The 72,089-nt window shown below is 39.7% G+C and overlaps 1 long non-coding RNA gene across 1 annotated transcript; it reads left to right on the forward strand.

Moving 5' to 3' along the window:
* The first annotated feature begins 12,843 nt into the window (after positions 1 to 12,843).
* On the forward strand, positions 12,844 to 21,116 carry LOC128106751 (uncharacterized). Its single transcript, XR_008216815.1, has 4 exons — positions 12,844 to 13,391; positions 16,386 to 16,448; positions 18,634 to 18,726; positions 20,964 to 21,116. It is a non-coding gene; the product is annotated as an uncharacterized LOC128106751 (long non-coding RNA).
* Positions 21,117 to 72,089: the final 50,973 nt, after the last annotated feature.

Raw genomic sequence — 72,089 nt, forward strand, 5'->3', positions numbered from 1 at the left:
CACAGGTAAGACAAGAACTTTGATGGCTAGGGAGATGTTCAGTTGATTACATGCTTGCAATGTGAGTGTAAGGATATTGCTTATCTCTGTAGCACGCACATAAAAACCTGGGCATGGAGGGACATGCTGTAACCCTAATAATGCAAGGTGGAGACAAGAGGATTCTCAGACTTCCTGACAAGTGCAGAACTCCAAGTTCAGTGAGTGACCATGCCCTAAAAAAAATAAGGTGGAGAACAATTGAGGAAGACAGCTGAGATTGACCTATGGCCTCTACAAATGCTCATTGGGCACTCATACCTGCACATGCTCACGCTCACACAGCACACATTCCTGCATACACACAGTTTAGAGCTGTTAAATCATTCAGTGCATACAGAATGGAGGAAGAAATAGAAGATGATAGAGATAATGATCTTACATTGTTAACTATGGTTGAATCATGGAAGCATTTTATAAATCTAACTCATGATTTTCCCAAATGAAAGGAATGTTGGACAATTTTTTTGACTAATAATCAACGGCAAAATGGGTATGAACTTAATTGATTAATTTTATCATAATACACTCATACATATGAACTGTTGAAACTCCAAAGGAATAAAAACCATTGTTTTGTAAGTTTGTTTGGCATGTATGGAATTCCAATTAAAATAGAAACTTTCTGCAGCATACATGCTATATATATTCTAAGCATGACCCAACATGCTGAGTAGCTTCATTGGGAGAAATAGTGCTAGGGAAATTTACAAGCATACAAGAAACCTTTGAAGAAAAGTTTTCTTATTAGTACTTTAGGAATTGCTTTTCAGTTCATGCAATTCCCCTTTGAATTCTATGTTAATAACACTGAGTTGACACTGATTGTTTAATTCACTTGGAAAGACTTTTTTGTGTTGTTCTTTTTTGATTTTTTGAAGGTTATGTGTTTTCACTTTAGTTAAACAAATTCTTCTAAAAGAGATGACCCAATTTTGTTGATTCAGCAGCTAATACTAAGGAGAAATTACTTCTTTGTACTTGATTTAGCTATTTGTAGAAGTAAAAATCTATTAGAGCAATCAGAAGTATAGGAAAAGCATTAAAACAATTTATTACCTTTATATACATTTGGAATGTACTGGCAATAAGAACCAAGATTTTAACTATGACACTTAAGAAGTTTAAAAACTGGTGTTCTATTTAGGAAGTAGTCTCCTATGCCAATGCGTTCAAGACTACTTCCTACTTTCTCTTCTAGCAGGTTCAGAGTAGCTGGATTTATGTTGAGGTCCTTGATCCACTTGGACTTAAGTTTTGTGCACGGTGATAGATATGGATCTATTTGCAGCCTTCTACATGTTGATATCCAGTTTTGCCAGCACCATTTGTTGAAGATGCTTTCTTTTTTCCATTGTGCGCTTTTGGCTTCTTTGTCAAAAATTATATGTTCATAGGTGTGCGGATTAATGTCAGGGTCTTCAATTCGATTCCATTGGTCCACATGTCGGTTTTTATGCCAGTACCAAGCTGTTTTTATTACTGTAGCTCTATAGTAGAGCTTGAAGTCAGGGATCGTGATGCCAATGGAAACACATGAACTATGAACCAATGGCTGAGGGGTCCCCACTGGATCAGGCCCTCTGAATGGATGAGACAGTTGATTGGCTTGATCTGTTTGGGAGGCATCCAGGCAGTGGGACCAGATCTTGTGCTCATTGCATGAGTTGGCTGTTTGAAACCTGGGGCCTATGCAGGATTGTTTGGCTCGGCCTGGGAGGAGGGGACTAGACCTACCTGGACTGAGTCTACCAGGTTGACCTCAGTCTGTGGGGAAGGCTTTGCCCTGGAGGAGATGGGAATGGGGGGGGGGGGGTTGGGGGGAAGGTGAGGGGGACGGGAGGGGGGAGAACAAGGGAATCCGTGGCTGATATGTAGAACTGAATTGTATTGCAAAATAAATTAATAAAAAAAAAATAAAAAAAAAAAGAAGTTTAAAAACAGAGAATGAGGTTCTGATTAAAATATGTCACCAAAACTAAGAGGTGGTGTAATTGTAAAATGAATATCACACTTTTAGAATATTTTGATGAGTAATAGGATGCAAAATGTCTCACTAATAATTTTTTATTGAAGCAATAACAAGTTATCTAGAAGTATTATATTAAATAAAATGTTGTTAAAATTAACCTCTCCCATTTTCTCCTTATATAATATGGCTTCTTGAAGGTATAACATTACAGAAGTAGTTTGTATAGATTTCTATAGAGCAGAACTGTTTTAGAGCTAGCCATCACGCACAAAATGTATTATGGGAAAAAAAATCTAGGATTCCTGGGCCCTAGGAGCTGAATCCTGTTGGGTTTTTGTTTGGGAAAGATTGAAAACACCTCAAGGGCAGAATTGTGTTTCCATTTCCATATTTTCAGTTTCTAGCAAGTATTTTTAGGGAATTGATAAATTTTCAGTGAACAGGGTATATATATACACACATATATATATATGTATATATACATATATATATATATATATTTACGTATGAACAGTCAGAGATTTGAGAAGTATATATAAATAAGGCTATATATCTTCAGTTCTTTTCCTTTTATTGATGTAAATATCTAGGCGAAATATTCTGGCTGTGTTTTCTGTATGCCCCAGTTTGTTCAAGCCCTAATTGCTCACCCCACTGTTGAGAGAAGGAGCCACATCCTTTGCCTTTATAGGTTTAGGGTCTATGTGCTGAATATGTGACAAACAGCTCTGTACTGATGACCCTGATGGGTGACTGCTGGCCACATGCACTGACTGCACATGGCACAGGGCAGCATGGTGCTGCATGTAGGAACAACGCAAAGAACCATGGGCTATGGGAGAAAGTTGTTGCTACCTCATGCTCCTGGTGAAGGATGTGACTGGATCATCTGAATAATCCATAAGATTTCCAGGGAAACCCAGTGCTCAGTCATGAGCAGAAGTGAGCCTGGTCTCATAAGAAGGGCACAAAGAGGTGACCAGAGGACAAAAGGAGTTTCCAGTTAGGTCACTGTTTTTTGGTGACACCATGCATCCCAGTAGCACATAATATTAAGTTTTAATTTAAGGTGGGTACAACAAGCCAGGCAGTATTGGCTCATTTCTTTAATCCCAGCACTCAGGAAGCAGAGGCAGGTGGATCTCTAAATTCAAGGCCAGCCTGGTCTACAGAGTGAGTTGCAGAATAGGCATAGCTACACAGGGAAACCCTGTCTCTAAAAACAAAACAAAAACAAAACAAAACAAAAAGGATGATGTACAACAATCTCTTCCCATAAAAAAAAATGTCCAGTTGTGGACTTATTTTCCCTTGGTTATGACTAGGATTCGCAAACTTCAGTGATTTCCTCTTGCTCAAGGGATACACTGGAGTCTTACCTGTCCACACTTCTTTAATCTTGGAGGCAAGCACACAGGCATATACAGGTTTTGCAACATCAGTGTCCTCATAATTAATAGGCCAGAAATACGGCAGATTGTACATTCCCTTTGACACCATTGACTTCTTATGTTCATCCTTTCCCTTCCTAACTCAACCTTTTTTCTTTTCTGTTAGACACTGAGTAAAAAGGCAAAGACACACTAAATGGGTAATAATACTCTTTGGGGATGTTAATACTGCTAGTAAGACTCACTTGTACTTCATAGCACATTGTGATTTACAAGATCAGCTGGACGCTCAGTGTTCAGACTTTGAAACGGAGCTGTTGATATGTCCCTGAAGGAGATGAGAGACAGGTGCAAGGGATACATTTCTGAGGGGAGATGTGTGTGAGGAGACAAGACACCTTTCAGCAGAGTGGATCACACTCCAAACCGCCAATTAGGGAATCATGACAGGTTTAAGCCATGAGGAAGTAAATACGATATGAACTGCAGGCAATGTGTAAACAGATTCTTTTAGAAAGGTCTGCAGTGGTAGCTGTCAAGCAGTGAAAATTCTAAGCTACACTTTCAGACAGGAATATAAGTTCCAGAATGAGGAAATAGCTCCGTGGTGGTAGAGTGCACACTTGGTACACTTAGGCCCTGGCCTTATCACCAGTGTGTATATGAAGGAAGGAAAGGTGGGAGGAGGACAGGTCGGGAGGGTGGGGAGGGAGGCAGGGAGGGAGGATGGGAGGGAGGGTGGAATATAAGTTTCTCTGTAGGGGGTCATTAAAACAGAGAGTATTTTAATTTCATTGTGCATTAACTGTCAACTTTGAAAGGTGAGTTTAATGGTTACCATAATTATAAGGATTCTTCATTAAGAAATATAATTGCTTCCATATTCGGATAAAAGTAACAGAATAGGAATTCTTAGAATATTTTGCTACAAGGTTAATCTGTAGGATGGGATGTTACATCTTTTAAAGTGGCATTTTTGTAGTATTTGTATTTTTACATGTTGCTAAACACCCAGAAATAGAAGAGTAATTAAATTTTTTTGTTAGCAAATTTAGCCACAGAAAGCAACTAAGACTTGGTAATCTAGAAGACACTTTGCTGACTAATACTCACCTTCAGGCATGTGCAGTTCTCCAAGGAGCCACGGCTGCTTGCCTGAGCAGCTGACTTAGACACCCAGGATTCCACAGGGTAACTGTGATGTAGTCGCTTGTCACATTTATAAGAAAGTATGTGGAAGGGGCTAGGAGGCCTTTTCAATTTAAGAATAGCTTACTTGTCTTAAGGATATGTGGTTTGGGAAGAAGAGGTCTGTTTTAGAAAAGAAAAGGAAAGGAAAGGCATATTGGAACAAGTTTGGGGAGCAAACCAAGATTTCTTTTGAGCCATTTAGTTAATTCAATTAAATATGGGATTACCAATATGGATACTGTATTTATTCACCCATTTTGTCCTATGGTACAAGTACCATTATTTCCCATTTTTTTTTATAGATGAAGAACCGCAGATAAGATGAAGCTGAGAAGCCACATCCGTTTGGGAGTTTGTGTGATTACAGGGTGGGAGCAAGTTTTCTACAAAAGTCAGAGAAGATTAATGTTGTTATTTTTTTACTCTTTTTTGGGGACTGGGGGCTGCCACCTAGCTCCCAAATAAATCACACACGGAGGCTTATTCTTAATTATGAATGCCCGGCCTTAGCTTGGCTTAGCGTCTAGCCAACTTTCCTTAACTTAAAATTAATCCCATCTGTCTTTTGTCTCTTTGCTTTTCCTGTTCTCTTACTTCTATAAATCTCTCTTTTCCTCCATTGCTGGTTGTGTAGTTGGGTGGCAGGCCCCTGATATCCTTTTTTTCAATTCTCTCTTCCCAGATTTCTCCTTCTATATATTCTCTCTGCCTGCCAGCCCCACTTACCCTTTTTCCTGCCTCACTATTGGCTGTTCAGCTTTTTATTAGACCATCAGGTGTTTTAGACAGGCACAGTAACATAGCTTCACAGAGTTAAACAAATGCAACACAAACAAAAGTAGCACACCTTAAAATAATATTCTATTACAGATTAATTTTGTGATTGAAGGACATCTAAAAGTAATTTTTACTTCAGATAATATGCTGGATTCTATTGTTAGGGGTTCTTTTGAAATAGATGTGTCAACTGTTATTATTAACAAATATGTAGACAACTTATTTTATTTATCTTTTTTTATTAATTCTTCTAGAATTTCATATAGAACATTTTTTTCCAACCCCCAAAATTTTCCCAGATCCTTGTCACCTCCCTACTTATCCAACCTCATGTTCTTTCTCTCTCTTAAACAAATAAACCAACAAAAAAAAAAAAAAAAAAAAAAAAAAGGAAAAAAGTCACTGAAAGCATGGAGTCTAATTTGTATTGGACAACTACTCCTGAGCATGTGGCCTACTATGGAGTGTGGTTGGTATACTCAGTGACACTCAGAAATTAAGATACTCACACTATTATGTTTTATTAATTGAAGTCTCTTCACTCAAATCATTAATCTTAAAGTTCAGGAACTTCAAAATCATGTGACTTCAGTACAGCAAGCCTCTGCTTATTAGCAATTTAACTTATAAATATGTGGTGGAGAATACTTCAATTGCTAGGCTTAAGTGAATAACCACAGATTAGTTTGATTTTGAAAAATTTTATACAGCTATTTACTTACTTTGATATCAGTTTTCCTTACTTTGAGATTATAATACGTTGAATTTTTTTAAATTTTCTTATGTTTTGAACTAAACTCACAACTTGCTTTTCTCAAGAATAGACTTAGATTGTTTGCTTGATGTTGGTGCCAAAATGAGAGCGATTGGTTCAAAACTTTCAATGGTAACCATGACCAGTTGCCCTCCACATCATTGTATTTAATAGAAATTAGTTGTTCAGCAATTTAAAAGACCATTACTAGACTTTTGCTCCAAATAAGTGACAAAATTAGAAGGAATGGTAGAGAAAGGCCCTGTTTTAAAAAATGAGAGGAGATGAGTGGGCAGCTATGCAGAGGGGAAGGCCTCAGATTATTGTCTTCCTGCTATTCAAATGGAGACCACTTTTCCATGAAACTGTCCTGGGAGACATTTCCTGTAATTCAGTCTCACCTCTACAGTCCATCTTCAAGACTAGCACAGAGACACTGAGAGCGACATGAGAAAAGTTGAGTCAGTATTTCTTTTTTCCAACATATTTAAAATCTCTGGAAATTCTTTCTAAATCCCACTGTGTCATCAAAGCAGGAATTAAGGGAAGTTTGATTTATCATCAAGTTTCTGAATTCTCATAACCTGCAGACGAAGAGTGAACTATTGGTCAGGTTGAGAAGGTGGTGATGACCTCCAGGACAGCAGAACTTAGCACATGCTTTTCTGTGCATTACTCCATCTGTCCACTTCCACAAAGAGCTTTGAAATGCTGCACAAAATAATATTATTTTATGACCTGTCAAATGGGAACTCATTGAAAAGCTCATGAGATGATTTTCAAAACACTTTGCACTCTACACGTGAGAGTCAGTTGGTGTTTCTGAGGATAGGACAGTAAATCAACCTGATGCAGGAAATGTGGATGGAATTAAGATCACTTAGAATTCTTTGATTTTCTCAGAATGATTTATCATTGCTTCGTGTCCTGATGTAGGGATATAGACAGAACACGGAATGTGGATGAGATATTAAAAATCTCATTCAGGACCAATATATCTGAATCAATCATATGTGATATAATACAACTTTATATAGAAGTGATTTCTTCTTACTGATTGACTGCAACAGTGTCCTCACGCATTTTCCCAACAAACTCCCCAGTAAGGAGGAGACATTTTTAGTCACCTCTCTAGCCAACTTATTTGTATTTATCAGTAAGGGAAAAGAAAAATCTAAGCCTTTTAAATTCCTTAATTTCAGGATCAGATTGCATGATCTTTCCTTAATAAATATTTTTTCATATTTCCTTTTATTATTTTCTTTTCAGGCATTTTAAATAGAAATTTTAAGCTGACAATCTAAAAATTTAGACGAAGACAATGTATTGGCAAGATTATACTGTTTGGATTTTTCACACAAGTTGAATAAATTAATTGACTTCAAAATTATAATATAAAGAGAAAACACTATGCTCAATAACATACTCCCCTTGATACATCAAATGAAGGAAATGTATGTCAAGAGACCAGGAAACATCAGCGTTTTCCTCCCTCCCAAAGGCCTCTTTAGACAGATATTCCTGTTTCTGTTTTCCTGACTTGCTAGACTTGCTTTCCGGAATCCACTCTCTTCACATGTTTTCCTTCATCTAATCAGCCACGCTGAGCTCTGTCTCTTCTTTCTATTGTTTCCCTTGTTCATTTCCTCTGACGGAGACATCTATCCTAACCCTAGCCGTGTGTGGCATAGCACGAATCTTAATTAGTCTTAATAATAAAAACCTGGAGCCAGATATGGGGTAAATTCTGAAAGATCAGTAAAGGAGCCAGCCACTAGAGAGACTTCTTCCTTCTGCTAAAAGGGCCGAGAGCTCCTGTCTCCACCCCACCTTATCACTTCCTCTCTCCACCCAGCCATATCACTTCTTGTTTCCTCCTCCTAAGTGCCGGGATTAAAGGTATGTGCCACCACTGCTGGGCCTCTAGTGGCTTAGCTCCACACACTGATCTTCAGGCAAGCTTTATTTGTTAGAGCACAAACAAAAAAATCACCACAGTGTGGTGTCTGAATTCTTATTCGTTTCCTTCGCTGGGGGCGTCTGTCCTGACCCCAAAAGTGTGTGGTGTCTGTGTTCTGTTTACACAGTCACTGGCTCTCCTCAGTTCAGATCCACAGGTAAGTGCATTTCCTTAAATCGTGGAAAATCGAGTTGTCTTGCTCTCTTCCTGTAGCCGAGGCCTCTGAATATCAAACCCCGACGCTTCCTCCCCGGTGTGAACCTGAGCTGCGCAGGTGTTTATTGAACTGTCACTTCACACTAAATCCCCTGGTTTCATTAAGTGAAGCAACACCTCCAAGTTGTAAATCTAAAGCTAGCTCTCAGCAGAAGAAAGGATAAAAATCTCAGTCCTTAGAAACAGAGAGAACTAAATACAGCAGCCAAGTTTGAACCTAAAACCCAACCAAAATTAAAAACTGCTGGCAGGATACACTGGAAAGGATGAACTCTGACTCTCTCCTGGAGGGTGGGCATGGGGGCAAAAGGCAGAGGAGGAGAAAGAATGGTAAGGAAGATCTTTTTTTTTTTATAAACCTTGAGCTTGGTTGTGTTTTCTGTATACGCAATCATGAAAAAATATTGGATATCCAAAAATGAAGACTAATGACACAAAGCGTGGGTGGGTTGCCTGACGAGGAATGACCTTGGCTTTCGTTACATCGCTGCTTATAACCAGTGTTGTGCACTGTTCTGCCCAATGACACCAGTGGGGATGCTATGAGATGTATTGATGGCCCTATAAGATATTTGCAGCTGTTGTCCCATGTGAAACAGCTCCAGGTGACAGTGGGAGGTGAAGAGAATGAGGACACAGTGTACATGTAGGACTGTGACTGCTGGAGCGAGAGGAATGAACCAAGAAACCTTTGGCCCCTCCAATAGACAGACAACTCTAGACTAAAGTTCTAGACAGTTCAAGATTAAAATTCTTCATCCACTCACTAAGCCAGCCAGTCTAACATTTGTTTCTCTAAGGCAAAACTCTGTCAAAGCACCCAAGGAGGCCTGCTAGTTAGTTTTTGAAAGCACATTATTTGCTGTAACACGACCCACTCATTTGTTCATATTTTATCTATTCCTTCTTTTTAAATGGCAGAATCAAGTAGTTGCAGCTGAGCCTGTGTAGCCCACAAAGAAAAGCATTCACTCACCTTTGTCTTGAGTTTATCTCCATAGTGTGTCATCACTGGATATACGGACCTCCCACTAGTCACAATTTGCACATGTCCTACATACAGGAAAAAGAAAATAATACAATAAAGAAGATAGGGAGGCGGGGAGGACAGGAGGGCACTCTCAACAAAATCATACGCTGTTGGTGAGGATTATCCAAGAAAGGGATCTGAGTGGGTTTCCAAGGAGGGGTTTATTGAAGGAGGTTCTTGGCAATTCTAGGGAGCAGTGAGAAGTGGGGGGAGGCCTAACCGAACTGCAGTGTAGGGTCTCAGGTCTCACCACTATGGCTACTGCACAATGGGACAATTCTAAAATGGCAGTGTTGGAGTTGCTGTGACAGGCAGGACTCTGTCCCTGGGCTCAATCTTGCAAATTTTTTCTGTTGTTGGCTGTGTTCCTGGTGGTTATATGTGATCTTCATACTTCACATCCACTTGGTGAAGGCCACCCTCTTGCGTTATTTGTATTTCCTTGTTTTTGTATTCAAGTGTTTCTCCTATCAAGAGCCTGTCTAACTAGCCAAGTGTTCTTGAGGCAACATTTTCCTTCATCCTACAAATTTGGTTCTGGGTTGTGATGGTTAACCTTTATGGTTGACGTGATTAGATTTAATTTCATCATGGGAACATATCTATAGGTGTGTCCGTGTCAGTGTTTTCAGAAAGGCCTGACTGAAGATGGAAGACCACCCTGAATGTGGGTAGCACACTGGTGGGTTGGGACTTTTAACTAAAGAAAAAGGAGGAATTGAACCGAAAACCAGGATTTCTCTCTCTGGTTCTTGTCTGCAGATAAAGGTGACTGTGTCCCTCACAACACTGTCACCATACCTCTCTCCATTGGTGGGCTGGAACCTAACACTGTGAGCCAAAAAGTCCCATCTATCTTAAGTGACTGTCTTAGTTAGGATTTTATTGCTCGGAAGGGACACCATGGCCATGACAACTCTTATTAAGGAGAACTTTCAATTGGGGCTGGCTTACCCTACAGAGGTTTAGTCCATTATTGACATGGCATGGAGGATGGTGGCATGCAGGCAGACATGGTGCTGGAGAGGTAGCTAAGAGTTCTACATCTGGATGTGTAGTGGGTAGCCATCCCAACTTTGATCTGGAAGTTCCAACCCCCATTGAGGCTTTGGTAACTGTCATGCCTACAAGGCGGGGCCAAGAGAGGACCCTGAAGACCTGAGATCCGATGCACCATCTCTCTTAGTTCCTGGACCTCTGGTGGAGGTAGACGGAGCAGAGTTCTCCAGAGAACACCGCCGGACTACGCTGCTTCTTTCCCAGACCCTGCAACCTACCTATCCTTTCACTTGTAAGTTACGCTACTAAATAAACCTCCCTTTTAACTACGTGGAGTGGCCTTAGTAATGTCACCAATATGGATGGGCAGGCAGCAGAGAGACTGACACAGGGCCTGACTTGGGCTTCTGAATCCCCCAAACGCAACCCCAGCGACACTCTTCCTCCAACAAGGCCATGCCTCTTAGTCGTGACACTCCTGATGAACTCACGGGGGCCATTGTCATGCAAGCCACCACATGCACTTTTGTTTGGTATTTTCTCATAGAAACAAGAAAAGTAACTAGCTCATGGGTGAAATGACCGAAGTTCTTCCTTTTGAGAGAAATTCTCTTTACTGTTTCTCTTCAGGGTCACTGGATAGGCAGGAGGCCATGGAATACTTATTCATAGTCTAGTTTTGATTTGTCTTCACATACCAAGGCAACCTGCTGTGGGATGGTCTGTATGTCAAATCTGTTGCTCTGATTGGTCAATAAATAAAACACTGATTGGCCAGTGGTCAGGCAGGAAGTATAGGCAGGACTAACAGAGAGGAGAAAAGAAAGAACAGGAAGGTGGAAGGAGTCACTGCCAGCCGCCACCATGACAAACAGCATGTGAAGATGCCGGTAAGCCACGAGCCACATGGCAAGGTATAGATTTATGGAATGGATTAATTTAAGCTATAAGAACAGTTAGCAAGAAGCCTGCCATGGCCATACAGTTTGTAACCAATGTAAGTCTCTGTGTTTACTTGGTTGGGTCTGAGAGGTTGTGGGACTGGCGGGTGACAGAGATTTGTCCTGACTGTGCGCCAGACAGGAAAACTCTAGCTATAGCAACCAGCCTTGAATCAAGCTCATGCTTTTAGATCCATCACTGTTTCATCGTAGGTTGCTCTGTGTAACCACTACACTGGGAGCTGAAGGAGAGGTGTGAGTGCAGTGCATGGGTGGTTGATGGCAGCATTAATTAGTACTAACTGATCATGCTTTCTTGGGCCTTAGGTCTTGTATCCGGGCCCAGATTTAAAACTCCTATTTGATAAATTGTGTGTGATCTTCTGATTTTGTAGGTTTGGCAAAACTAAGCTCTTAGGAAACAGTTCTGCAGCTCATTCTTTTGACATATCCAGGTCACGCTTTTCATTTTTACCAAGATCTAGAGGTTGGCCAAGAGTTATCCTTTCAAAATGATGGAGATTTCTCTGCTGTAGATGGCCTCCTCTTGCTAGAGAACCCAGGATGTCTACATAATGATCATGCCATCAGTAATTTCCTGTAATCTCACTGGGTTTCTTCCCACTGTAGATAGCATAATCTCATTTTCTGTCAGGTGCTCTGGCTAAGTAACAATGCAGATGGCAGTATGTATACTCTAGTGGGGCTACAGATCTATGTTCTCCTCTGAGAGCATGAGAAAGCAGTAGATTTCCTTATAATTAATACATACCATCAGGCTGTTTTGTCATAACATTTTTATTTTTATTTTGTGGTTGAGTATAACAGTCTGGGTTGTCAGCGGTGATTTCTCAGTGTAGGCTTTTGAGCTTTAAAGGTTTCTACATTGTAATTAGCTGTGACTCAGTTCAGCCTGCCTCTACAGATGACTTATGTGATTCACATCAGCCTGACTCTACATATGACCTGTGGGACTCAGATCAACCTGCCTCTACATATGACTTGTGTGACTCAGATCGGCCTGTCTGTACATATGACTTGTGTGATTCAGATCAGCCTGTCTCTGCAGATGACATGTGTGATTCACACCAGCCTGCCTCTACATATGACCTGTGGGACTCAGATCAGCCTGCCTCTACATATGACATGAGGGACTCAGACTGGTTCTATATATCACTTGTGTGATTCGGATTGGACTGCCTCTACATATGACTTGTGTGATTCAGATCAGCCTGCCTCTACTTATGAATTGCTCTTTCTGTCTTGCATGTTCAATACTCTTCTTTTGTCTATGATTTTAGTGTTTTAACTATAATGCGTCATGTAGGTTTTTTTTTCTGGTCCTGCCTGTTTGGAGTTTTTTGAGTCTCTTGCATTTGGATGGGTATTCCTTTCTGTAGATTTGGGGAATTGTATAATAGGAATATTGGGATGTATTTGAAAATGATGGAGCTTTTCTCTGTGCCTGGTGAGCTTGGCTTGGAAAGTAGGAGCCTAGGAACTCAGCAGCCACCAAAAGCCATCTGAACTTAGTGGTTTTCTGATTCTTGTCTTGTGAATTTGAAGAGTAAGTTTCATGGACCACAGAATGTTAATTTTAGATGGAATTTTATTATAGATTCATAGAAGTTTCTGTTTATTTTGTTTTTGTGTGTTTTCAATTTATCATTATGAATCTATTATAGATTCATAGAACTTCAAAGAAGGAGGGATTGAGGGAGAAAGGTATTGATGGAGGACAGAGGAAGAAAAGAGAAAGAGAAAGAGAGAGACAGACAGAGAGACAGAGAAACAAAGACAAGAGAATGACAAATGGAGAGATCTGTATAGCAGGAGGGGCATCCAGAAAATAGGGTCCTATCATGTTCCAAGTCTCAGGGCTTTGTTAAAACATTGATGACAGACACTAGGATGTGCTATGGGAGGAGATAAGCTGGACAGGCAAGCTGGTGTTCACAAGAGCTTCTTCTCAGTTTTATCCACACATCTCACACAGGTTTTTGGCACAAGTGCTCATTCAGGAGATAACAGAGAACCAGGAACCACGGCTTTCTTCTGGCATTCCTGGTCCCCAGAAAGGACATCCTCAGAACAGTAGCTTTGGGGTTCCTGCCATACCAGGTGAGTTTCTATCTCTCGTCCTCATTATTTTTTATTGAAAATATTATCTATGTTTTTGGCCTGGAGTTCTCTTTCTATGTCCATGATTTGTGGGTTTGTTCTTTTCATGGTGTCCTGAAGTTGCTGTTTATTTTGTTTTCGTGTGTTTTAAAATTTATCATTTTCTTTAATTGAGTGATTCAGCCCTTCTGCCATGGCTTCAGTCTCTGATATACTGTCTTCATGTCCCATTTTGCTGGTGAGGCTTTAACTGAAAAATTTTTATCAGGCTTATTGAGTTTTTCATTTTTTGCTTCATTTCACTCTGAATTTTCCTTAGCATTTCCTTCTCTCTGTTGGATTCAATTTTCACATTTTTCACTGTCCTCAATATTTCATTCAGCCACTTGCTATTGTTTTTGTGGACTTCAATTACTTTGTTCTTGTCCTTTTAAAGCTCATGCAAGTGTTCGTTTCATCATTATAGTCTTTGAACTCATTAAACATGTTTACTATTGTCCTTTTGGATTCTGTACCTTTTACTTCATATATATTGCTCTCTTTATCGGACAATGCTATGAATTGGTAATTTAGGAAGGGGTAATATTGTTTTGGTCTAACTTCTTGTTTGTTTTTGTGGTGGGACACAGGCAACCGGCTTTAGGCCGTTTTTTTAATTTAATTTTATTTTTTATTGTTGTCCTACTTTGTCTCTGTGTTTCTATGATAAAAACACTGACCAAAAGTAACTTGTGCGAGAAGAAGGTTTATTTCAGCTTACATGTGATAGTTCATGGCAGAGGGAAGCCAAGGAAGCAACTGCATGTAGAAACTTCAGTCAGAGATTACAGAGGAATGCTGCTGACTGGCTAGATCCTCCTGGATTGTTCAGCTACTTTTGTTATACAGCAATAGGCCTATCTGTCCAGGGATGACTTCATATCCAGTGAGCTGGACCTGCCTGAATCCATCAGCAATCAAGAAAATCCCCCCTTAGACGTGGCCAGTCTGATGGGGACAGTTCCTTACTTGATGTTCTTGCAATGTTTTAAGTTGACAACAAAGATTAGTCATCACAGGGTTTTTTTGGTATGAGGTTTTCCATGCTTATTTTCTAAGGGAAAGGTTGGGTGTGTAGTGATTTATCCTTCGTTTGTGGCAGTTGTCTGGGTTCTAGGTCTCAGAAGGTGAGTCGTTCTGAGGTAGGCTAGAAATGCGGAGACATGAGAAGGGAAAGGAGTCCCTCACCCAAGGATCCAGTGGAAAGTTCTTGCCAACAGAAAACCACGAGTTCCAGCCCAAGCTACAAATACTGAAGACCTTCCTCCCTTCCCAGCTGGAAACTTGTGTACTATAGATTGGCTAAGAATCTCACACTTGAAGAAGCACCCATTGACTCAGAAAATGCATGGACTAAACCCCTGTATGAACCCTAATGGCTGCTGGGTTTATCTTCATGTTGGAAACTAAAAAGAAAGAAGGATCTAGGGCCAGATCTATTTTAACTCTTCTTTGAAGATGCTCTTTCCTTTGTATCTAAAGTTTAAGGACAGATTTGATTACACAGAGCACAAACAGGCCTTGGTTGTTACAATCTATAAAGCTGAGGAAGAGCCCTGCGGGAAAGGGCTTAGTCTTCCAGAGCCCATTTATTACCTTTTCCAGCATTCTGGTTACTGCTAGCTTGCTCTCCCCCAACCCCTGGCCCCCATCATGTGGATGTCAGAGGCTGATGATGTCATCTAGAAGTGAGCAGCAATTTCCTATTTTGTTGAGTTTCTGCAACATGGACTGAGTGTGTCCAAGGAATTGACCCCCTGTATTCCTTTATAATGTCATCCCAATGCATGGGGGTGCTACATTCTGCCTTGTTTTCTTCTTGAACTATGACCCTAACTGAGCATGCTCAGAGGTATGTCTATTAAATTCATTGTGCACAGGAATATTTCCCACATGGACATATTGGTAGGCTTCCCTAATAATTTCCTTACCCTTTATTTGAGGAAAATATGGCTTTGGAAAATATGGCTTTGGAAACTATATGCTTATTCTCTTTGCCTGTTGAAGGTAATAAATAATTCTCTATTATTTTATGTCTTGGCTGTGTTGGTTTTGACTTTGTACTCATCAGGATATGAGACCATTGTGTAGCCTCGTTGGTTATACTATCAAATCATAATTCCATCCAAGACATCTCTTGGACCACTGTATAATGTCATTTATTCAAAGAGGGGGAGAAAAAGGAAACTAAACGTTTCTTAGCAATATTTTGAGTGAGTCATAACTTGAGAGTCATTGAAATGACATATATGGATAATGATGAGACAATTAATTGCAACTATTCCTTTAGGAGCTCATACGTATGTCTCGATTGCCCCTACTCTGCCTTGAGAAGCACAAGCCCACATTTGGGTTTGTCTTTTCTTTGCTTTCCATTGAGAAATACATGCCTACACTATTAAAACATCTTTAATAGAACTCAAACTCAGTTCCAAACTGGTTGTGCCTGGAATTCTTTTCTGCACTGAAAACACAAATATAGGTTTGGAATGAGTTGGGCTTCCTAAAAGATTAAGGGAACTCCTTTGTCTACTGAGGATGGCAGTGTGGGACTCTGTCTCGAGCCCTTTGTGGCAGATATTTCCACCATTGTGTGTGTTTTACTTTCTAGTTGCCAGAGTATGTGTCTTACTATGACTTTCATTTTTAGTTGCTTCTCTCATCTCATCTGATTGACATGTTACTGATATAATGGACCAAGGTAACCATGCTGGATAGTTTTATGTCAACTTGACACAAGCTACAGTTATCTGAAAGGAGGAAACCTTAGTTGAGAAAATGTCTCCATAAGATATGGTTGTAAGGTATTTCTTAATTAGTGGTTGATGGGAGAGGGTGGTGTCATCTCTGGGCTGGTGGTCCTGGGTTCTAGAAGAAAGCAGTCTGAGGAAGCAATGAGAAGCAAGTTAGTAAGCAGTATTCCTCCATGACCTTTGCATCACCTTCTGCCTTCAGGTTTCTGCCCTGTTTGAGTTCCTGTCCTGAATTCCTTCAGTGATGGACTGTGGATATGGAAGGGTAAGCCAAATAAACCCTTTCCTCCTCAGCTTGCTTTGTTTCATCATAGCAATATTAACGCAAACTAAGACAGTAACATTCTAAAGAATGTAGAAATACATTGCAGAATTTTTCCATGTATATATTTTCATTGATGCTTTAGGAAATAAATGTGACACATGTAAGACATTATAAAATGGTATTTGTTTCTGTACTTAGAATTATTTTTAAAGTTTAGTGGAATTGCATTAAAATTAGAAGTATTTTTGACTGAAGTCTATTGAATTCAATCAGAAGTGGAATTAGCCATAGCATCTTTGAACCCTGCAGAAGTGAGCCTTTTTATAGGCTCCACATTTTAGAGGCCAGTGGTCTCCTACTCCACAAGATGAAGAGTCTCTGTGGCTTAAGGGGTTGTAGTTGCCTGGATCTCATCATCTTCCATCCCCTCAGACCATGCTCTAGGCTTGGAGTTTGGGAGACTGCCTCTTCAAAGACCCCAGTATATACTTCCTAACTCTTTATTGACTCTTACTCCTCCAAGTTTGTGTTATGTTTGCCTTTGAGAAGATTAGATGTTTCATTTAATATAGAGCTATTCTAGTTAAGAGAATACTTAATTAAGTATTAGTATGATACAACTTCTTACTTAGAGCATAACATGATCATTACATTGCCTTCTTGGAGTGGTAACTGCCTTTGCCAGGTACCCACGGCAACTAATTGGGCAAAACCAATGTAGAGATAGCATGTAATGTCTATGATGATGTTAGGGCTTTCAAGGAGAATGATAGAGGGAGCATCACAGTGGCATTACCAGGGATTCCAGCCATTACCCACTTCCTAAATGCAAGCGATCTTAGCAGATATACATAGGATTAACTGAAAATTGGGCTCCATGATATAGCTTCCATGAGGCTGTTATTCACAGCAGGACAAGACTTTGAGGTGATGTAGTTATTTTGTAATTGCCCATACTTCTGTATGTAACCCATCACTCATGCTCTGTAAGTAAGTCCAATGAACTCATTGGTCCATCAAATTAGACTTGGGTTACATCATTACTTAGATAAGTTGTCAGTGTCTTATCTTGGGTAAACAGATGTTTTGCTCATGACCCTCCAGGAAAAGTTAATGCAGCAAGGTGTTTTATGTGCAATTAGGAGATAAAATCCATCTGTAAACTCATTACATCATTTGGGTCTCAGAAGTTTCTCTTCTTTCCACTTAGGGGCAGAGTAGCATTCCAGACTTCTGCATATTGCTGAGTTCATGGGTCTGAACACTCTTCTCTGTTTTCCCAGAGAAAATAAATTCCTATTCTGACCCTATCTCCATAATATAGTAATAGATAATATTAAAGCCAACGTATGTAGATTGAGACAGCTAATCTGCATGTAAATTATATATAACTCATGTGATATTACTTCATTCCAATTGTTTAGAGATTTAAATATCAAGTTTCATAATTATATGAATTATATGGGAATTTTTAAACATGGAAGACTCCTATTTGTGTTGCTTTGAATAGTTCCCTTGCAGAAGCATGCACAAGAACATTAATAAATATACTTAAATGTTTATGATGATAATGCTGATTGAGGAAGATGTGCTTCAGTACTCTTTGCAACGTTTTCCAAAAGGTGTAATTATAGCAGACAAAAAAGCTCTATTTGAAAGACTCTGATGTATTCGTTGTAACTTGCAACAAAACTATGTAATTATTCTCACAGCTCTTTAAATATAAGGATTTGTTCCCTTGAAGCCTGAAAGCCCATCTGTGCTCAAGTCTTATTTCCCTGATGTTAAATGCCATAGCACTTGGTATTGCATCTTTTAAGCTGCAGAAGCTATATTGAAATCATTCCCGTTTCCATTAGCTATAAACTTAATACCACAGTTTATATTCCTGGAGTCTACCAGGGTGATTTCCTCTCAGATCTCACAGGTACATACCACAAGCTCACCTTGTATGTTTTCTGGGACTTGTCTCCAATTAGTCTCATTTCCTAAAATGTCTCTTTTGAAAACACCTGGAGACCAATGGGTGAGACCTGTAATCATAAGACAAACAACATCTAAATGTGATGTGACAACCATAGTTTATTCAGTTTCTTCATGTCAGAACATTTTTACTTTCAGGCAAAAAACCCAAACTAAGTAAAACCAAACAACTCACAAAACCTTCTTTTATCACTGTCCACAGCCACAGAGTCAGGTTGTCCTGAATGACATGTTCTACTGGAGAAGACACAAGGCGGAAGAATGTCACAAACCAGTATGTTTATCAAATACACAGGTGAGGACACCAGGTAGGCAGATTATAACAGGGTGGAGAAAACTCTTCCATAAGTTTTAGATCTTAATAACACGCTTACCTTTAGGGTTTGTGGAAGACTGTGTTCTTCTAAGTTTAAGAAAGCATTCCAAAAGTTTTACCCAATCATCTCAACTATGTTAGGTTGTTTGGAGAGATGTAGTACATATCTATCAAGGATGTTAAAAATAGCCTGAGAATTCTGTCTCTTAATCTGCAGCATTCCTTCTTTCCACAATGCTGGGGTTCTAACCAGCCATTCCGCAGAATCTTCACCACAGTTGTGGCCTCTTCAGATAACCTCAGTTCACACCCAACTATAAAGTATTTCAGTACAGAACTATTCACAGAAGAAACCGATCTCTGAATCTTCAGTCTGTTGTCTGGGGATGATTTATCAGCCAGTTAGAATGGAGGCTATTGGTAACGATTTGCCTATAAGGTGGTTCAGATGTGTGGCTTAATTACTTTCCTACTGCTAGGATAAAACACCATGACCAAGACAACTTATAAAAGAAAGTATTTATTTTGGGGTTTAGGGTTTAAAGGTTAGCATCCACAATGGAGGTACAGTCATGGCAGCAGGAAATGTTTCCATCTTGATCTGCAAGTTTGGAGGCATAAAGAAAGAGGTACTGGGAACAAGAGGAGTCTTTTGAAGCTTCAAAGCTCTCCCCGAGTAATATACTTCCTTCAAAACTGTACCTCCTGATTTTTATCAAACAGTTCCACCGTCTGGGACCAACTATTCAAACCTATCAGCCCATGGGGGACATTCTCATCCAAACCACTATAATGTGTTATTGAGGAAATGTGAGTTCGAATGACCACAAATCTCTGCTTTTAGTTTTCTTTACTCTCTATTCTTGCTATTTACCTATCTATTTTTATCTGTCTATCTATCTATCTATCTATCTATCTATCTATCTATCTATCTATCTATCTATCATCTGTCTTTCTGCCTACCTATCTTCTTCACCATCATCATTTGTTATAACAAAAAAGATACAGATTCACTGAGAAGAAAGCTGAGACCATTTACTCTTCAAAATGAGCTTTATTAGGAGAAAGAACTTCTTGATCATGGTGTGTTGGGGGGCAGTGAGGGTGACTGGGCCATGAGGTGGGAGAGCATTAAGAAGGATAGTGTATTATTGTACTTGTGGCATCATGATGCATGAGTACTTAAAGGGAGGGAGGAAGGAAGAAGAGAGAGAGAGAGAGAGAGAGAGAGAGAGAGAGAGAGAGAGAGAGAGAGAGAGAGACAAAGACACAGAGACAAAGACACAGAGAGAGACAGAGACACAGAGATACAGAGAGAAACACAGAGAGAGAAACACACACAGAGGCAGAGAGACAGAGAGAGACACACACACAGAGAAAGAGAGAAGAGAGAAGAGAGAAGAGAGAGAGAGAGAGAGAGAGAGAGAGAGAGAGAGAGAGAGAGAGAGAGAGAGATCCTTTAACAGTCCTGAAGAGGAGCTTCATTAGTAGAGATAGCTTAAAGCGGGAGAGAGTGGAAAAGTAGCATCATCTATAGCATTATGCAAGGGTGAAGAGGTATCATAGGTGCTTCAGAGAAATCTTCCTTGTACAAAGGGAATTTCTGACTTTTAAGAAAGATTTTCACTGGATAGCATGAGGTTTTATATCAAGTGATTTAGAACGGCTTAGCCTAAGTGACTAGGAAGCATGTTCTGGGTAGAATCATAAATTATTTTGAACTTGCAGCAGGGGAAGAGCTGGGTATACTTTTTTCAGGCATGAATGATCTGAATTTCAGAGCAGCAGAGCAGAGGCTAATCAGCTGCCAGGGGGTGTGGCCTGGTTTCTGGAGGAGAGAAAGGCAGCAGGAAGGTCTATGATCTAACAGTAGTTATACTGATATTTGGAAATAAGGCAGTAGTCACCACCACCCCCATACACCCCCCCCCCATACACATATACACACATAATACAAACTCAATGCTCTATTTTCTTAAATAGTTCCTTAGTAGTCTAGGCTATTATTGGAACTTTCATTATACTACTTTTTGTTTGTTCTAAAGATTTTACTCAAATTTTTATTGTGTATTCTCAGAAGATCCATCTGTGTCCCTTTAAAAGTTACTTATTTTTATTTACATATTGTGAAGGAAGGTTGTAGAAGGATTTGAGATGTACTGAGTGGCCTGCCCAACTTTTCCATTTGAATTATATCTGCCCCTTTCTTTAATTAGGCTGCTGGTAACTGCGTAAGGATTGATGTGAGTTCCCAGGAAGATGAGAGCAATGCAAATGATTTCTGTCCATAGAGATGCAAATTGAAGCTGACAAAATGCACCTAAGAATATTGTCTGACTCTTTCCATTGTGCATTCTTTTGTAAATACATTTCCGAATTTCTTCTCTCATTATAAATGTGTGTGACTTAAATTCTCTTTGAAAGCATTGCACTTTTTTGTCCTCTTAAGTAATAAGATAATAGAAGTTATTTTTAAAAGGCATTTGGCGTGCTTTTCTTTTATTTGTAGAAGGGTTATGGTTTTGTTGTTTTTGGAAAATATTTTTTCAGGGTTTCTTTGGTGCTTGTCCTGGATCTCCCTCTGTAGACCAGGCTGGCCTCAAACTCACAGAGATCCACCTGGCTCTGCCTCCCAAGTGCTGGGATTAAAGGCATGTGCTACCACGGGCCAGCCTTTTCATGTTCTTTTATTTAAGACTTCAGCCTGGTTCTCCCAAACTCATTGCCTCAAAACATCATTGCCCGAAACTCCATCTCATCAGAGCTACATATTTCTCTTGGTCTCAGCTACTTCTCTTCTGTGGTCTCATAGCAGTTTTGATCAAGAGCGTCAGCTGAGCAAGAGCTGGAGTCAGGAGAGGGCAATTATTTCAAGGTCATCTCTCAGAACTCTTTCTATTTTTCTTTTTTTTTTTTTTCCTCAGAACTCTTCCGATCAGTTTTTAATGGCTATTTCTGGGTGTCTGATTATTTGTGCTTCAAGATCAGATAATTAATAAACCCCAAAGGAAGTGATCTTATAAACATCTTTAATTCTTGATCAACTTTTATTCTAGAAGAACATTGAATCAGTTATGGAATTAGGGAAGCCATTCCTAGATTTGGCACTGAAAAGGAATATGAAATAATAGCAGCAGAATCTATGCTAGATTTATTTATAACCCTGAATAAAGATAGTAATATAAATTGTTTAGATGTGGCTTGTTAGGTTTCAGTTTTAACTGTCTTTGATACATCTCCAACAAATTCTTCTAATTTAGATTGCCATCTTTGTAGCCCTAGTTCCCATGCAGTTATCAGATATGTATGTGTATATGTATATCTATACATATATGTATATGTCTGTCTATCTATCTATCTATCTATCTATCTATCTATCTATCTATCTATCTATCTATCTATCTATCTATCATCTGCACTACTAGTTATATTGTCAATGTTCCTCTGTCTCCATTTAGTTCATATGGTCTTGGTTTTACAGAGTCAATAAACATAACCCTTTTCTTTTAAGTGCTAGTAATATTATTGAAACATTTTATGTGAGCAAAACTCAATAATTTACTAAATAGTATGATTTAAATATATTATAATTTATTATCTAATCAATATCCTAACTGTAATTTCATGAGAATATGCCTATATACATACATATAGGCATATTCTAAAAATATTATACCTAAGCATATAATACAGATGGGCCTCATCACCACGTTTCATACATGTATACCATATATGCACACATAATGAGCCTTTCGCAATATAATCTAACTTCTTACAAGTTTTGTGATGGAACGATACGTAGGAGAATGTGCAAGTATGGTGGGGACAGTTGTTCCAAGAGTGTGTTATATCACCTCGCTTGTCTCCCTTGTAGTTCAGCACAGACTGAGTATTATCAGCTCCTTGCTAATATTCTGTTTACTAGAATATAGATGGGTTTACGAGAGCAGTTTTCAGAAAGGATCTTGTTTTCATTATACTAAAGAAAATGTGTCTTTTGACCTTTACCTTCTCCCCTCCTTTTGTCTGGAATGCCTTGTTCTTGATATGTGGGAAACCATATGGCAATCTCAGGCCGAGCTGACAGAGCAGGGAGGAACAAGGTGCTTTGGCTTCTGATGACTTCCTCCGGAAGGTGTGTTGTTTTACACATCTAACTGTGAATGTCATTGTATGTTAAGATAATAATAACTGTTTTTGTTCAAGTCCTCCTGTTCTGGATTTTTATTACATATAGTTAAATGAAATTTTTGTAAATAAGATTACATATATATATATATATATATATATATGCATACATACGTACATACATACAATACACACACACACACACACACACACACACACACACACACACACATACACACACACACACACACACATCCTACTGAGTCCACTTAGTGTTGCTCCTTGTATGTACATATGTTTAGGGCTGACTATTTTGGATTGTATAACCTATGGGGGAGCTCGATCCTGTGGAAAATTGATTTCCTCTGTGTTACTGATAAGGAATGATGATGAATTTGAGTGAGGAAGGTGCTGGAGGAGGTGGAAGCAGAAATGGGAAAGGGAAAGAGTGGGAATAATGTCATAAAATATTCACACATGAAATTCTCAAAAAATACACACTTTAAAAAATTAGAATTTTTAAATTTTTTATTCATACATTCATACATTTAAAGAATTTAAGACATAAATAAGAACATATTTCCCCTCCTTGCTCTTGATCTCCCTGTGACACTTCTGTATTAAATCTATCATTTCACTCTATTTTTATGCTCATCAATTTTATAAAAATATTTTGCTTTTGGATAATCGATTCTATTTTATATTGCTGGGCCAATCAATTGATTGAGTGAGTCCAAGAGGCAAATGCATTACTTGTATTTGGGAAATGAAAAGTGATTTAGATTTTTTTTTACCAGAGTTTTCAATCTTGCTTATTCATATGTTAGTCTTCCTGCCCACCTTAATAATAGAGGGATTATTTCTGGCCAACAGTGATGTTTTGTTGTTGTACTGAAGGATATGCTTATGTTGTGATTATTGAGCATTTGTTGGACAATGAAATGAAAAATATATGCAATTGAGATTGAAAGCAGTAGGTAAGTGGTTTGCAGCAGACTGCCCTTAGCATACTGATGACCTCAAGGAGCTGAAGTTTAAGCAGGAAGAGGAATGACAAAAGAAAAATCCTCTAAATACTTCATTCTCAGTGAAGTCTGTGTGTGGAGAAATGAAACACAACACGAAGGTCATAAGAATGTTTTTGCTGTCCTTGACATCTGGCCAAATGCCAGCAAGTAAGATGTTGAACCAACACTGCTCTTGTTTTCAGTTTTACCAGTGTCTTAGAGGCAGAGGTATGACTCAGAAGTTGGGAGTAATGAAAATTTAAATTTTTTAAAATAAATGAACTCATTAGCATAATCTACCAGACAGAGTGAGACTTTGAGAGAAAATACCTAGCTCTTACATCATCAAGCATTGTCTTTTTAGTTATACACACATGCAGACACACATACACACACACACACACACATACACACACACTATGTTTTTATCAAATGCAGTAAAGAGAGTGCATAGGCAAAAAGGTCCATTTGAAATGCATATGGACCATCAACTCATGTTTTCTCTCCTTATGAGGACACTGACTCTTCCAGAATATTACATGGCACAAACTTAAAAAGATGATTAATTTATGGGAAATGAATTTGTTGTACATTATCCCCCAAATGAGGAAAACTTTATTGGTTATCAGGAGATGGAAAGAATGTCCATGCTTATGGTTCAGTAGGGCTAATATAGTGAAAATAAACTTCTACCAAACTAATCTATAGATTCAATGCAATCCCTATCAAAGTTACAACACAATTCTTCACAGAAATTAAAATTACAATTTTCAGTTTCATATGAAAACACAAAATAAATAGGATAGTTAAAATAATCCTGAATAATAAAAAACTTCTGGAGGTATTCCTACTTGTGATCTCAAATTGCACTACAGAGCTATAGTAATAAAAACAGCATGGTAGGGTGAAGACCTTTTCCCATTTCATAGGCTGCTTTTTTGTCCTATTAATGGTATCCTTTGCCTTACAGAAGCTTTCAGTTTCATGAAGTCCCATTTTTTAATTGTCAGTCTTAGTGTCTGCTCCATTGGTATTCTATTCAGGAAGTTGTCTCCTGTTGCAATGCCTTCAAGGCTATTCCCTACTTTCTCTTCTAACAGGTTCAGTGTATCTGGATTTATGTTATCTTTGGTCCACTTGGACTTGAGTATTGTGCAGGGTGATAGATATGGATCTATTTGCCTTCTTCCACATGCTGACGTCACCATCTCCACAATGGACATAGGGCTGATTTCCAAAATATATAAAGAACTCAAGAAACGAGACATCAAAAAACCAAATAATCCAATAAAAAATGGGGTACAGATCTTAACAGAGAATTCTCAACACAAGAATTTCAAATGGCTGAGAAACACTTAAATGTTCAACATCCTTAGCTATTAGGGAAATGCATATCAAAGCAACTCTGAGATTCCACCTTACTCTTGTCAGAATGGCTCAGAACAAAAGCACAAGCTCATGCTGGAGAGGATGTGAAGCAAGGGGAACACTCCTCCATTGCTGATAGAAATGCAAACGTGTACAGTCACTTTGGAAATCAATAAGGTGGTTTCTCAGAAAATTGAGAATTGATCTACCTTAAGACTGAGCTATTCTACTCTTGGGCATATACCCAATCATACCATAAGGGCAATTGCTTAGTTATGTTCATTGCAGCTTTGTTTATAATAGGGAGAACCTGGAAACAACCTAGATGTACCTCAACTGAAGAATGGATAAATGTATTATATTTACACAATGGAATATTATTACTCAGCTGTTAAAAACAATGAAATTTGCAGGCAAATAGATAGAACTAGAAAAAAAATCATCCTGAGTGAGGTAACCCAGATCCAGAATGACAAACATGGTATGTTCTCACTTATAAGTGAATCTTGGATGTAAAGTAAAGGATGACCATGCTACAACCACAGACCCAGAAAGGTTAGGTAACAAGGAAGACTCGTTGGGGACACTCAGATCTCCCTGGGAAGGGGAAATAGAAGAATTTCATGGATGATCTCAAAGCTGGTGGGAATGGGAACACGAGGGATCAAGTGGGTGTGGGATGGAGGAGAGAGTATTGAAAGAGCAGAAGGGAAAGGGAGTCATTTCAGGGTTAGGTAGAAACCTGGTGCAAGGGAAACTCCCAGGAATCTACAAGGACACCCCCAGCTAAGATTCCTAGAAAGGGGAATATGTAGCCTGAACTGGCCACCTCTTGTGACTAGGCAAGAATACCAGTGGAGGGCTTAGGACACTAACCCAGCCATATAGCCTTTGACCTACAGTCTGTCCTGCCTATGGAATGTGCTGGGATTGGTGCCTTGTCCAATGGTCATCAGAGAGGCTTCACCCAGCAATTGGTGGAAACAGATGCAGAGACCCACAGTCAAACATTAAGCTGAGCTAGGGGAATCCTGCTGAAGAGAGGGAGAAAGAATTGTAGGAGCTAGAAGGGTCACCAACAGACATCACACACACACACACACACACACACACACACACACACACACACACACACACACACACACACCAAACAAACAAACAAACAAACAAACAAACAAACGAAACCCTACAGAATCAACTAACCTGCATTCATTGGGGCTCACAGAGACTAAACTGACAACAAGGGAGCCTACATGGGACAGACTAGGCACTTTGCATATATGTGACAGTTGTATAGCTTGGTCTCCATGTGGGACTCCTAACAGTGGGAATAGGGGCTGTCTCTGACTCTTTTCCTGTTTTTTTTTAGGACCCTATCCCTCATACTGGGTTGCCTTGCCCAACCTTAATGTAAGGGGAGGTGCTCAGTCTTACTACAACTTGGTATGTCATGGTTTGTTAACATCCATGGTCCATGGGAGGTCTGCCATTTTCTGAATAGAAACAGAGGAGGAGTGGATGGGAAGGGCACAGAGGGAAGGTGTGGGGGAGGGACTGGGAGGATAGAAGGGAGTGGAAACTGTGGTCAAGATGTAAAAATAATTTTAAAATATCTTTTTTTTTTTTATTTTGGAAGGGAGGTTACAAGGACAGAAGGCAGATACGAAGGGACAGGGAGATGAATGGGATCAAGATGCATGATGTGAATACCAAAAAGAATAAATAAAAAGTTAAACAAAGAAAGAGGTGCTGGAGATCTCACCATCCCTGATTTTAAGTTGTACTGCAGAGCTATAGTAATAAAAATCTCATGGTATTGCCTTAAAAAAAGACACATTGATCAACAGAATTGATTTGAAGACCCAGAAATAATTTCAAACACACATGGATACCTGATTTTTTTTCTTAATAAAAAAGCCAGAAATACACACTGGAAAAAAGACAGCATCTTCAAAAAATGGTGCCAGTCAAACTGTATGTCTGCATGTAGAAGAATGCCAATAGATCCATATTTACCACCCTGCTCCAAATCAAAGACCTTAACATAATACTAGATTCACTTGAACTTGATAGAAGAGAAAGTGAGGAATAGCATTGAACTCACAGGAACAGGAGAGGCCTTTCTGAACAGAGCACCTATAGTGCAGGCAACTAAGATTAACAATTAATAAATGGGACTTTATGAAACTGGAATGCTTCTGTAAAGCAAAGGATACTGTCAGTTGGAGAAAGTGGCAGGCTACAGAATGGGAAAAGATTTTTTTTAATCAACTTTGCATCCAGTAGAAGATGAATGTCCAAAATACATAAAGAACTTAAGAAGCTAGCTATTAAAAACCAAACAATTCAATTAAAAATGGCAAACAGTCCTAAACAAAAAATTTTCAATAGAGGAATCTCAAATGGCTGAGAAATACTTAAATGTTCAACATCCTTAGCCAATAGGGAAATGCAAGTCAAAACTGCTTTGAGATTCCATCTTACACTTGTTGGAATGATTAAGGTCAATAATACAGGGGACAACTTATGCTAGCTAGGATGAGGAGCAAGGGGAGGACTCCTCCATGGCTGAAGCAAGTGTTACAGCTATGAAGGGAAAGGTATCCTGACTGTCTGGAGCCAGGCTATACCTACAGCTGTGAAGGGAAAGGTATCATGATTGTAGGGTGCCAGGCTACACCTATAGCTGTATTCCAGTGGGGGACAGTTTCTCCACAGAAATGTAGAAATCCTGCTCCTCTCCAAGAGAGCCATTGCAGCTCAGCTCTCCTCTACTCTGCTAAAAGAGTTTCCCAGCAGAGATATCCATTGCTTCTCTGCTCTGCTCCATTAAGGGAGTTTCCCAGCAGAGATGTCCTTTGCTTCTCTGCTCCACTCCACTCTGGGAAAAGAAGGTCTTCACTAAAAACTCATTTAAGAGATTTATTGGGAGGGGAGGAATCTAGGAGAATGGTTGCCTCTGCCAGGGTGGAAAAAGGTAGCTCCCAACTGAACAAGCACGGGGCTTCTTAGGAGTCAAGTTTTTCCAGGGCGAGTGTTTTCAGGGTGGGAATTGGTTGGATTTCAATCCCTGAGTTTGGATAAGCTCAGACATTGGCTAGATTTTATGCTCAAGGTTTTGTTGGTTTCATGCTCAGGAATTAGGTGGTTTTCCTGCTCAGGGATTGGATGGTTTTTGTGTTGAGTTCATCAGGGGCAGAGTGTGTTTCTTTAGCTCCGGTTTCAGGGCCAAAGTGTATTTCTTTTGCCTGCCTATTTTAACCTTTTGGCTCTGGTTTCAGGGCCAGGGTGTGTTTCTTTCACTGGCTCTGGTTTCAGAGCAGGGTATGTTTCTTTTACTGGCTCTGGTTTCAGGGTCAGGGTGTGTTTCTTTGGCTGGCCCTTTTACCCTGCAGCTGATGGGTGTGCAAACCTGTACAGGGGCTCTAGAAATAAATATGGTGGTTCCTTAGTAATTTGGAAATCATTCTACCTCAAGACCCAGCTATACCACTCCTGGGCATATACAGAAAGGATGCTCCATCCTACCATGAGGATACTTGCTCAACCATGTTCATTGAGTCTGTTTGTATGATAGCCCGGAGTTGGAAATAACTTAGGTGTCTCTCAACAGAAGAATGGATAAAGAAAATGTGGTATATCTATACAATGTAGTATTACTCAGCTGTTAAAAAATGACATCATGAAATTTGCAGGCAAATGGATGGAACTAGAAAAAAAATCATCCTAAGTTCAGTAGCTCAGACCCAGGAAGACAAATATGGTATGTATTCACTTATGGTGAGATATTATAGCTGTAAAGTAAATGATAATTAAATTACAATCTGTAGACCCAGAGAGGTTAGGTAAAGAGGAAGTGTCTAGGGGGACACATGGATCTCCCTGGGAGTAGTAAATAGAATAGACTTTAAGGGTGAACCAGGGGCTGGTGAGGAATAGAGCAGAAGGGGAATCATGTGAGGGGGTAAGGGGGTGGAGGAATTGAATATGGAGAGAGATATGGAGTTGGGGGGTGTTTGGGGTGGTGTGGAACCTACTATAGTGGAAACTAGCTGCAAAGTATGAAGGTGTTCCTAATGGGGGATTCCTAGTAATGGGGAATATCATATCTCAACTAGTCGTCTCTTGTAGCCAGGCAAGGCTTCCAGTGGTGGGACTAGGTTCCATTCACTTGAGTTGTTGGTTAAGGGGGTCCCATAGAAATCCCCAAACAACTCAGGCAGCAAACTAAATCAAAAGTTTGCTCTCTGCAGACTGACAGTGGGTCCCCATTGCTTATCACAACACTAATACAACTCATTGGACATGGACAAGTAGAGCTGGTGCCTACATGGAGACTTCACCATATTTTCTAGTCTCTTTGCTGTGGGAAGGTACTTTGAAGGCTACCCAAAGAGAAAGGTGGACACCAACCAAGTCACAAAACCATTGACCTATAATCTGTCTTGCCTACAAAATATGGTATGGTGATAGTGTCACAGAACTTGTGGGAGTAGTCAACCAATGTCTGATTTTAACTTAAGGCCCACTCCATGAGAAGAAACTCGTACCTGACACTGTTTGGGTAACCAAGAAAAAGAGACAGTCCAGAGACCTAGGGTAAAACTAAATGCTACTGTTCTAAAACAATTAATAATTTTCAAATGATATTCTGCTATACTCATAGATCAGTGCTTTGTCCAGACATCATCAGAGAGGCTTCCTCCTGCAGCAGATGGGAACAGATGCAGACACCTACATTCAGCCATTATGCAGAGAGAGAGAGTCTAAATTGGAGGTCTCCATCAAATCCCTCCCTTGTGAGCTCAGGAAATCCTGCAGAAGAGGAGGTGGAAAGATTGTAAGAGTCAGAGGGGATGGAGGACACCAGGAGAACACGACCCTCTAAATCAACTAAGCAAGGCACATATGAGCTCACAGACAGTGAAGCAGCAAGCGCAAAGTCTACAGGGATCTGCACCAGGTCTTCTGTGTATATATTAGAGCTATTAGCTTGGCATTTTTATGGAACTCCTGCATTTCAGAATGAGTTTGTCCCTGACTCTTGTGCCTGCTCTTTGGACTCTTTTCCTCCTGTTGGGCTGTCATTTCCAACCTCAATATAATCATTTTTCCTTCATTTGATTATATTCTATTTTGTCTTGTTTGGTTGTTATCTCTTAGAATAAGAGACAATAGGGAGAGGATCTGGATGGGAGAGGAGGTGGGGAGACACTGGGAGGAACTGATGGAGGGGGAACTATAATCAGGATATATTGTATGGGAAAACAATCTATTTCCAATAAAAGAAATCTTTACCAATTACACATCCAATAGAGGGTTGCTATCTAAAATATGTAAAGAACAAAAAAAACCCTGGACATCAAGAAAACAAACAATCCAATTAAAAAAATTGGTCACAGAAATAAGCATACAGTTCTCAAAAGATTATATACAAATGGTTGAGAAACACTTATAGTATGTTCAACATCCTTAGTCATTAGAGACATGCAAATCAAAACTACTTTGATATTTCATCTTATACCATTTACAATGGCCAAGGACACTAAAATGAATGACAGCTCATAGTGGTGAGGATGTAGGGAAAGGGAAACACTCATCCATTGCTGGTAGAACGGCAAACTTGCACAGCCACTGGAGAAAGCAGTGTGGTATTCCTCAGATAGTTGGGATAGATCCACCTCAAGATCCAGCTATACTCTTGCCTATACCCAAAGGACTCTATATCATACCATAGAGACACTTGCTCAAGCATGCTAATTTTGCTCTATTCATAATAGCTAGAAATTGGAAACAGGCTAGATGTCTGTCAGCTGATGATGGATAAAGAAAATGTGGTCCATTTATCCAACGGACTGCTATTCAGCTGTTATAAAAGCAAAATCATTAAATTCTCAGGTAAGTGGATGGAGCTTGAAAAAAATCATCTTGAATGAAATAACCAAGATCCCTTGAAACAAATATGGTATGTTATCCCTTATATGTTGATGCTAACTTTACTCTTTAATAGGCATGATGTAATCTGTATGACTACAGAGGTTAGATATAGAATAAAGGATGGGGGTAACAGGATGATCTCCCAAGAAAGAGGAAGTAGAATATACAGTTACGGAGAGACAGGGGGCGGACTGGAACAGAAATATTAAATGAGGGTGGTGAGAGAAGAGGGGCTAAGAGAGGGAACACTGGGAGAGACAGTTAACACTAGGGGACCTTGAGGGCTCGCATGAAAACCTACTTCTGTAGAAGCTTCTTAAAACAGATACACATGTGAAAGGAATTGGTAAGCATTTTCTTTTTTTTATAAATATTTTTATTTTATAATTAATTTAATTTTTACATATCAGCCACGGATTCCCCTGTCCTCCCTCCTCCCACCCCCCAGACTTCCCCCCAATCCACCCCCCATTCCCACCTCCTCCAAGGCAAGGTCTCCCCTGGGGATTCAGCCCAGCCTGGTAGCTTCAGTTGAGGCAGGTCCAGTCCCCTCCTCCCTACACCAAGGCTGAACAAAGTGTCTCAGCATAGGCCCTAGGTTCCAAAAAGCCAGCTCATGCACCAAGGACAGGTCCTGGTTCCACTACCTGGGGCCTCCTAAACAATTCAAGCTCATCAACTATCTCACTTATCCAGAGGGCCTGGTCCAGTTCCATGGGGGCTCCTCAGCTAGTGTTTCACAGTTCATGTGTTTCCGCTAGTTTGGCTATTTGTCCCTGTGCTTTTTCCAATCATGGTCTCAGTATCTCTTGCTCATATAATCCCTCCTCTCTCTCGTCGATTGGACTCCTGGAGCTCCACCTGGGGTTTGGCCGTGGATCTCTGCATCTGCTTCCATCAGTCACTGGATGAGAGTTCTATCATGACAGTTAGGGTGTTCGGCCATCCTATCACCAGAGTAGGCCAGCTCAGGCACTCTCTTGACCATTGCCAGTAGTCTATAGTGGAGGTATCTTTGTGGATTTCTGGGGACCTCTCTAGCACTCTGCTTCTTCCTATTCCCCTGGGGTCTTCATTTATCATGGCACCTCTTTACTTTTTCTCCCACTCTGTTCTTGATCCAGCTGGGACCTCCTGCTCCCCTAAGCTCCCTTTCCTCCGACTCTTGCCCTCCATTACACCCCCTCCCGTCACCTCCAGTTTGCTCATGTAGATCTCATCCATTTCTCTGTTGCTGGGCAATCCCTATGTCTTTCTTAGGGTCCTCTTTACTAGGTAGCCTCTCTGGAGTTGTGACTTGCGGTCGGGTTATCCTTTGCTTTACATCTAGTATCCACTTATGAGTGAGTACATACCATGTTTCTAAGATGGAAGAAATACTGTTTTTCTAAAAAATGTTCAGTTATAAAACATACAAAATAAGTTCTCTTTATAAAAATGTAAAAACATTACATCTGTTGCCACTACATTTTCTTCTGTGAACTGCAATAAGAACTCCAGTTTTCACAGAGCCCTTTTTATTTATTATGAGAGAAGGAGTCACTCTGGAAAGCAGGTTAGGGGATGCTGGGAGTAGCCTGAGTATTAGCAGCAGTGATGCTGTGCTTCCTATATTCCCTCTGCTCTTCTAAGGGTGTCACATATGAATTCATCCAGCAATTACAGCACAACTGTGAAGTGGTTGCTGTTTCCATCCTATCAATAGGTGAAATGGTGAGGTACAGAAAGTTTAAGAGAATTCATACTGTACAAACTTGATATTGGAATGGATGCCAGTTTCTACCATAGTGATGTTTCTCTATCTTCTCTATCTATCCATCTGTCCAACCGTCTGTCCATCCATTCATCCATCCATCCATTCATCCATCCTGTCTGTCTATCTATCTATCTATCTATCTATCTATCTATCTATCTATCTATCTATCTATCTATCTATTCATCCATCCATCTAATCTATCTATTGGTGTGTGTGTGTGTGTGTGTGTGTGTGTGTGTGTGTGTGTGTGTGTGTGTGTGACAGAGAGAGAGAGAGAGAGAGAGAGAGAGAGAGAGAGAGAGAGAGAGAGAGAGGTGGTTTGGGTCAAGTGAACTCAAGCCATGGTGTATGTATGGAGAGCAGAGGAAAACTGCTGATGGTTGATTCTCTGTTTTCACCACGTCAGTCCCCAGAAGACACCCCAGGTTTTTAGGCTTATGCAAGCAAGTGCTTTCACCCACTGAACTTGCTGGTCAGGTGTGTATTAGTTCAGGACAGTGATTCCCGAAGAAGAAAGACTAAATTTTGTTTTGTGGCTGTTTCAGCTGACTTGCTGGAGGCAATTTCTATGCTATGACCCAAATCAAAATAATCTATGAAGAATTACTTTTGGTACATATCATAGTTAGTGAGATTGAAATGATGCTACCGAAAATTGTGGACACCTGTGGGTGAAATTCTGTTGACTCTTCCTTTAGCTGAGTATGGATCTATACATTTGTAGGATCCAAAATACTTTTAGCCAGAGGACAATTACCATAGACCATTAATAAGTTACCTGAGATTCATAGGAACACAAACATTAGAAATATAAGGTGGAGACTGACTGAGAAAGAACACAACATTAAGCTTTGGCTTCTGCATGCATATGTACATATGTGCTAACATAGCCCTCCAACATGTACACACACAGGGAAACATATACACTCACACAAATAAAATAAATAAATTTGGCACTCTATGTCACAAAATGTTTGAAGTAAAGCATAAAACCTTCAAATCCCCAGGCTTATGAGAAAGGAAGGAAATGTGATCTATCCTAAGAAGAAAACATTCCCTCCGTGTATATAAGTAGAGAGAGAAATGATGAGGGGATGCCTTTGGCAAACAAAAGCATGAAAACTGACATTACAAATGTGCTCAATATGCTCATGTTACAATATGCTTTCCTGTGAAAGTCATATAGCGAGGAGAGGAACAAAAATATAAAAACAAACTATTTTTTAGCTAAAAAAAAACAGGATTTGAAATTAAAAATGTCACTGGATTGAATAAACAACTATTTGTAGAGAAAGAGGAAACAGTTTTGACTTTGAAGATATAGAAGCAGAAAATCCCTAGGAATGGACTGGAGTGGAACTCAGAGTCTGGGAAGCAAGAACAAGGCTGTGGGCTCCGTGTCCCACAGCACTGCCCCCACCCCCTGAGCCATCTCAAATGGAAAGGACTAGGAAAGTATTGGAAACAGCTCATGGAAATGTACTTTGCTTTTGAGAAGAAGTGGGAAAAGTTATTTTAACAAATAAATTTTTTTTAATTTTTTTAATTTTTAATTTTTTTTTTTTTTGGTTTTTCGAGACAGGGTTTCTCTGTGTAGCTTTGCGCCTTTCCTGGAACTCACTTGGTAGCCCAGGCTGGCCTCAAACTCACAATTTGGTGAAAACAACAAATCTACTAATGTGAAAGTTCAGTGAGTTCTGAGCACAAGCAATACAAAAGCAAGAATATCAACATCAGTTTCCTGACCAGCAGTAAAGAAAAAAATGCTAAACGCAGTCAGAGAAAAAAAGGGGGGGTGCACATTATTATAGAAGAGTACACATAAGAACAAGAGTGCGTTGTGTGCAAGAAGGCAGGCAAGCCAAGGAATAAGGGTGGCAAGTCCTCACAATCCTGGGAAAGATCTTGTTAGTTTAGATATAAACATGAAATGTATCTTCCCAACATTAAGAAGGAATAGAGAATTTTGAAGAAATATATTTTTTTGTGAAAGAAAAAAGTTACAAGAATAATTTAAAGGGATATTTTCACTATCTAGAAACATTGAACTGAATTCTTGTGTCATAAGGAATCTGATACCAGATGGAAACTGAGTTCCATGAAAGATAAATATAGAACTCTAAAAGTAGTTAAAATGAAGATGAACATGAAAGTCATTTCATGGTTTCATGTGCTTCCAAGGATAGAAGATGTTAAAGGCAAAAACAGTAGTTATGCATTTGGGGGTTACAGAACACATAAAAGTAAAATTTATAACTATAAATAGAATAACAAGATGCAAATTAAAACCACATTGTGACACTTTCACACCCACTCGAATGGCTAAAACTGACAGCACTGTCTTCACACAGCAGGATAAAGGAGCACATCAAGACAACTATACAGCTCTGTGTGACTGTTACGTAAGATGTTGGCACCCACAGACAGCAGAGATGTATCTTGTGTTCTCCATTACCATGAGAATAACCTTGGGTACACTGAGCGATAAGTGTGTGATTTCTCATGAGTAGAATGAGGGTCAAAAGAACTTTTATGGTGCTGGGGAGATGATTCTTGGTGGGCAGCCATAAGGACCTGGGTTCAGATCCTAGCACCCACGTAAAAAGCTGGGTGTGGTCAATTGTGCCTATAATTCTAACATGGAGGAAAACAAGAGCAGGAAGAAAATGTGATCTATCCTAAGAAGGAAACATTCCCTCCATGTATATAAGTAGAGAGAGAAATGATGAGGGGATGCCTTTGGCAAATGGTAGCAATTGACGGCCACCAGTTTAATTCCAAGTTCAGTGAGAGATACTGTCTCAAGGGAATAAGGTCAAGAGTAATAAAGCAGGACCCATTGGCCCTTTCTGGCTCTGTGTCATGCTTTCAGATATGTGCACCCACACACATATGAGCACACCATTCACAAACACTCACACACACACACACACACACACACACACACACACACACACACACTTCACTTACACACTGCATTCATACATATATGTACATAAAGAACAACTTTCCAGTTGGACACATGATATTATTTAAAATGTTAATATCAAACATCATCATCTAAGGAAATTAAAATTATAACTTCCTGTTAATATATATTCTTTATTATTTCTTTCATAATTTTTATGGCTCAAATGTCACTATTAAACCATCTTTAGTGTGTCAATCACTCATTCTATTACAGGAAGAGTAAAGCTGATTTCTCCATATTCACTGACATCTTCTAAAACAATTTCGTATATGTATGAAGCTTGTAACATTTGAGATTCATAATATTCAAATATATGCTATGAAAATTAGAAACATAGACTTTAGTGTGTAGATTCATTCAGCTTTTGGACTCTAGCCTTATTGGCCACAGAGAATTACAGTGTGGGATAGAGTTTTTTGTATTGTTTTTATATTTATTTTTTACTATGCAAATTAAAAAGTGATTAAGAAGATCATTCAAAAGCAAACACCTTATTGAGCATAGTTAAAATGAAAAAGATGAATGTTGGGAAACTGATACACAAAAAACCTGTATATAAATATTGATGGCTCTATTCTGATGCCTGTGGATACATACATGGCTTCACTTCATTTTAAATTAGGTCAAGCAATATGTAACATGATCATTTTTAATGAAGGCTTGAAGAAGCAAATGTCAGACTGATACCAAGGACCAGTGGTAAGAGTACAGGCTCTTTCTTGACAAGTTCTAGGTTTCAGTGATGACTGCTAGTCCAGTATGCCATTTGGAAGGGTTGTGGGATCCTTCCACAGTAACAAGGGCCACATGTGGTCAAAGGCCTTTGAAATATATAAGTTTCCAAATGTGTTGGCAATACCTCTCACACAATCACAATTTCATCGGCCCTAACCTACTTATTAGTCTGGACACTGAGATAGAATAGGATTCATTGCCCCTGCTGTATCAGCTGACTGTGCCCTGTCTCCTTCTCTGCCAGGATTTCTATTTTATGGTTTCCAGGAACTGTGAAGAGTGAGCTCATCAGTGCATCAGAAGCTTCCAGAGGAAGGCGAGAGACATATGGTGGCCTTACAACTATTCTTTCCAAATTTATATCGGGGTTATGGGGGAAATGTCTGCACTTCTAAATATGCATTAGTGAGATGAGAGTTGTCATGAATCTTTTTATTTTCTTATATGAAGCATGATTATCTGAATATAAATAATATATATATATATACATATATATATGTATATATATATAATTATACATATCTGCAGGAATAAGGATCTTGAATGGCAAGGTGTTGAGCAGGAGGACTGGAGGTAAGAAGACCTGGAAGACAGATAGCTGGGACCTGGAGGTCTTGCATAAGTTGATGGCTCATGCCAAGCAAGTTTATTACACAGCACAGCTTCTTATATACTATTAGCAGGAGGAAAATAGTCAAGGTCAGTAGAGAGCCAAATCAGACAATATTGGTAAAGAGAACACAGGATATCTCAGACACAGCTGCATTAATACTCATAACCACAGGCCAGGGGAAAGAGTTGGATCTATAGAAATGGCAACCTTGACTCCTTCAAGGCCTTGGCTCCAGCTCCAGACAGGACCTTGCCAAGTCTACTCCTGAACTAATGTTTCCTCTCAACAGGGCCTCTGAGAAAACCTTGGATCTCATCTGGCATCCCATAGAGATCTTATTGAAGTTTCCATTATTATGGGAAAATTAGTAGAGTCAATTAGTATAGTTAAATTCTGTGTACAGAAGCAGGAAAGGTAAGCCTTCCAGGGCTGGTGCTGGGGAAATAACTCAGCGAGTAAAGTATTTTCTGTATAAGCCTGAGGACCTGAATTTGATTCTGAGAATCCCCATTTAAAAAAAAAGCTGAGTGTGGTGATGTGCACTTGTAAATCCAACATTGGGAAAGTAGACAGGTGGATCCCAGGAGCTCATTGGCCAGCCATCCTAGCATGCTTGGCTAGATCAAATCCAGTTACAAAACAAGCCAGATGGATATTGATAAATGATACTTAAGGTTGTTCTCTGTTCTCCAGATGCATGTACATACACATGCATAAACATTTTCATGCACCCCACCAGAGAATATGTATATGTGTACACACATACAACACACATACATACACCCCCCCCCCCAAAAAAAAAAAACTCTATGTTTGAAAATAATGGCTGTTTTATAGTATTTCCAGAGACCAAAAAGCAGGGCTAAAGATCTTAGAGAATATGGAATGACATCCTTCATTTAAATTTCTTCAAGCCTTACCAGTTCTCTTTCTTGTTAGAAAAATCTTGATAGAAGACAATAAGAAGTTCTATCATAGATAAAGCAAGTGGAGACGTGTAAGTCACATATATGAGATTGCATGTGGGCAGCAGAGCACAAAAGCAGAATTCCCTGACTCCTCACTTGAAGTATTCTCTCATAACATTGCTGACATTTGAGTCAGGATTCTATAGTCCAATAGAGGGATGATAGACAATATTTGAAGCCTATAATAAGTTTTGTAAATGATAAATTGCCATCTATAAACACTTTTTAAAAAAATACAGAATACACATTTCAGAGAAACCCCAAAGGATAAGAGTAGAAAATACTTTATAGAAGCCTTTCTGAAATTTGTGCCTTTGTTACCTCTTGGTGAATGGTTCTGCATTCCATCTAGTTCTTTAAGGAAATACTACAGATACTCTATCTAATTCTTTGCCCATTTCTAAATTGGGAGTATTTTGAGAGGTTCTATATTTAGGATCTGATATGGCAGCATGTAGAAATGGTCAACTTTGTCCATCTTTGAAGTTGTCAAGCTATTCTGGATCAACTAGTCTTACATTTTAGTATCTTAATAATGGCTATGAAAATTAAGATAAAAGATTAGGTCATTCATTGATTTACTTTGGACTCATATCCCAGTGAAAAAGAATGAACAAGATATACTTTGAACTTCCGGTCTACTTAACAGATAGGTGCTCAGTAGAAGCAGAATTAAACTAGGAATAGGAGGACATCTAAAGAAAGGTAATCATGTGTATGTAAGAGTAATTTGTAATGTAGCCCAATATGACCAGAAATAGAAATTCCTTTTCAGCCAGCATTCTTACAGTTTACAGGATGCACAGAGTTGTCCGAGCAGAATCTTTGTGCTCAGCAATGCTGAAAGGACAGAGACTTTGCAGCCACTGAGATTCCCTCATCTTTGCAGTTGCAAAATGTAAATGGCCCCTTTCTAAGAATCAAATGACGAACATGCATTCAGCTATCAACATTCAATTACCCTGTGCATTTTGATTAAATGTCAGGGTTTGAGCACAGCCTGTTGGGGAATACTACTTCTTGAGCGTCAACATATGGGCTATAAAGCAGTAAGATTTAGGTATCACCATGAGTGCTATACATTTATTCAAATTGGCAAGTAAAGAGTGGGGCTCAGTAATTGCACTTAGGTATTTCTTACTTGCTCTTTTTTTGACCTTTGTAGCCAACACTATACTTTAGATCCTCATCTCATAATGGACTTTCTTCAAAAGGCTTCTAACTGATGTTATTCTTGAGTCTTGCCATTTTTAAACTATCCTCTTTCCTGCTATCAAAGTTTCTTTATAACTTGGACATATGATCAGGTTACTTTAGTGACTCATTATCCTCGATGCAACCAAGATTAAAGAATGAAACAGTGCATTTCAAAAGCCATAAAGACTGGTTGAGCCATAATTCTTGCCCCTCTCATGACTCAAACTGAATGAGGCTAATACATGCTATATATATGTATACATATGTATTTTATAAATGCATATAGACATACCGATTCCAATATTCATTATATATGTATGTACAAATGGATTTATATGTGTTAAATATGCATGTATATATATATATAATATATATACGTAGGAATAGATATGTCTATCTACATTTATAAAATACACACACAGCTGGCTCATCTTGGACTGAGGCCTCTGAAACCATGAGCCAATGTAAATTTTTCTTCTTTTAGATTTTTTCTTAGGTATGTGACAATGAGACAAATGTCAGACGGCCCTGGGGAAAGTAAAGCAGGCATGAATTAGAGACACCAAAGCACAGAAAATTTGTCCTGCTTCAGATATGTTAACAAAGAGAGGCTCACAGAGGCAGAGGTGTCTGAACAATGACGTGAAATCACTTATACAAACAACATGGGTTAGAAATTCCAAGGAGAGAACACCTCCCTGTAAGATCTTCCCAAAAGAAAGGTCAAGGTGGCTGGAGAACAGTTGATAGTGGGTAGCAACATTTGGTTTAAAGGAAGATAATTACTCTGTTACTAAGAAGAACAACATCCATAATGATGATATACACACAATATGCCACTTTTTCAAGTGAGCATTACCACATATGATGCTAGCAATAACTCCCCCACAAAGGTACTACTCTTTTTATAAAAATTTATTCTTTAAGAATTTCACATATGAGTATTACAGTTACATCATTTCCGCCTTCACCCTCCAACTTCTCCCATGCCCCCCACTTTTTTCCACTTAGTGTTCACTTAGTGTTCTTATGTGTATATGTGTTTAGGGTTAGTCACTTGGGATTGAATAATATATCTGGTGCTCACTCCTGGAGAAGACTGATTCCCCTTCTTTCAGTAGCCATTTATTACTGGTAGCTCTTCATCTAGGAAGAGGGTCTTGTGATATTTTTTTCGCATTTACATTGGTATGTCGAGTGGTGATGCCATTTTCAGGTCTTATTTAGACAACCATAATGTTGGGACTTCAAGGGTGCAGCTTCCTTGTCATTTATAAAAGAATTATCTCACAGCAGACTTTTTGACCCTCAGGTTCTTACAGTCTATGTGCCACTCTCCTGGCACGTTCCCTGATCCTTAAGTGTAGGGGTTGTGTTACAGATGTTCCCTGATCCTTAGGTGTAGGGGCTGTGTTACAGATGTCAGTCATATAGTTATATAGTCAGTTGTTCTCTGTACTTTGACTAGTGGTGCCTTTCTTCAGTAGTAGGATCTGACCTTCAAGTGCTGAAAGACAATCAAGGCCAATGACAATAGCTTATATCAAGAGTCTCTTGAATTCCCCTAACCAGTATTTTAATTTCTTGCAAGTTCAATGAGAAGCTAATACAAAGAATAAAACAAGAAGATACTGATATATCCTTCTTTTTTGTTTATAATTAAGGAATTTTATTATTCATTTTACATGTCAAACACAGATTCCCCTTTTCCTTCCTCCCACCTTTCCAGCCTTCCTCCCACCCTGCCCTCCGATTCCCTCCTACAAGAAGATAAGATCTCCCATATCCTTCTAAAAGTTCTCTCTGTCTACCATGTGTAGTGGTGTTTGCATTGTCCCTGACTTTGGGCTATAGGGCCTGGAGGAGGCGGTGCTTCTTGCATTGTACATGACCTCTTATAAGGAAAGGGAGAAGGGTCACACATGCCCCTTCTCCTTGCTCCTGCCTGTGTGCAAGGTGGATTCACTCCTGGTCAGATCAGAGGACAACTTCAGCTGTCTACTCCATTCTGTATTCGTGAGTGTATTTCTTTAATTTATATCTTAATAAATCCCTATTATCCATTAAATAGACTCACGTGGATTGATTCTATCTGTGCTTGTTTTTGTCAGGGAGGGAACCACTGGTGAAAAAATGTGAGGAGAAAGGTCAGTTAAAGGACAAATACATCATTCTGGCAAGGATGGCCATTATTTGAACAAAGTGGTAACTGATGAATTATATTAGTTAAATTCAAATATATCTGAGGAGGGACAAAAGATTTATTGATCCACATAAGTACAGATTATGAAATAGGACTGTCAAGAAAATTCTTAATTTTGACTCATGAATTGTGTGTCTGCTAGACTGAAATATCACTTTTGAAAAAATCATTGCAGAATATTCAAAAGGCTTGAAGCAGATCACCAAGCATGTCTATCATATGTTTTTCTGTCCATTTGACCATACTCTGTGTGAGAAGGGAACAGGACTTTGTACAGCACTTTTGCATTTGGACTTTCTCTCAGTACAGAGCTTCTGATATGGCACAGTCAAGTAGGAAATGTTAAATGCTATTGGAAAAGATAATGTAAGGGAGAGAAGTCACAGAAGGTGGAGCGTTAGGGGGAGACAGGACAAATAATTATGAAAGTGGGCCTCTGGAGAGTCACGAGGCTGTAGTCAAGCACTGGACTCCCTCACAGGGTGGGCAGACAGGCACAGGTCCCTCTATAATTAGGTATATCTGCAATTGACTGTACCAGGGAGTGACATAACACCTACATATCAAATTAAGAGATCATTTCAATGCCTTTTGAACATTGGACTTGGTGGAACTGACCTGGAAGCCTCCTCCATTATGATAAGCTCTCAGAGTACCTGAAGATTTTATGCAAACTGCCAAAGGATTTCTTCTCACAGAAAGTGACTACAAGATCAGCCTGTACATCTTTCATAATCATTCAGTGGTTTAAAGTATAGACAATCACATATTATATATATATATATATATATATATATATATATATATATATATATATATATATATATAATAACTGATTGTCATGAAAGTTTACTTTTTTTTTATAATGACAATTCAAACCATTTTAAATAAATAAATAAATAGATAGATAGATAAATAAATAATGTATGTGAAACTGTTGTCAATTGCTTGGTCTCCAATGTTTTATAGATATAAAACTTTAGCACGTTTGCCAGCACACATCTCTGATAACTGTAGATAATATTACTCACGGATAGTAAGCATCATTATTAGCTGAATAAAATATGCTCTGAAATGCAGTGCTGGATCTCAGTGAAAAGGAGTTAAAGGCTGTGTGTGGTTCCTTTTTGACAAGGACACTGCACTGCCCAGAACAATGAACTGTATACCTGCGATGGAGTAGGGACAGGGAGATATTAAATACAGAAAAAAATAACAGAAATTCCCTGTCTCCTCTTTTATTCCTTCCATACATTTCTATATGGGTACCAAAATCTTAATATGGCAGCTGGAAAGATGGCTGAGCAGTTACAAATACTTGCTGGTTTTAGTTCCAAGTATCTACATGGGGGCTCAAAATCCACTGTAATTTCAGTTCCAGGGGACCTGGAGCCCTGTTCTGTTTCCATGGGCAGGAACTGTATACCAAGTAACATGAATATATGCAGGCAAAATACTCATAAACATAAAAGTGAAAAATAAATATTAAAAATTTGTAATATGTTTGGCATGCTGATTAGTATCTAATACTATTTAATAAATGTTGTTATTATAAGGAGTGGATTTAAAAGGATGGATCTAGAGCAAACAACATCCCAGCATGTGGATAAAGATACACAGTGGGCAGTGTGACCAGGACTTAGAGGAAAAGATGCCCACACTAAAATCTTTGGAACTTGGGATATTTTTTTTTTTATGTGGTGAAGGGAAATTAAGGTTGTTCATGGAGTGATGGCTGATGATCAGTTTAAATAAAGATGATCTCCTGGCAATAAGTAGTGCTGGTGTGACCTTGGGGTCTCTGCAGGTGAGTGATGTAAGAAAGCCCTGTACCATTGTTTACTTTGAAGATACAAAAGAAGGATGAGCTAAGGGATTCAGGCATTCCAGTGAAGAATAAGCAATGTGAAGAACAAGAAGAACCTTCCTTGTATCTCCTGTTCCCTAAGAATCCTGGGGCACTTTTGATACAGTGCTACAGACAGCATCTTCTTTGTGCCAACTGAAGCTCCTTGGAGTGTGGCAGCTATAACGGCAACAATGAAAGAGTAACACAGTAAGCAGACGTACAGTCTGTACAAGTAAACTGATATTCAAGCGAAGTACAAGTGTGTGTGAGATGAGGTGGGGTCTTCCACTCGATATTTTACTTGGTTTTGTGAGAGCGTGCATTCAAGTTTCTTTCTCTTGCTGTAATAAACGTTATGACCAAGAAACTCGGGTTGGGGGCTTATTTAAGCTTACAGTTTACTGTCCATCACTGAGGGAAGCCAGGGCAGGAGTTCAAGGTAGGAACTGAGGCAGAGGCCATGAAGGACCACTGCTTACTGGCTTCTTTCCAGGCTCATGCTCAATTACTTTTCTTTTATAGCTCTAGCCCACTTGCTTGGGGGTGATACTGCTCACAGTGAGCTATGCCCTCCCACATCATTGAGCAATTAAAAAAATCCCTCAAAGATGTACACACAAACAAATCTGATGGAAGAAATTCTACAATTGAGGTTCCTTCTTCCCAGGTGTGTCAAGTTAACAGCTGAAACAATGACATTCCACCCCTTGTCAAATTTGATTCACAACTACCTCATTTTAAAGCATAACCTTTCCTTTCTTCCTTGTCCCCAAGGCATTATGTTAATATAATGACACAAAATATGGTACAAGTTTAAAAATTCAACAGTCTTTAAAGCTTCCAGTACTTTAAAAGCTCAATGTATCTTTAAAATGATACACTCCCTTAAATGTGGGCTCCTGTAAAATCAAAATGAAGTCATATACTTTCTTATTCAAAAAGGGAAGAATAAGGATGTGGTTACAATTAAATCAAAGTAAAACCAAAATCCAACAGTATGAACAGCTCAGTGCCCTACATGTAGGATTCACTCATGATATTCTGGGCTTCAAAGGATTTTGTTAGCCACATTTCTGCAGCTCAGATGTCTGCAACACACACACACACACACACACACACACACACACACACACACACACACACACACAGCTTGTCAAGTAGGTTCAGGTTAGCTCTTCCACACATGCTGTCCTTGGGAGTCATCTCATAGTCCAGGCATCGCCAATATCCTGGGGTATTCACTAAAACTAGAGGTACACCTTAGTCAATGGCCTCCTGGCCTCTATTCAAGGACTCTGCCACATGGTGCCTCAGTTTCTCTCTTTGACCTCCTTCAATGCTGCTGCTTTCATGTTGCCCAAACCAGTACCACATAGTGTAGTCCTAGCTCCCATGTAACTGGCTGTATGTTGTAAGTAAATTCGTTCCGTAGTAATTAGGTTATTGTTGCTCCTAGCACCAATTAGATTAAAGAGGAAGATTAAAAATAAGAAGGGCTAACAAAAGAGGAATATAAAATACCATGAGATCCATGGCATTTTAGATGGGAAGGTAAAAGAATTTCAAGTCAGAAGGAATTGATCAGTGTGTTGTGTCACTGTACATTCAAATATGACTAAAATTTAAACTACCCATAGAATTGCAATTGAAAAATCATAATTAAGTGTGAACATTGTACACAGGAACAAGTAGTGATAATAATGGGAAGGGAAAATAGAAGTGACTGTCATGTCTTAGCTTGTTTAAATATAGACCTTACTCAACACTTGCCTACTGAACACATTTGAACTAAATGTTTTTAAGTTTTACTTTGATTTGTGTGTGTGTGTGTGTGTGTGTGTGTGTGTGTGTGTGTGTGTGTGTGTGTGGAGGGGGCTGGGGAGATAGTTCAGTCAATAAAGTATTGTCATGCAAGCATTAGGACCTACGCTTGATCCCCAGAACCCACATGAATGCCAGGTATAGTGGCGTAGCGTTGTAATCTGCAGCTAGGGAAACAGACAGGCAGATCACCTTGACTGGCTGGCCAGCTAGTCCAGTTCACCCAATGAGCTACATGCCTGTGAGAGAACCAGCTCCACCAGACACAAGTATGATCATGAAAAGATCCCCTCAGTAGGAAGTTCAGAAATATAAATGCATTTTATATTTCCTGCATTTACGTGCCAGCAAGCATAGGCTCAGACTCTCTGGAAGTCTTCCACTAAGTCCTTTGAGCCCCTTTGCTTCTAGTTTGTTTTCCAGCATCTCAGCTCTCTACATTCATGACAGTCAGCATAAGCTCAGTCAGCACCTTTGTTAGCAGAAGAGCTTCTTTATCTACTATTGACCTGGGTCAGGCATGGAGAACTGGAGTAAGATGATAAACACATAAGGACAATTTCAAGCCACTCACAAGTAACTATTTTGAGAAGTCAAAGTCAAAACTAGATGCTCATATTTAATGGTGATACTGTCTGAACAGGGGGTGATGTCTTTCCTGTGCTGAAATGGGGAAGATTATTGGAGCAAGAGATATGAGGTAGAAATAAAGTTTTATTTGAGGCATATTAAGTTTGGAATGCCTATCTGGCATACAAAGGAAAGGCTGAATAGGTATGATATCAGGTGCCTGACTTTATCTATGTTTTCAATTTGGATATTCAAACAAGTCCTTTAAAACGTCTATCTAACAGCCCCCTTGTTTATAGCCTTTATTCAAGTCAGAGCAGAAGCTATGATTTATGTTGTTTTTGTTTTCCTTTTTTTTTTTTTTGGATACAGGGTCTCTCCATGTAGCCCTCAGTGGCCCAAAACTCAATACGCAGAACAATGTAATCTTGGACTTACAGAGATCCACTATCTCTGGCTCCCAAGTGCTGGGATTAAAGGCCACCACATTTGACTCTTATCCCTCCAGCTCTTTTGTCTCATTTTACAGAAAATAATTCCCCCAGAGACAGATAGGCGGTGTTCAAATATTGTTAACAGCAAAAATGTAAATGTTTTCAACCTTTAAACTTAGCTCTCTCACCTTCAAAGATGTCTAACAACCTCATGAGATTTGGAAGGAATTAATGAGAAGCATGTCTGGAACTGCCTAACCTTGACCACAGAATGCCTAATTCTATTACACACATGAACACTTAATCTTGCAAATTGTACCTATAAGACAATCTTTTTTAATGTTACAAGAGGTTGAATCACATGTCTGTGTATGAACTGGGGTTAGGGAAGCTCCTGAAATGCCAGTAGAAGTGTTATGTCTGACAGGAAGAAGCAGCTCATGAAGATGATGTTAGACCATAAGGGTACCAGGTGCAGCCTGTGGTCAGCCTCTTTGGGTACTGAGCACAGCCTGTGGTCAGCTTCCAATCTTCTGAGAATCCCGATGGACTGTTTGTACCGTTCCTGTTAGCTCATCTCTCTTTGCCTATCACCTTCCTATGGGTCAGCCAAAGTCTTTGTAGACTTGCTAACTCTTCCCCCTTTGGACATATTTTGTTGGCATTGTAATCTTGAGGTTATATACCTTAAACTGAGCAATAAAACTAAGGAATGCTAATGTTTAAACTAAAGAAGGCAAGGACTGAAAAAGATTGGTCTTTGCGTATAGAGGAAGTGACATTGATTAGATTCCTTTTTTTTTTTTTTTTGCCACAAACAGTTGCCTGTGGTTTTTATTTTAGTTGTAGTGTGCAGGTCTTGGCTTCTACGGAGGCTTAATTGTATCCTATTGACCTGTGGGCTCCCAACATTATTCTAGTAAAACTTCTTTTGTACACATCTTTAAAATAGTATCTTTCTCTTGCAAAGAGTAATCTGGGACGGATGTTATTATAAACATCCTCTTAAGGTCAAAGTCCTTCTGAGATCTGGGGCTTTACTGAGTGCAGGTAGAGTTTGGTGCTCATAAAAGTCAGAACAGGCCAGGTGGTGGTGGTGCACGCCTTTAATCCTAGCACTCAGGAGGCACAGCCAGGTGGATCTCTGTGAGTTCGAGGTCAGCCTGCTCTACAGAGTGAGATCCAGGACAGGCTCCAAAACTACACAGAGAAACCCTGTCTCAAAAAAACAAAACAAAACAACAACAACAAAAAAAGTCAGAACAGAAGTCCTTATTTGAAAGATGCCAGAATTCAAGGTGTTGAGAGAGTAAAATCTTTGCAGAAAAGCCAAGACACCACAGGAAGTTGATTGAATTGAATCTGTGGCAGAAGATGCCAAGCATAGGAGTATGGTAATAGGAACCAAGACCGAGAATAAGTCAAGGCCAGTGGAGGTCTGGAAGGGAGGGAGCTGAAACAGCAATGGATGACTTCAGGCTAGCTTTGCTTAGCTTCCTTCCTCTGATTTATCCTCTGTGTGGGAAGGTGACAAGAATAGTCAAACAGCTCTGACTAGGTGGGAAAGGAGCGTGCCTCTTCTTCCTGCAGCTTTCTTCCTACCTGTAGCTTTACTCCTACACCTTTGCAAACTCATCGGATTTTTGATTGGGGACAGCTGGGTTTGTTTCTCTTTCTATCAGCAATCCTTTCTCCATTCTGCTAATGGTGTATGTTTTGACTTCTCGTGCACAGTGAATTTAATCAGTTCTATAATGCACATTTGATACCATAACCCCAGTTACCAATGTAATTGTATCATTTGTATTAATTACTCCTACCTGTAACATCATGTTTTTGACAAAAGTGGTGTTTTTCTTTTTGAATATCAGATGAAATTATACTAGTTTTACAAGGTCTGCAAATCATAATATCAAACAGTAATGTATGCTCAGTTCCAAAGATACTTTACATACAATGAGAACCACCTATTCAGTCCCCCTATGTTTATTTATAATACTAGGCACTTTGGACATTCTCTCTATGACACAAGTGATACAAAAATCTTGGGCCTTGGGTTGTTGCTCAGTAGTAAAGCACTTTCTTGGCATAAAGGCAATCAGTTCCCAGACCAGAAAAAAGAGAAAAGTAGCAGTAAAAATTGGTCATTTGTTTCCTAGAGAGAACATTTCAGAATAAAGATTGATTTTCGTGAACTTCTACATATATTGCTACTAATAATATACTTGATATTTTGTGCTATACAATGCATGCTTTTTAAAACTTAACAAATGGTGCCATGTCCGTCTTCCCTCATTTTTAGCAAAGGCATTTCCCCCCTAAGCTCCTGCTCACATTCACTGTCAGAAAAAGAAACAGAATGTTAGTTACAATAACCCATTTCCAGACACTATGGGGAGACACGTGACTGAACTACAAATGTGTATGTTTTGCATAAAATCACTCCCTGTTAGTAAAACTGAACATAGCAAAGTCCCATATTTAATGCAATTATGTGCATGAATTTTTGAATACTATACTTTCACATAAGGAGTATATAAATGAAATCTGGAGCAAGGATCTTTAAAAACCTGTGTTGGCTTCTGCAGTGCCATGCAGAGCTTTCCACAAGTTGCGCAGCATCGATTTTGGGCAATACCACAAGGAAATGTAAGCTATTTCGAGCCTGTTGAGATTGTCTCAGAAGGCTTCTGCAGAGTGTCAGCGTTTAGGAAGGAGGTAGAATATGAATGATATTTAGAAATAGAAGCCTGATAGAGATCTTTTGCCCTGCTGCATAGAGTTGTTTCAGAGAAGTATTATCCTTTGTTTGCTTTGAAGCTTTGTCAGACTGGAATCTAAAAACGTATCGATTTGTTGTCAGTAGGTTGCCTATGCTGGATGGATCTGTTTTAGCTCTATTGTATGAAGCTTATTGTAGTCCTGGCTTGAGGCAGATAGTACTCGAAGATTTATCTCCACATCACCTTTGACACTTAATTCCTCTATGTACCTTGAATATGATGCATATATAAAGGGTCAGAAGAGTGTCTTATCAATATAAATGTGTACAATTTTGTCGTGATATACTCTGGAAGCTATCTTTCTTTACTCCCTTTGCTAATGCTAAATGGTTAGGATGTGGTCTGTGGTGTCTCTTTGGAAGATAAGATGCTAGCCATGTTGGATTTATCAGCTATTAATTTTCCCTTTCTTACTCTGTATTGGGTTATCCAAATACCCAAAGTAGAAGCTGACATACGGCATCTCTGTAGTACTGGATGCACATCTGCACAGCAGGCAGGCACAGTTTCAAGTTTATTGAGTAGATTGCCTGTGTAAGTAAAATAATGCTTTATGATTATCCCATTAGTTTGAAATGAATCTTCATGCTATTGTAGTCTAGGATGCACAGTGGGTTCTGATTTACAAGAAACAGGAGAACCAATGAGCCAAAATTGGATTGAAACAAATTTCAAATAATATTTTTGTTCATTGGAAATTTCATACATTGATGCGATGTATTTTGATCATAAATCTGACACCACTATTTTCCTCTAGCTCCCCCAGTATAATTTACTCTATATTTCTCCCAACTTTACGTCCTCCTTTTTAATTGTTATTAACAGCTCCCTGAGTTCAATTAATGTTGCTCATATGTGCATAGGAGTGGCCCCATCCTCTGGGGCATGGGCAAGGTAGGAGGGGTAAATGGTTAAAGGAGCCACAGAGGTAAGAGTGTTGGAGTAGAGAGAGAACAGGAGGAGAGTTTCCTGGATCTGTGATGCTGCATTTGGGAAACTTGTACCCACAAAAGCAACAATGTTCTCTCTCCTGCTTCCTCTTCTCCCCTTTTTTGGATTGGGTTTTACTGGGTGACTCAACACCCATGCATAAGTAAGTCTGTTCACTTCAAGAGGGGCGGTTTGCATGACTCCCAGGGGGGGGGGGGATTTGTCAGCAGCTTCAGGACTTCTCCTTCTCTCACTGTGAGATTGTCCAGGGATGCTGGCTCTACACCTAGGACTAGATTTCTAGAATTCTCCTTTGTAAGGAGACATATCCAACTCTGAGTCTGCCACTAACAGTGTGGACTCCCTCATGTTACAAGCACTTCTAAAACTTCTCATTAATTTCTCCTCATGTCTTCCTGTAACAGAATGCTGGCAGGTTGCATGCCCAAACCAAACTCCAAACTATGGTGCTCATGTCTGGGCACCTTTTAGCCTTCAAAATATTCATTTAAAAATTATCCAGGCTGTTCTGTGTTATGTGCCATAGAAATATTTTCTTTATGTACCTTCTTACTCCCTTATAAGAAAAAAAGGTCTAGAGTTTTTTTTTGTTTTTTTTTTTTTTTTGGTCAAGTTTCTCTATAATTTGTTAGTGATTTTCTTTTGACTTCAAAAGCTTCTTTCGTATTTATTCTTTATCCACACAGGATGCCAGCTTCAGTGGTGATGAGGACCGTAGGCCTTGCTAAGTCATAAAAGAACAAGAGCTTATAATGATGCTGAGCACAGATGAGGAAGCCAGGACAGTTTCTAGGCTTTGATGGGGTTAGATAGCTAAGAGGGCATTGTTTGCTGAGGTATTAGCTAAACAAACATTGGACTGATAGAAAAGAGAGCGTGCAAACAAAACAAAACAAAACAAAGCAAAACAAAACAAAACACAAAACTATCACCCTGAATGAAGAGAGAAGATATAACACCCAGGAACAGCGTGTATGGGGAATAGAAAGGTGGCTGAGAGGATGGCTTAGAGAAAACAAAAGACATCGTGGTAAGAAGGAAGATATGTGGTACACAGGCCAGATCAGATGAGGTTTGAAGGCCCTGCAATTTCCTTAAAGGAGTTTTTTATGATTCTGGTTTTGCTGGGATGCTACCGGCTGGTTTTAGACAGAGTCTGACATGTTCAGATTTAATAGATTCACTTTCTCTTCTGTGTGAAGAATGGTTATCAATTGGATTTATTTTATTCCTCTAGATTTCAACAGAAAGATATTGTATAGGGTAAGGATAATGTGACTTTTTTTGTATTCCCTCTTCGTATTTCTGTGGGTCTTTAGCTTTGATCCAAGGACCTCTGACATTGTCTGGTTTCTTGAATTTTGATTAGAAGAAAAGCTATGGAAATGTGTGTCTTGTAATTTGAGCATCTATAGCAAGAAGCTAAGTTTTCCAGGGCATGTGCTTCCAATGTGAAAGTGTTTAAATGATAGCTGTCTCATAAAGGGGCAAGTACTCACTCTAGAGTCCACAGAAAGAGGATGGCATTGTCAGAGAGACAATTCTCAAGAATTTAAACTATTTGAATAGTGTTGGTTATAATTTTTGTCTGCATAAGAGAGGTGGAAAGAACAAAAATCAAGTATAATTACTAGGCTTGGATGGAGAACTTGGGTGGATGATGCAAATACCAACTGAGACTGAAAAGAAAGAGTGGGTTTGGGTACATGTTTAGCCAGAAAATTAATACTCTTTTGGTTAGCTTGTATTTGAGAACACCATTCAAAACTTCATAGGGATTCCAAATTCTACCCATTGTAAAATCTTTGGACAAAGTAAAGGATGACGATATTAACATGGAGTCAGAAGATATTTTGTTCACTACAACCATTCTCCACTTGAAAATCTTGCTTTCGTAGTGCCAGTTTTCTTTCTAATATCTTAAAAGAGATGCATAAAATATCATATTCAACATAAAAAGCAAAAACTCACCTACTTGGCTTTCATGGCACCCTGTGGTATGACTACTTGGCATATTCATGTTCATCCATTTTTTCCAGAATGCAGATTACTGCTCTCAGATGAGGACAGCCCCCCTCCCAGGATATCCTATAAACCTTAGGAATTCCTCACTCCAATATGCCTTCCTGTCATTATTTTCTGTGCCTGGAAACATTAGAACAGAAAGTTGGAGAGAACTTAGGCGGATGACGGAGCAGAAGGGCCTCGTGGGCTCTGCTAGTTATTGGCTGGTGACCTGGGGATTCATTAAACCTCTCTAGTCATCATATGAAAATGAAGCTAATATTACCTGGTCCACGGGGATGTGGCGAGATTAAATGAGGGAATGCTTGCATGCACTTGACACGCATTGCAGGTATTCCACAGACAATAACTTTAACAGTTACTGTGGGACATTACCGTACCTTTGCAAATGCAGAGACCTTAAGTGCCAACTCACCAAGCTCCTTACAGACTCTGAGGCTAATGAAGGCTATAATTGAAACCAGCAGTAACGTCTTCGGAGATCCACAGCAAGAATGAAAACGAAATGTAAATATCTACAAAGTACAGTCATCCCTCTGGGGCTGAGGTGGAAGTCGGTCTTAAGTGTAGCCTCTGTCTTGCTGTGGGTTCTGACATCTCCCTGATTCTGTCTGAGTGCCTTCACTCTCTTTGTAAGTTCTCAGTTTGTCTGCTCATGAAGGACTTCTCTGTCCTCCTATACTTGGTGATTGTGTGGATCTATGGTTTACTCTGATTTAGTCTATCCTAGCTCCACAGGAATTTTTAGGTCACATGAACTGGGACCCTTAATTAAAATTTTATAACATTGCTGTAAATTTTCCAGAGACAGAAATTTTATTTAGCTTGTCTATGATTTCTCTCTGGTCCAATCATCACTGTAGCCTGGGTGAGAACAGAGGCTGCAAAGTCTTGGGATTATACCTTCATGGAAGATTTAGGCAGGACAGTAGAAGATAAAAGGGATTTTGCATACAGGAAGCAAGGTGATTTGTTGTCAGGGTAATATGTTAAATAGAGAATAAAGGGACAATAAAAGTGTCTGAGATAACTAAGGATACATGAGGAACATAAAAACATAGAAACTGAAATAACATTCTCTGCAGAGGATCTGAAAACTCAGAAAACTGCATCTCTTTCTCAATCTGATTTTCCCCTTGGCACACTGGATATATTTACTTATTGAATATTACTGATTTTCTGTTTTTGAATATTACCAGTTGTCCACTCACTGTAGACAACACTAACACACACATTGAACTAGGTTTTCTCTGACAGCACAGGACCAGAGAGCTCTGTATGTTTTTCTCACTCCAATTCCTCTCCACTAACTTTGTTAATTGTGACATGGCAGGGCTCAGGATTCAGTCTTTGCTTTTCTTCTCCTCCTGCCGACGCCGCTTTCATTTCCCCAGTGACCTCATCTAGTCTCAGAGCTATGAATTTCACACACATGCTGATATCTTCCAATTTGTATTTCTATCCAGGTCCCCACCCTGAACTCCAGACCCACATGGCTAGCTGTCCACTTGATCTATCAGCTTAGATGTGGAATGAGCAACTCAAATGTGACATTCCCCAAGTGTTGCTCCCGATTTCACCTCTGGGTACAAACCTGCTCTGATTACAGTCTCAACGAAGCTACCCCTCGTTACATCTTCTGACCGCTTTCTGCTGTCTTTGGCCTTGCTTTGTGTGTCTCTTACCTAATTTGAAGTCAATGGTCAGTCATGCTTGCCCTTTCTTTTTAGTAATACATTGTCTGACTACTCCTCAGCTCCCCAGTCATGTCAAGACGACGGCCCGTCTGACCTGAGTTACTTCACTGAAGTAGCTAGTTTCCTTGCCCCATCTCTGGACTCAAATATTTGCCCTTCTCAGTAGATTCCAGAGTGATTCTCATCAAGTCATCTATATTCTCAGCACAAAACTCTGCATTGGGGTCATAATCCGTGAAGACTAGAAATCTGTGTTCCTACAGTCCTGGTAAGGTGGATAAGACCTGTGCCTTCCCCTTGACTTGGGACTTTACCTATTACTGTTCACCTTGGCTCGTTCTCTTGTTTCACGGATTTCTTTGCCTGTCCTTTCACATACCAGTCAAGCACAAAGTCTCAGGGCATCTGCGCCTACATTTTCTTCAGCCGGAAAATCCTGTTTATGTTTCTGTTCTCCAGTTAATATACATTTGCTTGAATAGTATCTTGTGAGGCTTTCCTTGCCAACATTTGAATGTCCTGAGTCCTCATCTTGTGCTCTCTGATCCTTACTCTACTTTACCCCCAGCACTTAACCATGTGCTGAGATAGCCCGCATCTCTCCTATATAAGGATGTAAATCTACTAAGTCCAAGATTTCTGATTATTCCATTCACTGCTCAGACCTCAGGACCTGAAAAGATACCTGGGATTTTGTGGGACTCAATAATAAAGAATACACGGTGATTTAGTGAGTGTATTAATGAATGAATACAGAAATACTGTTTTACCATGTTTTTATTTATTTGTTCAGTGGAATATTCATAGACTACTATTTTATTTATTTATTTATTTTTAATTAAGAAATCTTCCATTCATCCTACATATCAGTCACAGATTCCCCTGTCCTCCCACCCTCCAGCCCCCCTCAACCCAAACCCCCCATTCCCACCTCCTCCAAGGCAAGGTCTCCCATGGGAAGTCAGCAGAGCTTGGCACATTCAGTTGAGGCAGGTCTAAGCCCCTCCTCCCTGAGTCAAGGCTGTTAATAGACTACTGTTATACCCACTTCAAAAGTGTGTCTCCAGGTCCTGAGTCCTTCTGGGATTTTAAGTAATTTACCTCAAAGAGCAGCAAAGTATATGCATTTTGGTATCCAGGCCCCAAGGATACACTGCTTTGATTCAAAAAATTTATTTCCTGTTGATCTCTGGTAAGCAGTCAATTATGGACATAATATTACCTGGCCATAGAACTGTCAGCACAGTAGAAGTACTTACAGATGTCCGCATACCCAGCTGGGTGCTTGGTGAATGTTTAGATCACATACTTTTAGCAAAATCCACTGACATTGATCAACTACCCTTGTACCCATTCCTATCCTTTTATCTTCATGTATTTAAAAAGATGCTCCTCATCTCTTACTATTGATTTAACAATATTCTGAGAGGACACTGAACTTAATATACATATTTTGTATTCATGTTTAACTTTTGTTTAGTAATTAGCACTTCAGTCTACTGCTCTCCTGCATATCCCTGTAGTAACTGAATACTCACCTTAGCAGTCTGCCTAGAATGTGAGTATCTCTAGGAGATGGCTTGCCTCCCAGTCATTCTTTCAGAGATGTGTACTCTATTGATGAGATCTAATCAAGGCACTGCCTGACAAACATCTGTGCTTGCTTAGATCTCTCCTAATTTCTTTGGTCTACAGTTACCCTCCCAACTCCAACTTAAGATGACATTTCTTTTCATGCTTGATGTTCAAGGATTGTGAGATCTCTTCAGACAAACAGGATTTTGTTTGTCAGAGGCCAAATTCCATTTTACAGCTTTCAATCCCTCTGAGCTTTTATCTGAAGCACTCACGGGTCAGCACAACATCATTTTCTTCTGTTCCTTTCTCTCAAATCCCTCTCCTGCCTTTAACTTATGTATCTTCTTTCATCTTGTTTCATTCACTCTTTAAAATCAGAAGTTGCACTTTGAGTAATATTTTTACAATATGACTTGATATATGATGTAAAAATGTTATGATATGGTAGATGATAATAATAAGATGATGGAAGTATTTATATTAAACTTCCTGGAAATTAGCTTAAGTGGTAATGTATACTCCACCAGCAAGGCATTACTGTCCAGGGAGATATGATTTTCTTCCTTGTTACTAGAATAGGGTTTATTATTATTTTTTTTATTGAACATTAACAAAACATTCCAATTTTACCCTAGTTGCAAATCAAGCTTCATGTTCTAAAACAAGGAACTGGAAGGGGTTTTTTTATCCATAGTTTACTGTATCGCAATGATTCTGCAAAAATATCATTTTCATAATCACTCTCCCTCCAGTACCATTGCCATCAAGTTAAGAAATACACAAATATTTACTTAGAAATCTCTGTAAACATAAAAGGTTTATGACTGAAATGTATTTAGTCTTTTCTCCCAGGGCCTCCTAAGAGAAATAGTCATTTTGAAGTGGAAGAAAATGATGTCAAGTTTTCAGAATTCATCTGAAGGTCTTAATAACAGGAGCTGCAGAGGGTAGAGGGAAGACAGAACATAGAGTGTGCAGTGGCCTTCACAGAAGTCAGGAGGGCTATAAACAACAGAAGCAAAGCTGTGGCATCCGAAGTAATGCTCCTGGCTAACTTGTCAAGTACTAATTAGAACACAACTGCTCTTTATGTGGTCATTCACTCTGTTACAAATATGTCTACTCTTAGTCCAGTAATACTGTGAGGGAGCAGGTGTCTTACCACTGCCCATAAGTCAGCAAGATTTCTTTTTTTTTTTAATCTTTAAAGATTTATTCTATCTCTATGTATTTGTATGTGTGTATCTCTCTCTCTACGCACATGTAAACATGGGTACCTGCAGAGCACTAAGGAAGGTGTTGATCCCCTGGAGCTGGGATGCCAGATGGTTGGGAGCCACCTGACTTGGGAGCTGGAACACAACCCCCCAACCCTTTGCAGGAGCGGCAAGTGCTCTTAACTGTGGAGTCCTCTCCTCAAGTCTAGACTTCTTTTTATAATCCTTTAACAATGCAAAAGTAAACTTTTCAGAAAACATCTCACGATAGAACAACAAAGATGTTCACAGGAGAGTAGAAGGTCAAAGAGATGGAGGAAACGGGGGAGGGAAGTCATGTGAGAGCTCGTTCCCATTGCAGGGTTCCTTCTTGTAAGTGCTGCCGATGGCACACTGTTGAGTAGGCAGATTGCTAATGTCATCTGCATGCATTAAGCCTGTTAGTTTGCCAACCAGAGACAGGAGTCACGTAGAGGATCAAACAAAGAAGTATTGCTTCTACTTTGGGTTCTTGCTCCTTATTGGCTTGGTAAATGTTCAACCAATGTCATAAGCACAGCGATGTGGGCATTTAAAAGTTTCAATATTTTCCATGTCAAATGAATATGGCAAAATTGAAGTGAGAACTTTTCATATTTGGATTTTATTAGCTGACTAGTGATGGAGATAGGTATAACTTCATTATGTCTGGCTCAGTTACCTTTATAAATTCACATATTGTACTGAGTTGGATTGTAGCAAGTCAATGGTTCTATAATTTTATTGCTCTGTTAATGATTCTTTGTTTTTGGTTTTGCACACGTACATATCTATAAGTTTGTGCTGTGCATACATCATGCATATGTGTGTCAAAATGTATGTGCACATGTGTGGAGAGGACCAAGGCTGACATCAGGTGTCTTCTTTGTCACTCTCCACCTGACATAATGAAGCAGGGTCACTCGCTGAACCCAGAACTATTTTTGGTTGTCTGCCTAGCCAGCTCACTTTGGGGATTCCTAGTGTCTGCTTCCTAACGACTGGGATTATAGGTGGGCTGCCACACCACCTTTTTCTACTGGAGATCCATGCTATTGAAGCTATAAATCTCTGCAGCTGCTACCATATATAGCACTATTTTATGATATAGGGATAGTGACTCTCAACTACCCTCCGTAGATCACAAATAGGATTTCTGTGTCCTGACTGCATCAGCTTGGTGGCTCTGTATAGAGTGCAGAAGAAAAACTGATCAAGTTTATGCAGCTTCTATATGAGCCACAAATGTCTTGGCAAGACAAGGGTTCATCTGTTTGGAGCCAGTATAGATAAAGCAGCACAAATCATCACTGCTCTGAAGAAAAGTGAAAAACAGAAAAGGAAATGAATACTTCATTCTAAAAGGGTGGCAACACTCCTGGTATTTTCCGTTTATGTCTTAAAGTAGAGAGCTAAGATTCCTCCACATTATCTTTACTTATTGTACAAATGTGGCTCCTTTCATAAACCTACCAGTGTCAGTGGAGGCACTCAGGCTGCTGGATCACGCCTCATTTTGAAAACAATACTCAGTAGAAACATTGGAAAACCAGATTCACAAAGAAAAGTTTGTTTTTCCTTCAAGGGTTCTTATATTATGAATGCCCTAGCTAGGAGACAACTGGTGAATTTCCCCTTTCAGGTGTCAGGAGGAGTCTGTCCTTCTGCAGTGGTCACTGTGATGAAGCCTTGCAAGGCCTTCCTCAGTCCCACCATAAGGGCTGACTGAAGAAGGATGTGTGGCATGGCCTTGAGGAAAAATGCTTACTGGGGGCTCTGTAGAAAATCCTGATATTGATCTGGCATCAGAAGGGCCTCCTGTAGTGCTTGAGGTGATGTTCTGTGCAGGATAAATTGGCAGAATTATTTAGGAAGAATTGAGTTCCATTTTCCATGGTGACTAAACCAGAAATGCTTTAGGAGGGAAAAGCTTATTATTCAGGCATCCCTAGAGGCAGTTGGCAACATTCTGAATGTGTTAGAGGCAAGGGCCTGGCCAGATATTGAGACAGTGACAGGCTCCTTTAGTGTCTCAGCTGCACAGTGGGAGGGCGATGTGTAAGTCAGAGTTAGTCCTGGAGCATCACCAGAGAGCGCTGGGGAGGAGCAGTCACGTGTGTATTATTTTGGGTGGACCTTGGTTACCTTAGGTCAAATGAAAGAGGAGAAGAAATTTAGGCAGAAAAGTATACATCAGTTTCATGGTGGTTTTCTGCTGAAGACAAAGTCAGATGGTGACAGGCTTCAAGCTCTTCTGCTTTCTTTATATATGTTCTGCCTTGATGAGCCCTGCTTACACAGATGTGAACCCAACAATTAGGCAGCCTGGTTATCTGGGTTACCTCCAAATAAGCCACAGAAGTGACTCTGAGAACCTAAGGCTCAGCAGCAGGGGACCATGAAGCCTCAGAAGGCATGGTGTATTTTTCCATTTCAACAGCCTCCCACACTCCCAACTCAATATCTCACAGACCGTGGTGACAAGCAAAGTTTTCTGAAGAATTCATCCTGATAGTCACATATAATCTGTCAAGGTAATAACTCCCTTAGGGTTTTAGGGAGAAGACTATTTCCAGCCTGACATTTACGAACGCTGCTGGTTACAGCCTGTGTCCTACCCCTCATTTCAGAGACTGGGATCCAAATGCTTCACCGTATGTCGGCAAACTACAAATGCAAGGTGGCATCAGGATACAGCTATCATGCTCCAAGCACCCTCTTCAAATAGCACTAGGGGTCACAGGTGGGACAGAGAGAACTACTTTTTGTTAAATCAGGCATCCTTGTTGACACAGCTTGACTGTTATTGCAACAACATATTGAAATTATGGAACTTACTGTGCTAGTCAAGAGGCCATTAGACTCCTCGGGAAATCAATCACAATTTGCTGTTTTTCTGACATTTTAAATAATTCTAAGGTTTAACTAAGTGTGCTTGGATGCTATCTGGTATCATAATTATCAGAACTGTTTTCCTAAGTGAAAAAAATATCCCTGGATGTAGCTTGAGTTTTCCTGCCAAATAAGCCACAGAAGTGACTCTGAGAACCTAAGGCTCAGCAGTCAGGACAAATCTCTCTCATCCACCAGTCCCACAGCCGCTTAGACCCAACCAAGTAAACACAGAGACTTATATTGCTTACAAACTGTATGGCCGTGGCAGGCTTCTTGCTAACTGTTCTTATAGCTTAAATTAATCCATTTCCATAAATCTGTACCTTGCCACGTGGCTCGCTAACTGTTCTTATAGCTTAAATTAATCAATTTCCAAAAATCTATACCTTGCCACATGGCTCGTGGCTTACTGGCGTCTTCACATGCTGCTTGTCATGGCGGAGGCTGGCAGTGACTCCTTCCACCTTCCTGTTCTTTCTTTTCTCCTCTCTGTTAGTCCTGCCTATACTTCCTGCCTAGCCACTGGCCAGTCAGTGTTTTATTTATTGACCAATCAGAGCAATTTGACGTACAGACCATCCCACAGCACCTGGAGGAGGAAACAATCATAAGATTTCTGTAAGAAAATGATGGTATAAGTTAAAATTTTATGTTCAGGCATGTTTCCCTACCCCAGTAGTTCTCAACCTCTGGGTCTTGACCTCTTTAGCAAACCTCTGTCTCCAAAAATATTTACATTATGGTTCATCACAGTAGCAAAATTACACTTAGGAAGTAGCAATGAAAGTAATTTTATGGTTGGGGGTCACCACAACATGAGGAACTGTATTAAAGGATCATAGCATTAGGAAGGTTGAGAACCACTGCTCTATCCCCTCTTAGATATGAGCCAAGGTTCTGCTGCATGCTTGCATCATCTTGAAAGTAGAGATCTGAAGTTCAGCCTCATTAAGTGGATGCCTTCAGGTTTCAGTATGGCTCCTCTTCGTTTGCTCAGTGTGTGGTGCCTCATTCCCCTAATTCACCGCTACCTCCTGTGCATGGAATTTTCTGTCCTCTATAGCAAGTTCTGTAGCTGTTTCTGGATGCTTTTACCCCCATACATTTGGTCTTCCATTACTTGGTTCAGTTCAAACATCACTTTCAGGAATTTTGCCTTTGTAATTCCGTTTTTACTGGAATCTAGGGAAATACAGTCACTGTCAGTAAAGTATTATAAAAGGATATTCAAGGACACACTTACAATGGATAAGTAAAGGTAGCAAGAGTATCAGACATAATAGTACTTGTTGGCTCTTTCCTGCTAACAGCATTTAATCCTGCACTCTCTTCCAACACCACCTGCCAAGTCACTCTCTGTTCTGCTAATGTAAGAGTTCATGCATTTTTGTAGTTGCTCCTAATAACCAAAGGTCAAAATGCTTTCAATTCAAAAGCATGTCTTTTTGCAGCAAACAGCATATTTTATGAAGATAGTACTGTGTACCCAATAATTTATTTTTAGTTTCAGGGTGATTGCAGTACAATTATGTTACTGTCTAGACAGTATTAACTCCCAGACAAGGATGTGGAAATATTTGGGGGTTGGCTTGAGGGTTTGGTTACTGTTTTCTGAGATGATCTCACCATAAATGTGAAATATGAACTGCTAGAGGCACTAGCAAAGAAGGCTCAAACCCAAGGAGGGAACACCTATTGCAAGAGGACCAGAGGGGTCCAGCAGGGAGGATACCCACTTAAGGGATGAGGAGAGTCACCTCAGGGGATGAGATTCCTCTCAACCACAAAAGGAGGACACTCACCTTAAAGGATGAGAGCCATCAGAGGGAGGGCACTCAGTCAAGGAGGCAGCTATCCGGGCAGATACTGACCTAAGAGGATGATGAAAACTACCAGGAAGGACTTTCACTTACGGGGATGAGAAGAAGCCATCAGGGAGAACACTGACCTAAGGAGACGAGAAGGAGCCACCAGGAAAGACACCTACTTAAGGTAATAAAAAGGAGCCATTATGAAATATGCTCATGGGAATCAGAGGTAATCATGGTGGGGGTGACTCAAGAAAGGGGATGAGGGGGAGGCTGTGCTAAAGCTGAAGTAAAAGTGTGTGTGTGTGTGTGTGTGTGTGTGTGTGTGTGTGTGTGTGTCTAGTTTGCATCTACAATTGTCTCCTGAAGATGATGTTAAGGCTTAGTCTCTAGTTCATTGTGTTATTAGAAGGTAGCATCCTTTAAGAAATGGTACCTCAAAGGACAAAGATCTTCATATCTTTGAAGGAAACTGTGGGACTCCAGACCTTTCTTCTGCTTCTTTATCTGTCTTTGTTTTGAGGCAATGGCATTTCCTAAACCACTTGTCTGCCATGATCGACTACCTTACACAAGACCTACAAGTCATGGGAATGATAAAGCCACAAAGGATTTATGTCTCTAAGATGGACAAAGTCGACCTTTCGGAATTCTCTCTCTCTCTCTCTCTCTCTCTCTCTCTCTCTCTGAATAGAAAGTTGACTAACCAGAATATTCAGGGGCAATCAAGTTAAGGGAGGTAGGAATCTACCAATGACTGTTAGTGAGGCTGGAAATGGCCTAGAATAATCTTTACTCTGGATTTGCAACATTCCAATCATCTTGAACCCCACTGAGGTTCGACTCAGTTCATTGGCTTTGTAAAAGGCTCAGTAGAGAATTCCTGAGTTTCTGACTCTATACTTGGAAAAAACCTACTATATGCAAAGCCGCTTAAATCAAATATTTGTGTTATAATTGGCAGAAAAGTCAAAGTTGGTAGTTTCTCTCTATTACGTGATTTCCCCTCTATTTTTAATTTTGAAATTTCTTACTTTTCCCAAGTATCTACAGATAACACAAGTAACATACATAATATTTATTTGATAAATATAGATAACCATTTTCAATGAAAAGAAAAGATACTTAGTTTATAACTTAGTTTTTGCCAGCATACTGTCTGTAGTTTTGTTTTTATATTTTATAACATAAATTTTATAACCATAGTTATAAAAATTTTACCAGTTGACATATTGAAGTACATTTCTAAATGTTCCTTATGTTTACAGAATACAGGCCAGGCCAGAATGGCTAAGATCAAAAACATTGAAGACAGCTTATGTTGGAGAAGATGTGGAGAAAGGGGAACACTCCTCCACTGTTGGTGGGAATGCAATCTTGTACAGCCACTCTGGAAATCAGTATGGCAGTTTCTCAGAAAATTGGCAATAAGTACCACTCTTGAGCATATACCCAAGGAATGCTCAATCTTACCACAAGGCACATATACACAATGGAGTACTACTCAGCAGTAAAAAACAATGATATTGTGAAATTTGCAGGCAAATGGATGGATCTAGAAAATATCATCTTGAGTGAAGTAACCCAGACTCAGAAGGACAAACATAGTATGTACTAACTCATAAGTGGATACTAAATGGGAGGGAAGGGATGGCCAGACTGCAACCTACAACTCCAGAGAGGCTAGCTAACTTGAAAAGACCCTAGGAGGGACACATGGATGATCCTGTGAAGGAGAAGTGGATGAGATCTACATGAATGAACTGGGTTGGGGGGGTGGCAGAGGGCGAGGAGTGGGGGAAGAGAACATAGGGAAATGGGAGGGTCAAGCTGGAACAGGGACAGAGTGGGAAGGCAGGGAGGAAGATACCGTGATAGATGAGGTCATCATGGGAATAGGAAGAGGTGTTGGGGAGGCTCTCTGGAATCCACAAGGTTGACCCCACCTTGGTCTGCTGGCAGTGGTCCAAAGGGTGGTCTGGTCTACTCTGGGGACCAGACTAGCAGATAACCTAGCTGTCATCATAGAGCCTTTGTCCAGTGACAGATGGAGGCAGATACAGATACATGGCCAGGCACCAGACTAAGCTCCAGGAATTCAATTGATGAGAGAGAGGAGAGATACTGCAGGCAAGGGACATTGAGATCATGATGGGAGGACTTGCAGAGATGACCAGCCATGGAAACCCATGAACTGCGGACTGGTGGCTGTGGAGCCCCCACGGGACTGGACTGCCTAAGGCCCTCTGGATACGGAAAATGGTTGTTTGGCTCAAACTGTTTGGGGGGCACCCAGGCAGAGGGATCGGGACCTGTCCCTGGTCTATGGGCAGGCTTCTGGAACCCAGTGCCTGTGGTGTGACACTTTGCACAGTCTTGGTGCAGTGGGAAGGGGCTTGAACCTGCCTAGGCTAAGTGTGCTGGGCTCTGCTGACTCCCCATGGGAGACCTCGATTTGGGGGATGTGGGGTTGCAGGGTGGCTTGGGAAAGAGGGCTGGGGGGTGGGAGGAGGGAGGAGGGGGTTTTGTGGATAGTATGTGGAGTGAGTAGAAAATTTCTTAATAAAGAAAAATGAAAAAAATATAATAAAAAGAAAAAGAAAAAAAAGAATACAGGACAGGCACATTTCTTCTGTGGCTTGTCTCATTTCTCCCAGTTTCACATGGGATTCTGGCTCTGGTGGGGCAGGTCATTCCATGAATGATTCAGGACCTTTCCTGCTGACAGTGTCCCAGTGTCTCATCTCAGGGATCCTCCCCCATCTCCGCCCCTGACAACACATCAGCCTTCTGCTTCTAGTCACATGGAAGAGCAGACATTCCAAGGGACGTTTTCAGGAAGAGGGTCCCAGGATTAACACTTCTGCTGTGGATCCCAAGGGTGCATTCTGAGATTGTTGTGAGTGTTTTGCTCCAGAATGGCTCCAGATCCTGTGTTTTCAGTGGTACTCTTAGAACAGATCCCTGCCTGGGTCTTTTCTCTTTCTCTCCTGCCCTGCGGGAATTCCTCTTGAATATACTGCTTGAGCACAAATCTGCCTCTTAGGTTTGGCCTTTGAGAACAAAATTTTCTCCCTTTCATTGAGGTCGTGGACCAGTTACTTGGGGAACAAAAATTATCCTAGAGGGGGCTAGAACCTCCTTTTGGAATCTGCCGCAGATAGAAAGAGGATGTGAGTTCTATTTGGCATATTAGCCGAGATGGAGCCAATGTGGCAGTTACGGCACGTCTTTTCCCCATGCTTTACCATATACACATTGTTTATAAATACCATTTGAAGGCAAATCTCTGCATTTCCCCCTGTGATTTCAATTCCATAAAGTTCCAAAGCAGCCTAAACCATTTTCTGGTGTTGCAATTGGGTCGGTAATAACCCTTGGGGAACAAAGGGAGGAATAGTGGTTGAGGACAGGCACAAATTACATCTCAGCATAGATCCTCCAGTGTGCTAGGTAAGTGCTCCACTACTGGGCCACGTTTCCAGCCTTAGCAAAGTAGAGCTGATGTTCCAGATCTCATGCCAAGTTGTGAATTAGAACTAACACAATTGTACCGAGGAAGTGAATGCTATTGTAGGAACCGACTGACCCTAAGCTGCTGTCTGCTTTCCATCATTATATGTGTAGCAAGTTTTGAAAGAGGAAAATAAATACTAACAAGTTCTTCTTGGAGGTTCTCATCCAAGTGAGAAACAGGACAGGGGATGGGCAAACAGAAATAAAAATATTTCATTTGTTTCTGATATTCATGACTGAAGTTTATGACTAGGCATATTTGTTTCTCTCCACAAGTTCATATTCTAAATGCATGAGCTTGCAGCTGAGCACCATAGTGAAGAAAGATGAGGAACTGGGCATCTTCTGCCTAGGTTTTTTTTTTCTCCAAAACCCAACATAAGTCAGTCAGTTCATCTCCGGAGAGGATATGAAAAGGCCATGAAGGCTAAGTAGGAGTTGAGCACTGGAAGCAGGGAACAAGTTATCTTTACACAACATCATCAATCATTATTCATTCATCAATGGCAGCTGTGGAGTGACCAAAAGCTTTCTGGTACATAGCAGTTAGTAATGAGCAAGGCAGGATACTCCCTGCCTCTCTCTGCTGGCTAGCATCTGAAACACTAAAGCATTTCCTGTACAAAATGAAGTATTTTTTAAAAAACTTTTAAAGTCATAGCAGAGGATGGTAAAGTGTGAATCATCTAATATGAATGAATTGTAAACTCCAGTCTATGAGCTCCATGAAGTACATAGGTAAAGCTTCTGACTGTATCACGCTGTTAGAAGAGATCAACTAATGTCTGACTCTGAGTGACTCTTCTGCCTGCAGAAAAGTATTTATCATCTGCTTCAAATCTCTGCATCACTGCTCTCACTCCAAAGCAGAACAGATGCTTTACTTACAAAACCTGAATCTCATTCTCTATCACTCACAGAAGCATTGTTTTTTCTCTCTTCCTCCAAGACCACAATTAATGTACTCCTCGTTCTGTTCTATCATCTGTCTGTCAATCTGTCTATCCATCTATCATCTATATCTATCATCTATTTATCTACCTGTCTATCATCTATATCTATCATCATCTGAATTTATCATCTATTTATCAGTCTATCTATCTCTCTGTCTATAATCTATCATCTAGTCTTCATCATCATCTTTCTTCTATTAATCTATTGTTTACATATCCTCTTTCTCATTCTTTCCACAGAAGCTTCTTTAATGTTAGCATAAGAGCCCATATTTGTAATTTATTACCCAGTGGCCTGTGTCATAATTTTCTTTTCTTTACTGTGTTCCCTTAGCCTTATAGTCATCCTGAGTACAATCTAGCTTCCCAAGGGTTCCACACAATGGGCCTGAGCCTTTGCACCCGAAGGTCTGATTTCCTAAGATGCATTTGTCCTTCTTTTTTTGGGGACCCCTTACCTTTCTTTCCTTTTAAAGAAGACATGGTTTAAACTTCACCTTCAGGGGGCCAAGATTTGACTAAGTTGTTAAGAACACTTGTCCTTCTGGAAGAATGGGCTTTGTTTTCTCACAGGTGACTCACAACCATCCATAATAACAGTTCCTGGGAATATGATGCTCTCTTCTGATCTCGACAAGCACCATGCACACAGTGTGATGCACATACATCAATGCCAGCAAAACAGGCAAAAACATAAAAATAAATGATAATATTTTAAAAATTAAAAAGAAATGTTATCTACAGGTTTGCTATTCTTACTCATCTAGAAAACCAATTCCTCAAGGTGTTCATGTAGAACTCTCTGGATTTCTCTGTGAGGATGTATGATAAGCCTCATTACAGGACATGTATTCTTCAACAGCATGGACCAGTGTCATCAATGCAGAACCAAAAGTCTCACTCAGAGCCTTTCTTGTTAGAGGCTTAACAATAATTCTGACTGAGAAAGGATGGCTAAAGTCTATTCTAAAACTGTGCATGTGATTTTTAGTCACATATCGTATACAGAAGTGCTTTTTGTAGAAAAATATATTCATTTAAAAACTGTTCAATCTCTTTGCCTACACCTAATGGTAAACACACCTTTTCAAAGAGGTAAAGAGGGGAGAGGAAAACATTTTTTTTTTTTATGTAGAGGCTGGGACTCCGTGAGAAAGTATATGGTGTATTCTGTGGGTTGCCACTGCTCACAATTGAAAGAAGAGAGGAAAAAGAGGAAGAAAAGGAATAGAGAAGGAAAGTAAAAATGAAAAAGATTTACAAACAAAAATAGTGGAGAAACAAAGATGGGGATGAAGTAAGTAAATTGAGGATGGTGAAGAGCTTGGGGGAAATCTGATGTACATAAAAAAAATACAATTTCGGACATGAAGATGGTTATGGATCAAGGAAGACGAATTCCTCAGATTCATTAAATAATGAAGCTTCTATTTAATATTTGTGATTGTCCTGTAGGAAGTAAGATAAAATAGTACAGAATTATTAAAACAACAAATGAATTACCAAAATTTTTTTCCATAGCAGAACAATTCTCTCCCTAAAACACCTTAAACATTTTTTTAATGTATTCATTTTTTTAAATTTTTATTTTTATTTTGCAATACAATTCAGTTCTACATATCAGCCACGGATTCCCTTGTTCTCTCCCCTCCCGCCCCCCTCACTTTCCCCCCAGCCCGCCTCCCATTCCCACCTCCTCCAGGGCAAAGCCTCTCCTGAGGACTGAGATCAACCTGGTAGACTCAGTCCAGGTAGGTCCAGTTCCCTCCTCCCAGGCCGAGCCAAGCGATCCTGCATAGGCCCCAGGTTTCAAACAGCCAACTCATGCAATGAGCACAGGACCCAGTCCCACTGCCTGGATGCCTCCCAAACAGATCAAGCCAATCAACTGTCTCACCCATTCAGAGGGCCTGATCCAGTTGGGGACCCCTCAGCCATTGGTTCATAGTTCATGTGTTTCCATTCGTTTGGCTATTTGTCCCTGTGCTTTATCCAACCTTGGTCTCAACAATTCTCGCTCATATAAACCCTCCTCTTTCTCGCTAATTGGACTCCCAGAGATCCACCCGGGGCCTAGCCATGGATCTCTGCATCCAGATCCCTCAGTCATTGGATGGGGTTTCTAGCACGACAATTAGGGTGTTTGGCCATCCTATCACCAGAGTAGGTCAGTTAGGACTGTCTCTCGACCATTGCCAGCAGTCTGTTGTGGGGGTATCTTTGTGGATTTCTGTGGGCCTCTCTAGCACTTTGCTTCTTCCTATTCTCATGTGGTCTTCATTTACCATGGTCTCCTATTCCTTGTTCTCCCTCTCTGTTCTTGATCCAGCTGGGATCTCCCACTCCCCCAAGCTCTCTTTCCCTCGACCCTCGCCCTTCATTACCCCCACTCATGTCCAGGCTGTTCATGTAGATTTCTTCCATTTCTCCGTCATTGGATGCTCCCCGTGTCTTCTTGGGGTCCTGTTTTCCAGGTAGCCTCCCTGGTGATGTGAGTAGCAGTCCAGTCATCCTTGTTCCACATCTAGTATCCTCCTATGAGTGAGTACATACCATGTTTGTCTTTCTGAGTCTGGGTTACCTCACTCAGGATGTTTTTTTCTAGATCCATCCATTTGTCTGCAAACCTCATGACTTCATTGTTTTTCTCTGCTGAGTAGTATTCCATTGTGTATATGTACCACATTTTGTTTATCCATTCTTCAGTTGATGGGCATCTAGGTTGTTTCCATGTTCTGGCTATTACAAACAATGGTGATATGAACATAGCTGAACAAGTGCTCTTGTGGTGTGGTTGAGCATTCCTTGGGTATATGCCCAAGAGTGGTATAGCTGGATCTTGGGGGAGATGGATTCCCAATTTTCTAAGAAAGCGCCATATTTACTTCCAAAGTGGTTGTACAAGCTTGCATTCCCATCAGCAGTGGAGGAGAGTTCCCCTAGCTCCACATCTTCTCCAGCATAAGGTGTCTTCAGTGTTTTTTTTTTTTTTTTTTTTTTTTTTTTTGGTTTTTTGAGACAGGGTTTCTCTGTGTAGCTTTGCGCCTTTCCTGGAACTCACTTGGTAGCCCAGGCTGGCCTCGAACTCACAGAGATCCGCCTGCCTCTGCCTCCCGAGTGCTGGGATTAAAGGCGTGCGCTACCACTGCCCGGCGGTGTCTTCAGTGTTTTTGATCTTAGCCATTCTGACAGGCGTACACCTTAAACATTTTAAGAGGCATTTTGATCTGGGGAGCTGAGCAGAATGATTCTGGTGAGACCTCAGCCATCTGAGCTCTATTACATAATAATTTGCTTTCTATTTCATTACTCTGATAGTTTATTTTTTCCTCCTTCATATATCTGTTATCTCTTCCACTGAAATCATCCTACTTTAATAACTGATTTATATATGTACAAATAAATAATATATAAATGTAATAACCAGTCAGTGCCAATCATGACTGATACAACAATAGCATTGCCTACTTTCTGAGGTCTGGTTCCATATTCCCAACTCCTTACTAATTATACAATATTTTTTAAGTGAAACATGCTTTGAAGGAAACTCAGCTCCCTCTTGAATAAGAAGTATCAAGGTTAAACTAGACATATTTCATCAGTGACTCGAGCCTGAATCTGTGTGAATGTAAACTCAAAATCTACAGGGAAGGCAGAGGATAGATGTTCTGTGAACAGTTGCTAATGAGGGTGCGAGCTGGATTGAGGAAGAGGCTGTAGAATTTTGTGCTTGCAGAAGGCAGGAGAGTCAGTATCTGCTGTGATATCTTTGTTGGCAAGGTACCCAGGAACTGGCCTGGGTAAAAGCAGTAGCTAACAGAGTAACTCACACTGTTACTTAAGCAAATTACTATTTGCAGTGCTCTTTATTTAAGATTGTCTTAATATCAACTATTAAGTGTTTTGAACAGTAGTGGGAAAGAGACAATTGCTAGCCTTCTGCTAAGCACTCTTGCTTGCCCTAGTTCACTGTCCAGGGTCTCCAGGGACATTCCAATAGCATGGTGATGATGGCTTTCTCCTTTGCTTCTAGTTTAAAGGGAATTTTTAATATTACACTTAGAAGACATTTATTGTGCTTATTTTGACTCTGTCATGCTTTATCAGGTCAATCACTACCCTTTTGGAAACTGCTTATTAAAAATTTACCTGCATAGATATGAAGCCAAAGTAACAGAAAAGGAGCTATCCCAACAACACAAGTTTTTCAATAACACAGAGTGGAATGAACATTTTGTGATATTGAAATACTTACATAATTGCTGCCTACGAGACTGAACTGAGATGAGTTCATGATTCATCTGCAACATATAAACCAGTAGGAGGAATGGCTTCAGCTTGGGAGGCTGAAAACTTCTGATGAGAAAAGGCTTAAGTCTCTGAAATGAAATATTTTGCAATTCTAATTAGAGTCAAATCACAGCAGATCTGTTAGTTGCAATTTTTATATTTGCATTTATACCTCAAACTTATAGATATATTCAGAAGAACCCCTAGGAATTCCACTATTTTCCATAAGGCTTTCAAATCTGCAGAAATGACTGCAAGTTTTTAACTATTATGAACTAACTCTAGGATTTGATATACTACCATGATAAGGTCATTGTTGAGAAAAACATTACGTTTTCCTTTGGTTCAGTTAAATTCAAGCTTATATTGTCAATTATTGCCTAAAATCGATGCTCTTCTTTGGGAAAAACTTTAGATAATATAATTTTGTGTTTTAAGTTATGATTGAGATTTAGTATTAATATAACCAAATAAAAACAATTCCAGAATGTAGAATTCTGGCATAAGGAAGCAGTCAGGAGTTCTTCCTTGATAGACTACTTTGTTTAGATTTTGGGTAAATTATCACTTTATATTTTGGGCTTCTTTTCTGTTTAATGGCAACACTAATGCCCCCTCATTAAAATAAATGTGAGAATTTGAATATGTAAATACAATAAAAGGTTTTGTAACCTTTATATCTAAGGCTCAGGGAAAATTGTAGAAGAGGAATGGAAAGATCATTAAGGGCCAGAATATCTGAATATGCGTTGTGAAATACTTATCTTCTACATAGGATACAGAAGCTGTACCCATGAATTCTCAACAATATGGCTGCCTGAACAAGACAGAGGAGAGGGGAAGTTCCATTCACGGCCCCACCCACATGTGAAGAACTATAGTTGGTCAATGTCTGCTGTGAGAGAACTCAGTCTCCTTTAGGGAAGAGCTCCAACTTAGGTCTTCCAATCCCAAGTGGTGGTCTATGGACACATGAGCAAAACCAAATAGATTCATCAGGGTATGTACACAGGTGTGAAAATATATATATACCTATATAGACATATGTATATACATGCAACAATAACAATTGAAGAAAAGATCATCCATTTGGGAGAGGGGAGACAGGAAGAGTTAGAGGGTAAGGGAGAGGGAGCCCAATGCTCATATATGAAGTTCTCAAGAAAAATAAAATTGTTAAATTAACAAACAAACAAAAAAATCCCAAGATTTAAAAATGGTATCTAATGTATAGCAAGCATTCTATAAATTTACACTATTATCATCAATATCATCTCATGCATTAAGTAAAAATTATGACTCCTCTAGGATTTCAAACGTATTTTATATTGCAATTGTAAGAAAATATTATATGTGGTTGCTATAGCAATGACAATTTGAATTCATTGCCTTCAGTGAATAAAATTTGAAACACAATCCCACACTATTATTATTCATTGTGCTGTAGTTAAAAATAAAACAGTGAAGGAACAGAGGGCATGAGCTCTTCCCAGGGCTTCCAAATTGGTGCCTATTGTCTCTGGCAGCTGCGATTTCTGTAAGCTCCCAGGTAAATGCACTGGCATTCATATGTATCATGTAGCTGACAACCTTCTCATTTCTCCAGTGTTGGTCTTCTTTGGGGGAAAATTGCTCAAGTTCCCATTGCCATAACAACAGGGTGCTCTCCTTAAAACAAGATATGCTCTGAGTCAAAGTAGAATCGTTTCCATGGTAACTGCTACATATTTAAGTGCAAGAGCCTGCTTTTTAATCAGTCAAATTGTCCTTTGTCGAGAAACGACCACATACTGTTCTTAATACAATTACATATATTTTTTAGGGCATGAAATGGATAAAATAAGATGAGTTTTACAAAAATGAAAAGAAAAACTGACTAGTTCTTTTTCATAGCTGTAATTTCTTATTCATGAAATAACAACCTCCAGAATACACATATGGGTGGGTCACAGCACATCTCTGTAATGCAGACAAAAATGTTTCTATTTGATAGATATCTGGCCACATGTGAACAAAGTATTTTCATTGAAAGTGAAAATATCTGTGGCCCAAGT

This window comes from Peromyscus californicus, unplaced genomic scaffold, assembly GCF_007827085.1.
Source record: "Peromyscus californicus insignis strain IS unplaced genomic scaffold, ASM782708v3 Scaffold_9__1_contigs__length_137607984, whole genome shotgun sequence".
NCBI classification, from domain to species: Eukaryota; Metazoa; Chordata; class Mammalia; order Rodentia; family Cricetidae; genus Peromyscus; species Peromyscus californicus.